A 72,089-nucleotide genomic window follows, 5' to 3' on the forward strand; every position below is an offset into this window, starting at 1 on the left:
GCAAACTAGACCAGAGCCAGGTCTGATACAGGACCAGCACCAGGACTGGTAGTAGACTAGAACCAGGTCTCTATCTCGACCAGAACCAGGTCTGATACAGGACCATAACCAGGATTCAAACTAGACCAGACCCAGGGCTGATACTAGACTAGACCCTAGGCTGATACTAGACCAGAACCAGGACTGTCACTAAACCAGTACCAATACTCAAAATAGTCCAGAACCAGGAATGATACAGCACCAGAACCAGGACTCATACTAGACAAGAACAGGGACTGATACAGGACCAGAACCAGGGCTGATACTAGACCAGAACCAGGACTGATACAGGACCAGAACCAGGGCTGATACAGGACCAGAATCAGGACTCAAACTAGACCAGAACCAGGACTGCCACTAGACCAGAACCAGGACTGATACAGTACCAGAGCGAGGACTGAGATAGGACCAGAACCATGGTTGATTCTAGATCAGAACCAGGACTGATACAGGACCAGAACCAGGACTGATACTAGACAAGAACCAGGACTCAAACTAGACCAGATCCAGGACTGATACAGGACCATAACCAGCACTTATACTAGACTAGAACCAGGGCTGATACTAGACCAGAATCGTGACTGATACTAGACTAGAACCAGGACTCAAACTAGACCAGAACCAGGACTGATACTAGACCCGAACCAGGACTGATACAGGACCAGAACCAGGACTGATACTAGACAAGAACCAGGACTCAAACTAGACCAGAACCAGGACTGATACAGGACCATAACCAGCACCGATACTAGACTAGAACCAGGGCTGATACTAGACCAGAATCAGGACTGATACAGGACCAGAACTCGGACTGACACTAGACCAGAATCATGACTGATACTAGACTAAGCAGCACTCAAACTAGACCAGAACAAGGACTGATACAGGACCAGAACCAGGACTGATACTAGACTAGAACCAGGACTCAAACTAGACCAGAACCAGTACTGATACAGGACCATAACCAGCACTGATACTAGACTAGAACCAGGGCTGATACTAGACCAGAACCAGGACTGTTACAGGACCAGAACCAGGACTGACACTAGACCAGAATCATGACTGATACTAGACTAAGCAGCACTCAAACTAGACCAGAACAAGGACTGTTACAGGACCAGAACCAGGACTGACACTAGACCAGAATCATGACTGATACTAGACTAAGCAGCACTCAAACTAGACCAGAACAAGGAGTGATACAGGACCAGAACCAGGGCTGAAACTGGACCAGAACCAGGACTGATACAGGACCAGAACCAGGGCTGATACTAGACCAGAACCAGGACTCATACTAGTCCAGAACCAGGACTGATACAGGACCAGAACCAGGGTTGATAGAGGACCAAAATCAGGACTCATACTAGACCAGAACCAGGAATGATACTAGACTAGAACCAGGACTCAAACTAGACCATAACCAGGACTGATACAGGGCCAGCACCAGGACTGATACAGGACCAGAACCAGGACTGATACTAGAGTAAGAACCAGGCCTGACACTAGACCAGAACCAGGACTCAAACTAGACCAGAACCACGACTGATACTCAACCTTAACCAGGACTGATACAGGACCAGAACCAGTACTTTACCACTTTGACCAGAGCTGTTTCAGTGCTGTAATGAGGTCGGAACCCGGACTGAAATTTATCAAGCTTTCCACTTTCATTTAAAAAGTCATTAAGCTGGTGAAATACAACTTTCTCAATAATCTTGGAAACAAAAGAGGTTAGAGACACGTCTATAGCTGTTCATTATAGAGGCGTCTAGAGGAGTGGCTTAATAGCACCTATCTTTAGTGACTTGGGAAAAATGCCTGATGCCAGTGAGCTGTTAACTATAAGTAGGAGATCACTTTCTACTGAGGTAAAAAGTGGTTTTAAAAAGTTGGATGGTATCATGTCCAGAGTGTATGTTGTTGAATCCAAATGCCAAACTGTTTCTTTTAGGATTTTTAAATCAACCATTTTAAATTGCGACATCATCTCAGAATTATTTCCAGGTTTTAGACACAGAGTAGTTTTCTTGTTTGACTGTGTGGAATTAATATTTTGCCTAATTGTTTTCATTTTTGGCTAAAAAAGTTTGCAAATTGGTTGTGTTTCTCATTGGAAAGGAGCTCAGGGCTTATCTGTATAGGAGTTTTTCAATCATAGTAAAGAGAGTGCGAGAATTGTTGACATTCCTGTTCATCATTTCAGATAAATGCAGCTCATTGTTATAGTTAAGCAGGCTTTGTTTGTACAGCTCATAGTGAATTTAGAGGTTTTTTTCCACCATTTCCGTTCAGTTTTTCTGCATTCTCTTTTTAGGCTGGTAACCACAGTGGTGTTTCTCCATGGTGTTTTCTGTTTGCTCAAGTTGCTCTTGATTCTTATCGGTGCAACAGCATCCATTACATTCAAGATTTTCAGATTGAAATGATCCAGGAGTCCATCAACTGACTCTGCACTGGTTGTTGGTAACATAGCTATGGCCTCCACAAACTTAGCACTTGTTCTTTCATTAATGTACCTCTTCCTAACCGAGCAGCAGGTTGGTTGGACATTCTGAGTGATCAGTAAATCAAACAAAATACAAAAATGGTCAGACAAGGCCAAGTCAGTGACCACAACAGAAGAAATATCAACACCCTTTGAAATAACCAGGTCCAGAATGTGACCTCGAATGTGGGTCGGTTCTTTTCCATGTTGCCACAAACCAAACATCCAATGTGGAAGAAGATTCCTTGACATTACCATCCATCATGTTATCTATGTGAATGTTAAAATCCCAAGTTAAGATGAAATGGTTAAAATCAGTAGAGATAGCCGACAGTAATTCAGAAAATTCATCAATAAAATTTACAGTGTCCTGGACGTCTGAAGATGATTAGAAATAGAATTTTAGAAACTCCCCTTAAAATAAAACTAAGATATTCAAAAGAAGTAAAATCAGCAAATGAAATCTGTTTACACTGGAATGAATCTTAAAATAAAGCAGCTTTTCCTCCCCCTTTCCTCCTGATTCCACATTTATTCATAAAACTAAAATGAGGGGGTGCTGTTTCATTAAGAACTGTAGCACTTGTGTCTTCTGTTAACCATGTTTCTGTCAGAAAAAGAAAATCTAAACTGTAAGAAATGACTTGTTGGACAGAGATCTAATATTAAGTACAGCAGCTTTATGAAGTTTACACTGGTCTCTGTTGCATTCTGAGTTATACAAGGTACAGTTAACAGATTAGATCCATTCACCCCACAAGCTGACCGTGTTCGATTCCTTATTTTACTAACTAACACAGGAATCCTACTTGGTCCAGACTTGATCTCAGAACAGCTGTCAGTAGTAGCTTAACTACAGCAAGGACCCTGAACGCATCATGGCATGTTATCTTTGTTGAGAATTCTGCTGCTGCTCTGTGAACCTCCTGCACCTCCTCCCCGTGCCCTGCTCGGTCAGGACAGATGATCTAAGAGGGCGGATGAGGGGGGGCAGGAGGAGGAGCCCTGTATTTCTTGGTAGATGGTGGTCGCTGGGGTTCAGACCAGGATAGAGACATCCTTTGAAGACCTCGGGTGATGTGGAGAAGAGGGTCTGATGAGGGGGGAGAGCTGGGAGTAGATCCCCCCAGCTGTGTCCTTCGCTCTTATCTGTACATCATGTTTGGGTTTGCCGTCCCAACAGCATGACGCAAGTGTGCACCAAGTAATCTGCATCCAGTTAGATTTGGATGCACACCATCAGGTCTGAATCGCTCCTTACAGTTCCAAAAGATTGGAGTTAACAAACTCCATCCCATGGGTGTTACATGCGTTTGATAACCATGTGTTCAGACCAAGAAGTCTACTGAAAAGTTCAATTCCTTTACCCGCTGTAGGAATGGGTCCTGAAATGTAAACATTGTGCTCCAAACTGACACAGTCTCTCCAACAGCAGAGAAAAGTCTTTCTTCAGGATCTCAGAGCCAGTTTTCCTCCTCAGAATATCAAAGGACCCTGTGTGGACAATAATCCTCATACCATCTGGATGTGAAGACAGAACGGTCTAAAGATCTCTGTCAGTTCCCTGACTGATGGATCAGAAAATGTTAGATTTTTCGTCTCTTCCATCCTCACATGCTGTTATAGTCTCCAATCAGAACAGTCTGTTTCTTTTAATGTGGAGGCGTCGATAGCTTCTCTAGTGTGCCTGGTTGTGGAATTCTGGCCTCTCCTCCTGGTCTGAGTTTTAGGCTATTTCTTGAGTTTTTATATATCCTTGCATTACATTCATCATCATTCATTTTAATGAGTCAACACATCATATTTATTATGCAGTGAGACTTCAGGTGGTGGAGTGAGTGCTGGAGCTTTAAATTTCCTGCTGGATTTACCTCTGCGACGAACAACATCAGACCAGGTTCTGGCCGGGGTTGATGACTTTGGTCTGGCACCAACACTGTTCCAGTAGGAAAGATCAGTCTGATGGTCCGTTTTGGGATTTTCCCCAGCTATTCCTGGGTCATTTGAACACATACAAAGGAAGTGTATCAGCCAGGTCTGTAGTGGGAGGCTCCACATTCGACATGCCTTCACGTATGAAGATTTGACTCAATCCATTTGACAACTCAGTAGCTTGTACAGAAGCTGCAAGAGTCAATAAATTCTTCATTCACACGAATGTCTTGCAGTGTTTCAATCCTCTTCTCCAGCTGTGTTATCCTCAAAGAAAGTTGCTCACACTCAGTTCACTGATAGTGCAGGGTAAGGAGACATAATTCCACTAGTTCTCTTGTTACAGTGATTTATAAGTGACCAGGAGTCCTTGTTCTTACGTTTCTTGCTGGTGAAGATAAAAAAGAAGGAAAATGCAGCAGAAGGAAGAAAAAAGTAGGAAGTAGTTTTTAGGTTTAGTTTTGAGGACTCAAAACATGGTTCTGGTTTGTGACTGGGATCTACACTGCAGGTAAAACCAGTCTAGACCTCACCTGTGACTCACCTGTGTTTAAGTCTCTCAAAGCTGAAGGAGAATAAGTGTAAACACTAAACAGAACTTTGTTGTTTCAGTTGTTTATTGTTTACAACAAAGCTACATCACCAGTGATGTCATGGTGAGAGTCTCCGCCTCCTTACCCAGAGTTCACTCTGTCTCATTTTATGCAAAAACAACTAAAATTAAACCAAAGTTAAAAAAGTCAAAGGTGACGCAAAATCCTCCAGCATTACGCCTCCTCACACAGCGGCTCCGCCAAGAGCATCATGGGAAATTTTTTGGCTCTTTTTATTGGCACGGACAAAAAAACATCACGACCAAAGTCCCAAAAATAAATCTCTTAAAAACTGTTGACCAGGCACGTCCTCGGACTGATCCGCATCATCATCATCATCATCAGGTGGACTGCTCCCAGTCCTGACCCCGCCCACCCACCACCACCACCTGCTGCAGGTGAAATCAGGTCAGGTGGGGGTGGACTCAGTCTGTCTAATCAGTCATTCAGAGCAATTTGTCCTCATCCTCTTCTTCATCCCTTTGGATCCTCGCCTGCAGTTGCAGCTTTTTGCCGTCACCTCTGAACATTGGTCAACGAAAGATTTTACCTGAAGGAGAAAAATAAAATACACATTTACTTGTCTCAGGTGTTACCCGTGTTGAGTGTAACCCATGTCAGCAGGTACCCGTGTCAGGTCTTACCTGGTGCTGTGTGAAGGTCACAGCTACCGGAACAGTCTGGTGAACTCTCTGATGGCCCAGCACACCTGTTTACACTCCTCAGCACTGAAACAAACAAACAAAAAAAAGAACAAACACTGGTTCAGGTTTTTGTATGGGGATGAATGTTGTTGCCATGGTAACACATGTAAACTGGTCAACAGGTAAACTGGTTATGACTAATGGAACTGTCAAAGCCAGATGGGTAGAAGGAAACAGAACCTCTAATTATGTAAATCTGAGCATGAGTCGTTGCTGAGCAACGCGGGCGTTTGGACGGATTGGATGGCTGTATCTGTGCTGCTGTCCATCTCACCTGGTCACCTGTTTGTGGAAGTCGGTCAGCTGTTTGTGGGTGACGGTCACGGCTCCTCCTGACGTCTCCTTCGGTAAAGCCTTCAGAGCGTTTTCCAACCAGCGACAAAACATCTGAAACGAACAGTCATCATCATCACCTGAACAGATGACCCACCTGAACACCGGGTACACACCTTAACAGATGACCCACCTGAACACCGGGTACACACCTTAACAGATGACCCACCTGAACACAGGGTACACACTGGAACACAGGTGACTAGAGCTGGGTTTAAAAAAATGATTTATTGATTTGAATTGCTTAAAATGAAATAAATCCAATATCACTTCAAAAAACTTGGAGGCAGATTTTTTTTTAAGTGTCTTTTCCGGTAACGTGACCCTACTCTCGTGTGACTTACCGAGGCTCTGCAAGATCTTAGCATCTATACACACAACTGATTTCCTGTCGCCTCCGTCCAAGCAGCTTCTCTTACCAAAATGATGTCACATTCACCAGTGTGGATTACATTCACCTGTAAACTATTTAGCAGGATTTTGTTGCTAACATTAGCAGCTAACGCTAAGACCACAGGCTCTCACATTAGCAACTAACGCTAACGGGCGCTGCCACGTTTCACAACAGGAAGTGATGTCACCACACATGTACATACTTAAATCCGAGATGGTCATTTAAAGTCACATTTTCTCTACAACAGGTTTACACTTTGTCCTTTTATCTAACAGTAAACAGCCTGATGCTGTTTATCTGGTTTAAATGACGGCAGGTCATAGGTGAGCACACACGCAGACACGTGCGCGCACACACAGTTTTCTGTCAGAGGACAACTAAAATCAGACAAAAATATTTATTTTTTTCTGGATTCTCATGCAGGTGGAGATGGAAACATCTCGCTCCAGGGAGGAGCAGATTGAGTATTTCTCCTTCTCCAGTGTTAGCCGATAGCCACAGTCGTCACGGCAACGCGCACAGCTGAACAAGCTGAATCTACGTCTTTCTAGGAATTTCTGAGTTGTATTACGGCTTTAAATTGATCCAATATTCTTTGTAGGTTTTATTAACATTTCCGATTTTAATAGATTTTTTTTTTCTTTTACAAAACAAACTTATTAAAAACATTTGTTTATATAGATGAATGCTAGCAAAAATAAAGCATATAATGTCATAACTTTTCCACCATATAACGACTTCATATCTTACATAGAAATATGCGACACAATGCATCCGTGATCTCTTTCCATCTGGATCCTTATACAGGATCCACTGCAGAAATAATTCCCCTGATGAAGGTTGTCTCTTAACTAGGGTTTGTGGGTTAAGTTGATTTCTGCATCTCATAGAAAGCATCATTTCTCACTGCAGTTATACACACAGCTAAATCCCAGGCGTGAGTGAAGGGTCACTTCACTGAAAATATGTCAGACAAACACAGTTTTGGTGTGGAGGGAGGGCTAAGTCTGATGCTAACTATGGAAAAAAATCCCGATTTTCATAAAAAAAAACCCCAGAAATGCAAAATTTGATTTATCGATTTAATCGATTAATTGTCCAGCCCTAGGACCAGTGTTGGGGTAGTTACTCTAAGTAATTAGTTACTAGTTACTCATTACTTCTGTAAATTGTAATGAAATTACTAGTTACTGCATTTAAAAATTAACATCACTACTTATTACTTTACCATTTCTTAATTCACCGTGTCGACATGGACAAACATCATAGCCGATCATCATTGCCTGTCTGCAGAATGTGACAGGGAGAGTGTCTCCTACAATGAACCTGCAACTAGCTTGTTCATTTCTGTCTTACCAGCTGCTGCGCTCCAGGAAATGTTCAAAAAAGCTTAGCTTGTTTAGGCAGGTTGGCTGCTTGTTTAGGCGGGTCGGCTGCTTGTTCTGGCGGGTCGGCTGCTGAAGGACTCCTTCCACTGACCGGCAAGCAGGATCTTTCACCACAAATTTGGACTGAAACTGGACTGAACTGAAAATAATGCGAATATCACCACTGACCAAAAGCCTGTATCTCCGACTCTCCAGCTCCATTTTTCTTTCTCTTTAGTTGGCGCACAATCAGCTACGTCACGCAAATCGATCTCTATGGCAATGTGCTCAGGCAAGCACACACACAGGCAGCATCATGCGCGTACCACTTAAAACAGATCAGAACTTTACAAATAGACAAACACGACTCGAGTAACGCAAAAAAACATGTTGCTGTAGTCCAGTAAAGTCATTTCCTTATCGATATTTTAAGTGTTACGCAGTACTTTACTTCTTTACCCAAAAAAGTAACATCGTTACTGTAACGCGTTACTTTATAATGCGTTACTCTCAACACTGATCAAGACATTTAAGAAGTTTAACTTTTTTCTGTCCTGAGTGTTTCCATCACAGCAATTCTGGCTGAATCTGGGGAAACACTATATTGTTCTGGTATTTCAGAAATGCATGTAAATGTGTCAGATCAGATTATTACAGTAATCTGATTACTCCCAGATAAGCATGATTGTCAAGATAGCATGATTGTCAAGTAAACATTCAGTACTTTACACAAAGTTACCTAAGATTGTCTTTAATATTCAAGAAAAATAGGTGGTGTTACACGATTAGCTGTAAATGAATCAATACTGAATTGGATTTAATCGAAATCAAATCGAAATAGGCTGCTCTGAATTGAATCGATTCAAGAAATTAGCGACAATAGCCAGCCCTACAGGTGACGTACCTAAACAGCTGTTTACTTACAGGCCTGTTGAACACCATGACCTCCCACAGCACCTCGGCCACGTCGGGCAGTGTGTACGGCGGCAGGCAGAAACAACACGAGTGCATCAGCTGACTGACCAGTTGCTGACCGTGTTGCTCCATGGCCTGACCAATCAGACGCTTCCTCACCTCGAAGTCCTCCTCGTGCTGCAGAGGGACATATTTACACAGACTCAGAGTTTACATAGAACTTTCTCATCAATGTCTCATTTAATTTGGTTCTGGTGACTCACATCGTTGGACACTCCAGTGTGGATGAGGTCTCGCACAAACTTCATGACGCTGCAATTGGCATCCCGGTGGTCCAATGAAGTGGCAGCGATGGCGCACTGGATGATGTGGATGATGATGCTGCTACTGAGTAAAGTGATAGGACTCCTCTGGACAAACCTGGACACCAAAAGACAGAAGACATCACGGAGAGACTGAGGACATCACAAAATGAAAAAAGACATCAGAGACACCTTGTAAATTGGACTCAGAGACTCACAGACAGACCTGCAGACTATAACTACTGTAGACCTGCTGACCTTATGCTCTTCCATGGGCCCTTCTTTGGCTCCCTGTTAAATCCAGGACAGAATTTAAGATTCTTCTCCTCACATATGAAGCTCTCCATGACCAGGCTCCATTGCATATCAGAGATCTCATAGTTTCATATATTCCCAACCAAGCACTTGGCTGTCAGACTGCAGGTCTACTTGAGGTTCCAGAGTCTCTAAGAGTACAATGGGAGGCGGAGCCATCGGCTATCAGGACCCTCTCTTATAGAACCAGCTCCCAGTTTGGGTTCGGGAGGCAGACACCTTCTCTACCTTTAGGATCAGGCTTAAAACCTTCCTTTCTGATAGATCTTATATTTAGGGGTGGTTAGCCATCCCTTAGTTAAGCTGCTATAGGCTTAGACTGCTGAGGGACATCCCATGATGTACTGGGCTCTTCCTCTTCATGTCTCTGCTCTGCACCTTCCATGTAGAAACATAAGACAGTATTGGCATGATTAATGTATTTCTCCTCCCAGCAGGTCTTTCTGGATAAAAGTTGAAGTTTCTGTTGCTCTCTCTTTCCTGTCCTTAGATCAAAGTGAAGATTTGATGCAATCTGCTGGTTTCCTTGTCTAGGCTCTTACTGATTGTGAACTGGGGCTGTATGAACACTGATTGGATGACTATAAATTAGCTGATTAACTGATTGTAAAGTCCTGAGGTTGTCTACATAAAATAAACTGGACTGAATTTAACTGATGCAGGCCGTCAGGTAAAGATGGAGGCCACCATCTGGTCTGCTGCTGAAGCTACACATATTCTCCAGAACCAGACGTCCCGTTCAGTCTGCTGTTGACCAGGTGCTCCGCCCAGTAGGATGACGACTACGTCACTAACTGGAATCGTGCACACAACATTTTATAAATACTCTGGAGGGGTCCACATAGTAACGCTGATATATATTTATATATGTACGTATATAAATATTAGGGCTGGGCACATTAACAAGTTAATCGCGCGTTAACGCAACAATTAATTAACGCCATTGTTTTAATTGCGCAAGTTTTTTTTTTTTATTATTTTTATTTTGCTGGCTTTGATGAAAATGAAGAAACGTTTTCTGTCTGAAACTTAAGAAAGAAGAAGAAGAACCAACATCTATCTTTGTGTGTCTAAGCCCATGCAGATGGCAGAACATCGTGATTTTTGGATGGAAAACTGCTCCCAAAAGACAATAAGAAACTTTTTATTTATTATTATTTTTTTAATAAATGCAGTTTTAATTTAGGGAAGACAGCAAAGGTAAGACATACTTTCTGACTTTTACAAACGTGAAGCATAAATCGGGCCTTCTTCTACCTCTGGTTTGGTGAATCTTGGTCATATTAAGATGAAACTTCCAGCTGTGGAATCTGTGAGATGTGAGCTTTCAGTAGAGGAGTCATTTGTTCATGTTCATGGGGAGACATCATCTGTGTTTACATGTTTTTCGGACTTTGTGTACCAGGTCTTTGAATTATTTGTTGTTTTTAACTGTGTTCGGTGGTGTCAGAAAAGGTTTTGCTAAGCTGATAGCTGAGATTCTGGACTTTCTGGACTATCTTGCAGATACCACACGTTTATAGTTACATCTAGAGACCTGACGCTACACCCGGAAACGAGATGTTAACCCCTTGACTCCCGGTAGTGGAGGCTGCAGGTGAAGCTCAACAGTCAAGCTAAGAATGAAAGGTTAGAGAATTTATATCCAGAAATCTGGATAATGAAGCAGTGAAGGTGCATGGATGGAAGTTATTGTGCATATTGTGAATATTTCTCTCTCCTCACCATCTAGAAGCTGTGAGATTCTCATCCTGCTTTCTGTCTGTTCACCTGATGCTGATATTCATCACATATTGTTCCTTCTGTGTTTAGAAGGAAGCAGCTTCACAGCTTTAAATTCATCCTGCTGACTTTTTACCTTTTTAGTTAGTAAATCCTGAACATTTCATCCTTTTTTATCATAAATATTTGATTTTATAAATATATATGAAGAAATATGTTAACTGTTGCTGTTTAAAGAGAAAACTGCTGCTAAACCTGTTTATGTGTTTAGTGCAGGGGTCTGCGGCCTTTCCAATCCAAAGAGCCATTTTTCCCTCAGCCAGCTAAATAAAACTCCTGTAGAGCTGCAAAAAGGCAAGTTAATATATATTTTAATGAAGAGCCACCATAGGATGTTTGTTATTTTTGACTATGTCTCTGATGTGTGTGTGTGTGTGTGTGTGTGTGTATATATATATATATATATATATATATATATATATATATATATATATATGTATGTATGTACATATATATATATATATATATATATGTATGTATATGTATGTATGTACGTATATAAACACAGTAAAACCATTAACAGCTTAAACTTTGAAACTTTAATTAAAATCATATCAAAAGGACATGGGGTATTACCATGTGGTGATATGACAATGAAATGGTTATCGCCGGTTCAGACGGCCACGGTAACCAAGGAAATGGCTGTTGACACTACTGTACTAAAACATGGACTGTAGTGTTCGCGTTTCTTGTTCCACATCCAGGGGTTATTGCTTTATTGTGGACAACTGGGAGAGAATCAGAAGGCTTCACAACAGAAGCAGGACAAGCCCAAGTAAGAAACGACACTCAGGAAAACAAGTCTGAAAGCCCAAGACTGACGAAATTTGCAAGCGACTAAACAAAAACAAGCCCAAAGTAGCACTTGGTAACGCTGCTCCTTTTCTCTGGCACAGTCTTCTATATTTCTCAGTTTATTCTAGCTGCCTTTTTTTCTCCTTCCACCGTCTTGTTACCTGGTTCTTAAATCTCATCCGCCTGTGCTGTAGTGCTCCAAAGTTTACCACCAGAACTACGGTGGAGACTGCAAACGTTGCGTCAGTTAAAATTAAAGCAGCCCGTCAGGTTTTAGATTCTAGGTCCGGGTCCCTGTGGGACTGGTTCTGGGTCCGGATCCAGACCACTTGTTAGTGACCTCTGCTGTAGATCAATGAATCCTGAATGTGGTAAAACTCTGCCCCCTGGTGGTGAAATTCTCTGATCACTAATGACAAACCCCACCTTTAAATAAGACTAGTTCCTGTACACAGAACTTCAGAGGAAGAACACATCTAGAGAACCGAGGTGGTGACAGAGGCTGACCCTACAGATGCATGATGGGGATTTCTGAAGCAGCCATGATGAGGAACTACAAACTCACCTGGTGGCCAGTCTGAACAGGTCATCCACAGTGTCAGGGTGATTCCTCAGACCGTTGGGCTGCTCCAGCAGCTGGAAGGTTGGCATGCACAGAGCCTGGAGGAGGAAGAGAATGACTTCATTATTATCATTACCACCATCATCATCATCACCATCACCACCATCATTATCATCGAGTGAAAGACAATGTTTTTAAACTTATGACATCACTGCAGGTCAGAAAAAAAAGGAAGAAACTCTGTAGAAGTCCCAAGTCCTCCTCCAGAACCTCAGATTGTCCACAGCTCTGATCCACCAGATTCTATTGAAGTTGTTACCCTACCCACCAGGTCAGTGCTTACCTGCAGCATGTCCAACAGCCCCTGTCTGCAGCCCTCCTCCATGCCGTACTCATCCACCAGGATGCTACCCAGATACAGGAAGCAGGAGTGCGGATACACCTGGTACACATTCACCATCTGAAGACAGCAAACAAGTGGTCAGTATTTCCATGGTAACGGATGGAAGAGCGATGTCAGACAACCTCTGATGAACTGACGATCAGTGCTAGATCATCGGACAGCTCAGGTAGAACTCACTTGAGTGACAAGCGGCTGCAGCAAAGAGGCGGAGCCTTTTCCAACACATCGAACAGCAAACCTAAGGCAGCGACAGCATCGCTCCACAATCCGGTTGTCAGCCTGGTGAGTGTTCAGAGTCTCCGACAAAACCGGCCAGATCTACAGGTGAGTCAGGTGAATCAGGTTTAAGGCCCATTTATACTCGACGCAAAAGACGGATACACAGACAGACGGACAGTCTCGTCCATCTTCTGCGTCAGTTACATGCATAATTTGGTCCGTTTTCAGGGAGCTTAGCTAGCCGTCACTTGACGTAGAAGATGAAGCAATACTGCCGGAAACCACGGGGCAGTGCTGAGAAGAATAGCTGAAATGCGACCAGGAAAAGAAAAACACCAGAGAAGAAGAAGAGGATCAGGAAGGAAACAAAAAAGCAGAAGAAGAATGATAAAGAGGACAACAAATGTAGAAACTGAGTGAGCTTTTGAATAAAGACTATATGTGAATATTTAGGGTGTGTGGGGCGGTTCAAAACAACTTGATGAATTATTGCCACCATCAGTGTCTCAAACTGATGTCGGCTCGGCGAAGTGAACTCTGAACTCAGCACTGCCCGCTAGGTGCAAAACACACATGGAAGTACGAGGACGGCGACGTATGACAACATTTGAAATGGACGTCGCTATTTACGAACGTAAGGGAGCATAAATGGGCCTTTATTCATACTCTGATTTGCAAATGTTCAAATGACACTTCCAGGTGAGGTCAGGTGTTTTACCTCCTGGATGACTTTCTGACAGGGATGAGTCTGTCCGTTCTCCACGATGGGATTTGTATGCCTGAAGAACAACCAGAACACTGAAGCAACCAGCAGCTTCACTTACATACAGAGGTAAACAAACAGATAAACGTACAGGCAAACTCACCTGAAGATGACAGCCAATCTGTCGAGCCATACAGTCGGATCAGCTGATTTACCATTTGTGGATTCTTCGGTCAGAAGCTGAAAACAACAGTCGACCCGATCAGCGTGCACGTTCAGAACCGAGACACACCAGGACGCACACCAACACACACACCCACCTTCCTCAGAGCCAGGACCTGGACAGCACACAGGTCACTTAGACACTCGGCAATCTTCTCCAAAGGAAGTCGGGCCAGAACCAGGGCTGTACCTGCACAGGTAAGCACAGCTTAGACCCCCATCACTTCAGAAAGACAATCTAAATCAGAGGGACAGACAATCAGGATCAGAAGGACAGACGATCTGGATCAGAGGGATAAAAACAACGCGGGGGACAGACGATCTGGATCAGAGGAATAAAAATGATCCAAAGCAGAGGGACAGACAATCTGGATCAGAGGGATAAAAACAGTCCTGATCAGAAAGACAGATAATACGGATAAGAGGGACAGATGGACTATATCAGAGGGACATTGAACCGATCAGGTACCTTTGAGCAGACCCACAGCAGCCTCGGTAGACAGAGCAAAAGAGTCCAGAGAACGTGCAATGTCCAGCAGACCCTGGAAGTGCTGGGCCATGTGGTCCCGGCACACGGAGCAGATGTTGTGGATCGCTTTGGCAGCTGCGGATGCCAGCGGTTTCTCTCTGAGACCTTTCATCAGGTAGTTTAGAACCGGATCTGGAACACAAGTTTAGAAATTCCATTTGGACATAGGGCAGCAGCAGGGCCGTCACCATGGCAACATTTCTCAGACATCATACCTAGGAATCTGGGGTTTCTGTCCACGACTTCGCTCATCTCTCCCACCAGCTCGATGCTGGTGTACCGGACCGCCATGTGGACGGATTCTGGAAGAAGCACCACCTGCTGCAGAACCTCCGACAGCGTGGGGTTGTTTTCACTAGAAATAACAGCGGATGATGATGTCAGAAACATGGAGGATGATGATGTTGTCATCACAGAACACTGGATCAGAAACTCACGGGTCAACGCTTTTTGCGATGGAAGCCATGATGAAGAGGACAGCCTCCGTCACCTCCCACGGAGGGTTCCCATCTTTTAACGTAGAATACAGCTGAGAACAGAACAAACAGAACCTGATTTAAAACGGGTCCAGTTTCATGATGGTGGGAAGAACTGCAGAACTGGTACCTGAGAGAAGCACTCCATGGATCCAACTAGAAAAATTACGTCTTTCACCAGGTCTGAAACTCTCATCCGAAACTCCCCAAAGTCATCAGTGTCCTCTGGAATTCCCTCCTGTCGGGTCAGAACCGGATCAATAACTAAACCACACTGACTCAGCAGGCCTCCGACAACATGACCATCAAAATCCTGACTTCAGTCAGAACTGGTTCTGTGTCTTACGTGGTCCGGATCAAGCTGGCAGTGTCGGGCCAAACAGTGAAGGAGTCTCTGGATGTATGGCCTAAAGATGGTGTGAAGACCCACGTCATTGATCTTATACAGATGTTCTCCAAGACGGTACCAGAAGTTAAAGGAGATCTCCACAACCTGAACCACAGAAACCACAATCATCAGGTACACAAACTGGATATGGATCAGAACTAGAACCCTAAACAGGAAGACTTTAGTGGTGTCACAACTTTATCAGTTATAAATGAGAACCGAACCACTAGAGTCCAGAGATTACAGATCCGACAGCCAGAACCTCTGAAGTCTAAATGTTGCCAACAGTCAAATGTTGAAGGTTACAGATACTGATTCTGAGCTGACACCAAAGAAAGAGAAACCAAAACTTTTGTCAGGTGTACTATTGGTGGGGTTCTGGTACCTCGTACTGTGGGTGTCCTGCACAGATCAGCAGCAGCTCCAGTGTCCTCAGGTCCCCCATCCCTTGACCCGGACTCCTGACTGTAGTCTCTAAAAAGGTCTCGCAGAGTTCGGTGAAGATCCGGCAGTAGTTTAGAACTCTGAGAACCAACATCAGACATCAGCATCACTCATTACACACCTACACCACATTCAAAACCAGAACCCTCACTTGTCCAGGTCTTCTCGGGCCACAGCCATGTGGTAGGCAGTCTCCAGAGTCAGGACGCCTTGGAAGAGCTGCAGTGCCAGTGCCATATTGGTGTCCACATTCTCGATGGCGTAGAGAGCCGAACAGACACAATCTGATGCCGCCTCGTGGAGGTTGGTGGACGTTTCATCCCTCTGCTGTAAAGAACAATAAACATCAGATGAAAATGCCTCCGCCGGGGAACTGAAGATGGCGGCGAAGTAGTAGGACGTGTTTGGTGGGGGCTCCTGGCTTGTTTACCTAATTTAGTGTTTTTTCTCAAAGTATTCCTTCAAACTCGATGCTAGAAGTTTTATTATTGGACCCTCTTTCTGGATTGACTCCAAAAAGTACGACAATGGCCACAAATCTCTGAAAATACAAATACACCGGACCTGCAAGCACTAAGCCTAGTGCCTCCTCGGACCAGAGTGCTTCCAAGCCCACGAGCGACTCGGCTCCACCCTCACCGAATCCCAGCGAAACAGACACGTCTGGCATGAAGTCTGAAATACTTCATGCACGAAAGTCTGATATTTCAGTGGTGATTAAGTCAGAGCTGAAGGATGCCCTTGCGGAAGACTTTGATTTTCTTAAGAGTGAATTACAAGCAGTGAAATCTGAAATAATAAACAGCACCACCGCGCTTCGCTCCGAGTTAGACCAATTCAAAGTGAGTGTCAACGATATCAAGGGCGGTTTATCTACTTGGTCAGATGAGATTGTCGCCCTACAGAGTACAGTGAACGAGTTAAAAACGGAGCTAAAGGAGCTAAAAGGGAAATGTGAGGACATGGAGGGTCGGATGAGGAGGTGCAACGTGAGAATTCTCGGTGTTCCAGAGACACCGGAGTCCAGCTCAACCATAGCAGTGGCTAAGATGCTAACAGAGGTGCTACAGCTCAGGAAAGAGCCAATGATTGATCGCTCACATCGCACACCAGGGCAAAAGAAACCAGGCGGTAAACCACGAGTAATTGTCGCTAAATTACATTATTATCTAGACTGTGTGGAGATTTTGAGCAACGCACGCACCCGTGGCCAGCTTCGCTTCAATGATACACCTATCTCAATCCTCCCTGACTACACTGCAAGCGTGGCCAAGGCCTGGGCAGCGTTCACAGACGTCAGGAGGCTACTTCGAAACCTGCAGGATGTTCGCTATGGATTACTTTTTCCGGCACGACTTCGTATCTCCCACGGAGAGGAAGATAAAGAATTTGCGGATCCCAACAAGGCCATGGCTTATGTGAGGGAAAATATTATCGTGGTGACAGATGACGGAGAATGACTGTGGAACTGGTTTCCCTTGGTCCGCATACTCTTCAGGTTGTATTGACACGTTTTATATCCACTCAGTATGAAACTGTATATTCCGGATTCACAATCAGTATACTGCCTTTGGCGATTTAACGCTTTTCTTCTTTCAGACGAGAATTTTGTTAGCTTTATATCAGCAGAAATTAAATTATTCCTCGATGTTAATCAAACCCCAGGGATGCCATTTGCTACTGTCTGGGAGTCCTTAAAGGCCCACCTAAAGGGTCAGATAATCGCATATTGTGCTAATAAGAAAAGGAGAAGTACTGAACGGCTAAGATTGTTGACAGAAGAGATACTGCTTGTGGACAGGGAATATAGTCATTCTCCTTCAAAAGATTTAGTGAAGAAACGTATGTCACTTCAAACTGAATTTAATACTCTGTCTACCCATCAAGCCGAATACCTGATCTCTAAGTCAAGGCATGGGTGCTATGAACATGGTGAGAGGGTGGGGCGTCTTCTCGCACATCAGCTACGCCAAAGATCAACTACTCACACTATTCCAGCAACAAACAATGATCATAGTATTAAATGTTCAGACAACGAAAAAATTAACTTATGTTTTAGCCAGTTCTACCAATCACTGTACTCTCCAGACTCATCCTCTAACCTACCTGATTTGGAGACCTTCTTTGAAGGTATAAATGTTCCCTTTGTAAGCTCAGCTCTGGCCGATGAATTGGAAAAAGACATTTCAGTAACTGAGATACCTTTGGCAATTAGAGACATGCAAAGTGGCAAGTCCCCAGGGTCAGATGGCTTTTCAGCTGAATTTTTTAAAGAAATTTTCAGAACTGCTCTCCCCCTTATTATTGTCAGTTTTCAATGAGTCTTCTGTTACCTTGTCACTTCCATTATCTATGCGTCAAGCTATTATCTCTTTATTACTTAAAAAGGATAAAAACCCACTAAATTGTAGCTCATACCGGCCTGTGTCGCTTCTTAACACGGATGCAAAGATTTTCGCAAAGGTCTTGGCAAGGCGCCTTGAGGGTGGTCCCCACTATTGTTTCACCTGACCAGAAGGGGTTTGTGAAAAATCGACAGTCTTTTTTTAATATTAGATGACTGTTTAGTGTTGTATGCTCCCACTCCGCCCGGCCACAAAGACGATGAAGTGATACTCTCCCTTGATGCTGAAAAAGCATTTGACTGGGTGGAGTGGGATTATCTTTTCAAGACTTACGATTGCGGTTGAACCTTTGGCTGTTGCTGTAAGACAGAGCTTAGTCATTAAAGGTATAAATCGTATGGGCTCTGTGCATAAGGTTTCTCTTTATGCTGACGATACACTTTTGTATATTTCGGACCCCTGGTCCGGTATCCCAGAGTTATTGATCTTACTTGGTAGATTTGGGAAGATTTCTGGCTATAAGGTTAATGTTCAGAAAAGCGAGATGATGCCCATGACCTCTCTGGAAGGGAAAACTGCTGGCACAGTCCCATTTAAGGTTAGTGAAGAAAAAATTTAATATCTGGGTATTTGGGTACCACGCAATTTTAAGGACCTCTATAGGGCTAACTACTATCCTTTGTTGGCAAATCTTAAACAAGACATTGCTCGTTGGGAATCCTTGCTTCTCTCCCTGGGGGGAAGGATCAATTCAATCAAAATTACTGTATTACCTAGATTTCTTTATTTGTTCCAAAGCTTGCTGATTTTTCTCTCTAAATCATTCTTTTCCCACCTGGATAGCCAGCTATCATCCTTTATTTGGAATAAAAAGCATCCTAGGATCAGCAAAAAGATATTACAGCTGCCCCCTAATATTAGGGGCATGGCACTTCTTAATTTTATGTACTATTATTGGGCAGCTAATATTAGAGTGTGGTTATATTGGTTGAGAACTTCTGTGCCAAGCTGGGTGACTTTGGAGAGGGCCTCAATTACATCCAGCTTTTCTGTGGCATTACTCTCTTCTCAGTTACCATTCCAGCAACCAATTTCAACATACTCTAATCCAGTTGTTGTCCACACAGTTAAGATTTGGAATCAATGTAGACGGTCTTTTGGTTTCACCAGGTTATTGTTTAATGGCCCTGTGACAAAGAACCACATGTTTATCCCTTCTGTAACCGATGAGGCTTTTAATATATGGGCTTTGAACGGATTACATTCACTTTATAACCTGTATATTGATAATAAGTTTGCTTCATTTGAACAACTGGTAGAGAAATTTAACATCCAAAAATCACCAAACAGGTCTTGAGCAGGATTTACACGGAGCTCAGTTCATACCATGAGAACAATCTGGACGTTCTGAAACACAAATGGGAATTGGACTTGGATGAAAACATCTCAGACGAGGTCTGGCAAAAGGTCATACAGAACATTCACATGTCCTCAGTGTGTTTGAGACATGCTGTTATTCAGTTTAAAGTGGTGCACCGGCTGCATTGGTCCAAAGACAAACCGTCCAAGATTAAGTTGGACCTGGATCCTGCATGTGATCGTTGCAAACAAACCCCTGCTACACTTTTACACATGTTTTGGACTTGTCCGAAGCTTCATGGATATTGGCTATCTATTTTTGATGCATTTTCCAAAATATGTGGGAAAACTGTGCACCCGTGCCCTTTGACTGTATTATTTGGGGTGATCAAAGTGGATGCTTCTTTTAGCAGGTACCAGATGAACATAATTGTTTTTTGCTCTTTGCTAGCTAGAAGACTGTGTAAATGGAAGGATTCACACCCTCCAACATATGGACACTGGATTAGAGAGGTCATGTGTCATATACATTTGGAAAAGGTTAGATATAGTATGAAAGGGCCAGTTGAGAAGTTTTATGACATGTGGCTGCCATTAATGTGTTATTTTGAAAGTGTGTCTGCTGATAACTTTGTATAACTGTTTATGTTGTGCATGCACAAACCTGTGTTAAGAATTGTATGATGTCATTCTAGATGCCTGACTACTGTTTACATCTCTAATTGATCCGGTATAGTGGGGGTGGGGGGTTGTTCTGTGTTGTTGTGTTTAATCTAAATATGAAATTGCAAAATAACAATAAAGACTTTGTTCAAAAAAAAAAAAAAAGAAGAAAATGCCTCCACCGACCCCATCCTCCACCACCTATTGCCCCCCATTACCACCTACCCATCTTTTACCTTACAAATCCCCCCCATCCTTCACCATCAACCACCACACCATCCTTCATCACCCGCTTGCCCCCCATCCTCCTCCGCCCGCTGGCCCTCCATCCTCCACCATCCCTCATCCTCCAACACTCGCCGCCCTGTCCTCTGCACACTAACATGAAGATGTGGATCTCACCAGAACTTGGAACAGAACCATCAGCAGCTGGTTGCTGGCCATGAAGTTGCTGTCCAGAACTCCCAAGTTGAACCAGCTTCCCAGACAGCGGAACACCTTCATCAGCATCTTTTCATTGCTCCCGGTCTTCTCCACGCACGACGTCTGCAGAACCAGAACCAGAACCAGGGTGAGGTTATCTGTTTATGTTATGGTTCAGGAGCTCCATCAAGCTGACATGGACCAGGACCTAGACAGAATCTGGACCAGAATCCAGAGAGAACCCTAACAGAATGCGAACAGAACCCTGACAGAATCTGGACCAGAACCTAGCTATAGTCTGGACCAGAATCTGGACAGGACCCAGACAGAGACAGGTTGGTCTTACCAGCAGCGTGACCACGGTACTAGAGTAAAATGCCAGGTCCTCAATGATCTCCGTCCTCCGATTGGCTCCGATCCGTAAAGATCGGCTGTGGACTTCCTCAGGTAGAACCGTCAGGATCTCGATAAGGAATGGCATGGAGCTGATGTCGTTGTTGTACCTGAGGGGGAGGAGACAAAGACAACAGATGAGTAGGGGTTTGATCTCTCAGGAGTAGTAGGTGATGGTGGGAATTCTTACTTTTCTATGAGCGTGTGAACACATCCTTTCCAGGAAGCCATCTGAAGAGCGAGGTCAGCAATCGCCAACGCCAGCTGAGACACAAGCACAGACATTCAGTCAGGTGGACACAACTTCCTGTTTCCTGTGATGTAACACTACCTTTCTGTTTTAACTTGAGCTGGATTATTGATCGGCAAACAGGAAGTTCAGGGGAGACCTGATCAACAGTTCTGAGTTTGGGACCATTGTGAGTCTCATCAGCCGCTTGGCCTTGTGGTGCTGACTCAACAATCTCTCTCTGAATGTTGAGAAGACAAAAGAGATTGTTGTGGACTTCAGGAGAATCCACTCCCAACATGCTCCTCTGACCATCAACGGTGCTGCTGTGGAGAGGGTGAGCAGCACTAAATTCTTGGGTGTACACATCTCAGAGGACCTCTCCTGGACCAACAACACAACAGCACTGACCAAGAAAGCCCATCAACGCCTCTACTTCCTCCCCAAGCTGAGAAGAGCTACAGCCCCGGCCCCCATCATGCAGACTTTCTACAGAGGTACTGTGGAGAGCATCCTGTCCAGCTCCATCACAGTGTAGTACGGCTTCTGCACCGCATCCTGCCGCAAGACCCTCCAGCGCATTGTGAGAACATCCGAGAAGATCATCGGTGCCCCTCTCCCCTCCCTCTACGACATCTACTGCACCCGCCTCACCCGCAAAGCTCTCGGCATCGCTGGTGACCCCACCCACCCGTCACACAGCCTCTTCAGTCTGCTGCCTTCAGGGAGGAGAATGCGGAGTCTCAGCGCCAGGACCAGCAGACTGAAGGACAGCTTCTTCCACCTGGCTGTCAGGATGCTAAACTCTCTCCCTGCCCTGCCCCCCCTCCCCTCGCTGCCCCCTGCCCACAAAACCTCCAGACTCTGAAACCCCCTCCCACCAACTCTGAACTGTTTATGGTCACTTAAATTACCAGTATATAAGCTAAACCTGCACAACTGCCATGCCATTTGCACTACTGTATTCATTTTGCACAATCTGGTTTTTCTTTACCCAATGTTGCTACTTGTGCCTTTTTCATTATTTATATTTCTTGTTTTTATTTCTTTTATATAGCATAGTATAGTCTTTTATATATAGTATAGCATAGCAGAGACTTTTTTTTTTTAACTTAAAGATGTATGTTAAATGTTTATTGTCTGCACCTTGGGTCTGAGTGAAACGCAATTTCGATTCTCTGTTTGTCTTGTACATATTGCAGAATTGACAAATAAAGTGACTTTGACTTGAAGTTGCTGAGGTCCAAAAGATGAACCAACTCAGAACCGGTCACATGGATGCATAAGAACTCAGGAAAATTCAGCCGTGTTCCACAGACGGAATCTGTGAAAACCTGGACTGCCCAGGAACGTAGACTCCATGAAAAACTGCCTCCAAGACACTCTGAAGCTCCGAACATCCAGGAAATATGTCCATGTCCATCACGACAAAAAACTGATCCCAATTTGAAGTCCAGAACCCAGATCCAACAGAAAACTGATAGGAAATCAATAACCAACATGGGTACTGTCTGGACCAAGTGAATTTCACAAAGGTCCAGTTCGCCTGAGACCAGAACACAGACTACAGATCAGCTCCACCAACATGCAGGACAACCGGAGTCAACCATTGATTGATTGATTATAGAAATCTGCCCTCTGAGAAGAACATCAACGTGTTTGATAGTCGATCAGCTGCTGTTACCTGTGTGACGATGATGGGCGACAGGTCTTTGAGGTTCTGGATGTGGGTCAGCAGGGAGTCTCGCAGTGCATTGTGGGTCTCAGGAGGAAGTTCGTAGAAGGACGTCTGGATCTTCATCTTCATCGTCTGAGCTGCGAAGTAACACGACTCCACGTCCTGTTTGAGCTGTAGCAGCTGGTCCGAGATCTCCCACGCATACATCTGGACATGGGACAGGAAGTGATGTCATTACAGCTGGACAAGGGACAGGAAGTCACGTCTCTACAGCTGGACACGGGACAGAAGGTCACGTCATTACAGCTGGACACGGGACAGAAAGTCACGTCATTACAGCTGGACACGGGACAGGAAGTCACGTCAATACAGCTGGACACGGGACGGGACGCATGTCATTACAGCTGGACACGGGACAGGAAGTCACATCTCTACAGCTGGACACGGGACAGGAAGTGATGTCATTACAGCTGGAAAAGGGACAGGAAGTCACGTCATTACAGCTGGACACGGGACAGGAAGTCACATCTCTACAGCTGGACACGGGACAGGAAGTGATGTCATTACAGCTGGACAAGGGACAGGAAGTCACGTCTCTACAGCTGGACATGGGACAGAAAGTGATGTCATTACAGCTGGACAAGGGACAGGAAGTCACATCATTACAGCTGGACACGGGACAGGAAGTCACGTCATTACAGGAAGTTATGTCACCACAATGTAAGACCACAATGTCTTACTATTGGACAGGTTGAAAATCAACACAGCAGGACGGAAAGAGGACAAGGTTAAAAATCAGTAACATGATCAATATTACTGCCATGCCATTAAAAATTATTTCTGGTTTAATTTTTTTCTATCTAGTTTGTATTCTGATCTCATTTTAAATTGTGTTTTGTTGTTGGATGTCTTTTAATGCTTTATTCTTAGCATGTTGGTCAAAGTCTGCAGTTTGTTAAAGTGTTTTTATGAATAAAGCTGGTCTGACTGTGTTTTCTGAAGGTGTTCAGGTGGGTTGCTGATTGGCTGTCTGAATTTTGTCTCTGTGGCTGATAAAGGACAAAATCAATCAAAGCACTCATTGACTGATAGGGTGGTTTGTCTCATGGTGGTCTAGGTAAGATTCTGACGGGCTTCTGGGTCATACAGCTTTTGGTCCTTCTGGACCACGTGTTCCTTTCAGGAACTTTCTATGGTTTTGTCAGGCTCAGTCCAGACTGTTTTCACCTGTAGGTCTTCAATGGTGGATCACAACTGGGTCTGACGACCCATCTATTGAGGATTCACCTCCTCTCTAACACATTGAGCTCACACAGACTCAGAATTTCTGTACTGGTTCTTCCTGATATGGGGTCTTGATGCTAGTACCGGGATTCCTGACACTGGTGGTTCTTTCAGCTGTCACAACAGGGCCAACAGATGTGTGACGTGTCTCTGAATGTTCACTGGTACATCCAGACGTCATCTCACTGAAGTGTGCTCTTTCTGGTCATCTATGAGTGACGTCAGAGCCGGCACCGGTAAAAACAAGTTTTTGGTGAAAAGACTTACACAGTTTTAAACAGGCAGACGACTACATTAGCCAAGCTAACAGCTCGTAACCTGTTGACATAAACATGAATGTTTTAACATGTGAAACTGAGACAAACTTCACTTGCAGGTATTTTAGATTCGTTTCTTTTTTTTCTTTTCTTTCTTTTTTTTTTAATCAACAGGCGGATCACTTTCTGTTTTCATCCATTCATTTTGTTAGCTTAGCTCTCATGCTAACAGGAACCTGCGGCTCCTCTGAGACTGCGCACTTTGCTCCACCTGTCTCTTTACATTCCGGTAAAACATCAAAATCCGGTCCACACAGACCACATTCAACCACATTAAACCCTCGGTCCGGTCCACCGGCGTTTCCCATATTCTCACCGATCTCTGGAGCTCTCCGAGCCACAGCGAGGCTCGTTCCTTCCCGGCCGGGTCCGGGTCGTGGTACAGGGCCTGAACCGCCTGGTAGACCAGAGCCAGGCTCGGTTTACCCCCTTCCATGACGGAACAGAAGCAGGATCCGGTAAGGCAGATAGTTCACTGCGTAGCGGAACTAAAAGAGTCCTAAACGATCGGAGTGTCGGCCGCCATCTCGCACAGAGTTCCCGCGTGCAACCTCGATAATACCCCGACGAGAAAAGCGGGGAGGAAAATGTGTTCCGCTCTGACTATTAGGAAGTTCCCACTGAATATTATTATTTTTCCCCCACATGAATTTAATAGGACTTTGAGGAAACATGGAACTTCAGAGTCTGTTACCATGGTAACTGACTCAGCTAAGTAAACATCTTTGCTGACAGATTTCCTATCAGAAACTGTCAGACATGAGTTGTCATAGCAACTTGATTTCATATATTCAGAACCTGAGTAGTACACAGTAACCTACGTAGGGAAGAATTTCAGAATTTGAATTAATGAGCTCTCATTTCCTGATTAATATCTAATCAAATGGTACCATTTCGCCAGAGCTGGTACTTGATTTATGTGGATGCATGGGGCCCCACAAGCCACTAGGGGCCACTGAAGCTGAATGTCCAGCAGCCTCATCTGAGGAGAATTACAATAATTTGTCCCTCATGCTCTTGAAAATAAAGTAGGATATCAGAATAAAATAAGATAAAATTATCAGTGGTGGCTGGTGTTTTTCTGGCATTAGTAGGTCAAAATCAGTGGACTCCACTGTTGAGCAGAGAGTGATGTCCGCTGATCAGAATGATTGACAGGTCCCCATCATTGCCATTAGTGATAAAGTCATTGTCATGACACAAACAGGTGATGTATGTGCTTTCACTGAGATGGGGGTCAGGGTCTGCAGTATTTCAGCTTAGTTGCATGGATTTGTTTATGCCTGCTGTGAAAGTTTTTTTTTTTCTCTCTCTCTCTCTCTAGCAGCAGCCCTGAGCAGTGTCAGCATATCATCATCATCATTATCTGTTCTTGGTCCTGTTTTGTTTTTATTGTACCTGATGCCTCATGGTCAGCTGATTTGTAGTTTTAACTGTGTCATCACTTTTACTTTTACACTGATATTCAGTTGTGTTGTTCTTTTAATGACTCCGAATTTCACTTTTTATCTATGCTCATGGAATATCTTGAATCAAAAACTTTCTCTCTTCAAATTACCTTCAGATAAATTCATGCAAAACATAAACTCTGATTATTGCTCCGTATAAAAAAGATCCCCCTGATCATAAACCATGTTGGTGGGCTCGTCTGTTAAAACCAGCCTCAGAAAGCTCGGGGTTGTGTTTGATCATTCCTGACATTCCTTCCTTTGAGATTTTTATCTAAAGTTACGAGAATGTTATCAAAATCAGATCTTGAAATGATAATTCATGCTTTTATCTCATCTTGTATTGATTATAATATTTCTGTCATCACTTGTCTCAATAAGGCGACTCTCAGCAGACTGTCGGCAGAACTCTGTCGCCAGTACAGCTTCTAACTCATCATATAATGTTCGGAATATTTGGAAAATAAATAAATTAGTAAATAAATAAATAAATAAATTTCCAATGGCTTGGCTGAGGTCTGGAATGTCAGTGCTTTTAGTTATTATTATTATCACCATAATCATCACCATTATTATGGTTTAACTTCCTCTATTGATTTTTTTTAAATACAGCATTATTTGAATAGCGACGCTTAACAACAATGGCATCACAGGACTTTATAGACAAATCAGTTCGAGACCCCCTAACCCCTAACCCTAATCAGTAACAGTCTGGTTAAGGAAAACCCTCACTGCAGCATTCTAGATCAGATCTAATCTGAATCTAATCAGGAAGTAATGAAAGCATGGACTAGTTTTTCCTCATCATTCTGAGACAGGATGTCCCTAATTCTAGTAATACTACGTAGTTGGAAGAAGGTAAAACCTGTTTTAAGTGTGAGCCAAAGGACAAATCCTGGTCCAGAATAACTCCACGGTTCCTCACTGTAGTCTAGAAGCCAAATTAATGCCATCCTGAGTTTTTCTGATACAATGACAACAACCTCATTCTTGTCTGAATTTAGAAGGAGAAAATTCAGAACCATCCATGTTTTTACCTCTTTAAGACATCTTTGTAATCTAGCGAGCTGATTGGTTTCATCAAGCTTCACGGAGTAAATCTGAGTATCACCAACAAAGCAATCAAAGTTTATTCCATGTTTGTATCAAAGGGAAGCATTTACAAAGTATTGGTCCACTTACAGAACCCTGAGGAACCCCATGACTTAATCTGGTGTGAGCGGAAGACTCATCTTTTACATTAACAAAATGAAATCTATAAGATAATTATGACTTAAACCAGCGTGCAGTTCCTTTAATTCTGATAACATGTTCAAGACTCTGTAGCAGAATGTTGTGATCAGTGGTGTTGAATGCAGCACTGAGATCTAACAGGACTAGTCCAGACCAGAGTCCTTTATCTGAGACCACGAGGAGATCTTTTGGTAACCTCCATCAGGTCTGTCTCTGGTCTATGATGAGATCTAACAGGACTAGTCCAGACCAAAGTCCTTCATCTGAGACCATGAGAAGATCTTTTGGTAACCTCCATCAGGTCTGTCTCTGGTCTATGATGAGATCTAACAGGACTAGTCCAGACCGGAGTCCTTCATCTGAGACCATGAGAAGATCTTTTGGTAACCTCCATCAGGTCTGTCTCTGGTCTATGATGAGATCTAACAGGACTAGTCCAGACCGGAGTCCTTTATCTGAGACCATGAGGAGATCTTTGGTAATCTCCACCAGGTCTGTCTCTGGAGGAGAATTTCCTATATTTAATTAATTCCATTTTTTTGTCTCTTTTTAATATACTCTATTTTAAATTAACTTTATAAATATATTTTTCTACATCATCTAAATTTAATTTCACCTTTAATTCGCCTTTTTACCTATCTTCTTTTTAATTGTCTCTATTAAATTGCCCCCAATTTAATTTACTACATTTAAATGTCAAAATTGAATTCCCTTTATTAAATTTCAATTATTTTCTTTTTAAATAATTTTTTGTACTTTTGTAATTTTTTGTGTTTTCACTTTCTAAATTTATTTTCTCTGTTCATTTTCCTCTATAATTTTTTTCTCTTTAAATCTCTAAATTTTATTTCTTCTATTCATTTTAAGTTTATTTAACTTTATGTATTTAATTTGCTTCATTTAATTTTCTTTATGTAAATTTAATCTCAGTTAACTTAACTGTCCAAAGATGGTCCTGCAGTCTAGTGGTCCTACCGTCTCTAAGCTCTGGACCGTCGGACTTTAAAAGGTTTACTAAAGACAAACCAGGACTGTACTCATTTTAAGTGTCATTTTCAGTGTGGGGGTTAAATAGGTGGGGTTGTTGTGTAGAGAGGTGAGACGTGAACAGGTTGTTGTGTATAGTCACTGTTGTGTGTGTTTTGTGTAAAAGCCTAACCAGGGACGAGCATTGGGAGTTGGATTTGAATTTCCTATATTTACCTTATTCAAAATTCTAAAACTGAATTCCTTCATTTAATTTCCTTTGTTTACATTTTTCTGTTTAATCTTCTAATTCTATTATTTCTATTTATTTTAGTCTATTCATGTTTAATTTTATTTAACTTTCTAAATTTAATTTGTCTGCCTGGTAAATAGAGGTTAAATAAAAAAAAAAAAAACAATGATAAAGTAAATTTCTTATTTCTAATTCGTTCAATTTAACTTACAATATTTAATTTCTTTTATTTTAATTTCTAAATTGAATTTTCTCATTTTAATTTTGTTTATTTACTTTTTCTCTTTAATTTTCTAAATTCAGTCTCATCTCTTTAACTTTCTATTTTCATTTTCCTTCATTTAATATTCTTTAGTTTTTATAATTAATTTATTCTATTTAACTTTCAATGTTTTTTTCTACTTTATGTACTTGCCAGCATTAGTCTTGTGAGCATTTGGAGGAACATCAGAGATTATGGGGATCCGATCCCTCTCCAGGCTTGAATTTCATACAGGTTTGAATTTGGTACAAAAGATATATTTTTTTTCTAACATAATTTAGTGACACTGAAGTGACAGAACAAATGAAGTATATTTATTAATATTTACAGGGTTGGAATTAAAGGGGAGCTAAGAGGAGCTCGGCTCCCCCAAAGACATCAGCTACTTTAAAGTGAGGCCTAAAAATTGTCCACATTAAGGTTACATTTAATTTTTCAACAAGGTTCTTGATGTTTCTTGAAAAGAGTTGCATTATGTTGCCAACATAGTGTGTGAATTCATCATTTAATGAGTTAAATCTTCCAACGATCCGGTGTGTTTCCAGCAGCATTGGTCGTGTGCTGTGAGCTTCCGAACAACGACCGCCGGTGTACTTCCTAAAGTAGCTGTTAAAGAACTTTATGATTAAACCAGCTGCATACAGTAGCAGAAGGCTTTCTTCTTTGGGTAGTAGCCATTTTTTTGACCACGCTACATGTCATATATGTGTGTGCACATGACTTGTGAAGTAGTGGTGCACGCACAAAAATAAGCCCCGGTCCAACTGAAGCCCTGAATATATTTATATATGCATTGTTTAGAATCTCCAGTTGGTTTGATCCCTGTGTGAATCTGAAAATCCAGATTTAATCCCAGAGGCTGATAAAAACACATGCTATCTAAAACTACTAAACATAAGATGAGGGAACATACTCTGAAGAAAAAAGGAAAATGTAACGCTGCCAATAAAAAGAAATTAATAGACTAAAAATAGACATAAAAAATAGGAAGGGTGGAAACCCTTTTTTTTACTGTTCCACATCAGAGTTTTTTTTACTAACACGTTTTAAATTTAGCTAAAGTGATGTAAACAAAAGATTTGCCTTTTAATGTCACACTGAGTCTTGTAGTAAATGGATTTTTGACTCGCATGTATAAATAAAAAAAGTCTCATGAAGTCAACGTCTACAAATTAATTAGAAAAAAGTTTGGTTCCAAACAACGCAGAACGTTTGTCAGTGCACAGTTTCTGGTACACCAATTAAATTGAGACACACGTCAGAGCTCGGCTAAATCAGTGTTGCTAATTTAGCTATTTTTGTGCTATATTTAACGAGTTTTCAGACCCATCTATTGACTCTATTTCAAGAAGAGACGCGTGACAAATCTAGAGTCTTTTCTGGTGTTATTCGAGACTTTTGGAGACTGACGTGAAGCGTTTCTTCATGAGCTGCTTCTGCACCCTCCCCTTTCACAAGCCCCCCCCCCCCCCCTTCCCAGGCTCCAGGACGGACTGGAAGCTGCTGCTGGCTGATCCCATCCTGGTTTACCTCACTTCTAATGCCTGTTGATGAAGAATGTGGAAGAATTTACAAAGTTAAAAATTCTGCAACATCTTGTAGACTCTGCTGCTGGTTAAAGTTTTTAAAATGACGCTTTAACTTTAGGTCTGTTCAATTTGGGCCTCAGGGATATTTTCTACTTCTTTTTCTACTGTTTTTTTTTTTCCGGACATAGAGCTTGAGTTTACAATAGTAATATCTGTATCTATTATTTGATTCAATCGTCCACTAAAATCCATGTAAATTAAAAAATTTAGCTTTATGGTGCAAATATTGTTTTAAAATTAAAATTTGATTCCTCAATCTTGTAATCAATTACAAAGCCTGTAATTAATTAGACAAAGTTTTGATCAAGTCCCTCCCCTAATCTAAACATCTGAAAAAGATGCTAAAATTGTCCAGAATTTTATTTCCTTTCTGCTTATCCTGTCCTGTCCCCCCAGTTCCAGCCGGTCCAGACCCGGTTCTGGTCCTGTTAAAAGGGAGGTTTTCCTCCTCACCGTGGCCTGCTGCAGCTCAGGATGAAGGACTGAATCACAGAGAAGATTAAATATCCCTGAAGCAGAATCATTTCTGGGTTTACGTAACAGAAATAAAACTTTATTGATTAACAGAATTATTTCAGCTCTTCACATCATGATCGTTGTTTCTAAACTTTATTACAATCAGTTCCAGTCATTTCTCTGAACAACTAATACACTTATTTATTGACCAGTGACATCTAATAATGTTTATTTTATGTGACAAATGAAACATGAACAATCCCATTAATAATGAAAAATCCTGAAAAAGAGACACAACCTGTCAGAGAACAATAAGTGATCAATAAAATAAAAATCAATGAAAAATGATGAAAGAGAAGAGAAGAGAAGCTCCTCCAAACTGAGGTCGTATCATACCCATGCTCATGCTGCTCACAGCCTGGTTATGATACAGCCCCCGCTCTGAAGGGCAGCCATCAATCAACCTGATCCGTTTCCATGGAGATAAACATCCAGAGAAGATTTTCATCATATTAAAATGTTGTTTCGTCAGACGCAAACAAACAAAAATAAAACGAACTTTTACCTCCGAAGCAGCTTTCACTTTTCGTCTGTGAAGATGGAGGGAAGAAGAGACGGAGGGATGAAGACAAAGAGGGATGTGGACAAAGAGGGATGAAGAGATGGAGGGACGAAGAGACAGCAGGATGAAAAGTTGGAGGGATGAAGAGACGGAGGGATGAAGAGATGGAAGAGCAGGTCAGTTTTCCGTCCTCTCAGCCCTCTGACAGTCGGGACCACTGTGGAGCTGAACAGAGCTGCTTCAGTCCTCTATAATCTGATTCTGTTTTGGGGATTTGGAGGATTGAGGAGGATGAGGAGGATGAGGAGGAGGAGGATGACCTGCTCAGGTAAATCTGAAACATCCGGATTAAGGCTCCACTCACGGAAAAGTAAAGGTTCTTATTGGACTTTTATCTGTCCGCCATCTGCTCTTCATCTCTGAGCCTCTTCATCACTTTACCTAAGACCTCATGTCACGGATCAGCGCTGCGGTCCTGGCCGAGTTCTACTGACTAGTACTGCATCATCATCATCTGTTAACAGCATGTCTGATGAAGGTGCTGTCAGTTTCTTTCTTTGTTTATAAATCAGGAAGTTTGTTTGGAAAAAGTTCAACTGCAATCAAACTGATTTGATTCAGACTTTTAAGAAAAATCCTGTAGAAATTAATTGATAAATGAGAGAAAATGATCAACCTGAATCTTCAGTTAAACGGTGAAGGATTTCATGTTAATAGAGGATCTGTAACTGAAACCTCATGTGTGATGGAGCTAATCTGGTAAACTGTTTACTCAACATTAAAATGAAAAACAGAACTAACGCTCACGTACAGAACATCCTGTTCTAGACAGGGCAACTCAACCCAGGGCCTGTGGAGGGGCCCCAGATAATATCTAGAACATGCAGGGGCCTCCATCCTGCAGATTCTGGATGTTTCCCCCAATCGTCAGATTTAATGAATCCAACAGCTGGGTGTGTCAGGTGTTGGAGATCTACATCCTGTAGGACACTATTACACAGCAAGAGGCACATCAACATCATTCAAGGTCTTACTCAGCAGTCCGGGGAAGCCGGGATCAAACCACCTACCTAGGATCAAACCACCTACCTACTGATAGATGACTGCTCCTCTGTTATGAGGTAGAGGGCCCTAAATCAATTTGTCTTTGTGTCCCAAGACACCCTGCTTGCCTCCAGTTATGGTGTATGAAGGTGGTGGTGGGAGAGGCAGTTGGTGCTGATTGACTGCCATGTTTCCGTCAGTCTGTCGCAGATCAGTTGAAGCTAAACCTGCAGCAGCCATGTCTACACCCGCAGCAGCCATGCCTACACCTGTAGCAGCCACTTCTCCACCACAGCAGCCATGCCTACACCTGTAGCAGCCACGTCTACACCTTTAGTAGCCATGCCTACACCTGTTGCAGCCATGTCTCCACCACAGTAGCCATGCCTACATCTGTAGCAGCCACGTCTACACCTGAAGCAGCAATGCCTACACCTGTAGCAGCCATGCCTACACCTGCAGCAGCCATGCCTACACCTGCAGCAGCTATGCCGACACCTGTAGTTAAAAAACCTTTAGAAGGTATGAATGAGGAGCGGATGAGTAATGGAGACAATATGAAGAACTCAGAGCACCTTCAAAAACTCAACATGGACCAACCTGAACCAATCTGAACCAAACTTAACCAGTCTACACCAACCTGAAGCAGTTTAGACCAACATGGACCAACATAAACCAATCTGAACCAAAATGAACAAGTCTGAACCAATCTGAACCAACGTGAACGAGTCTGCCCCAACATGGACCAACCTGAAACCTATGTGAACCAACTGGAACCAGTCTGAACCAGTCTGAACAAACATAAACCAGTCTCGACAGCTATGGATCATCTTGAACTAACTTAAACCAGTCTGGACTGATATGGACTGATTTGCACCAACCTAAACCAGTCTGTACCAACCTGAACCAGTCTGGATCAACATCGACCAACATGAACCAATATGAACAAATATGAACCTACCTAAACCAACATGAACCAGTCTGGACCAACATGGACCTACCTGAACTAGTCTGAAACAATATGAACCAGTCTAGACAAAAAAAGAAACAGTCTGAAACAATACAAAACAATCTGAAACAACCTGAATCAGTCTGGCTGATATGGAACAATCTGGACAGACGTGAGTCTGCAGATTGAACATACATCTGCTGTCAGCCCACGAGGATGATGAAGAAACTTGAGATCAAATTTGAAAATTAGAAGTTATGCTTCACATGATGCGATTCAGGTTCCCCTCACCCAAACGCAGCAGGAATGTGTGGACGTGTGATGAACTGAAGTCCCTGAAAGATATGGAAGTTGGTGAGAATGTGGGGTAAGCCGACGTCCCTGAATGCAATGGGAAGTTGGTGTGGATGTAGTATGAACTGATGTCCCTGAACGCAGTGGGAAGGTGTGTTTATGGGATGAAGTGACATCCCTGAATGCACAGGAAGGTGTGGACATGAGATGATGTGATGTCCTTGAACGCAGCAGGATGGTGTGGACATGAGATGAACTGATGTTCCTGAATGCAGCTAAAAGTTGTGTGGACGTGGGATGAAATGACGTTCCTTAACACAGCGGGAAGGTGTGTACGTGGGATGAGCCAACATCCATGAACACAACAGGAAGTTAGTGTGGATGTGGGACGAACTGATGTCCCTGAATGCAGTGAAAAGTTGGTGTAGATGTGGGATGAATTGATGTCTCTGAAGTCATCAGGAAATTGGTGTGCATGTGGGATGAGCCGACATCTCTGAACGCAAGGGGAAGTTGGTGTGGACATAGGATGAATTGATGTCCCTGAATGCAGTGGGAAGGTGTGGATGTGGGATGAACTGAAGTAAAATAATGTCAGACCACCGACGTCTCTGTGACGCTGCAGCAGCTGCCTGAATATTTGTCTTTAAACACAGAGATGAGCAGGAGCTGGAGAACAGTCACATGACACGACGAACATTAACTATATACACTTCAGATTCATCATCATCATCATCATCAATCTAACTGCCAAACTGGACTTTATCTATAGAGTATGTCGTCTACACACTGAAACTGTAGTGGAAGGTGGATTATTGCTGACATGATGTCAATATGGAGACCAGGACATGTCTTCCTATGAACTGGTTTCTTCCCAGAAAACCATCAAAGAGACACGAGATGATGTTTTTATTTATTATTTTTACTCAGTTTGATTTAATAAAATAATGTCCAGAATTTTATTTTGGATGATGGAAAATGGACAGTAGAATTTTTGTCTATACAGGAATTATTGATCTGTTATTGATCTAATGAACTCAAAGTTTCATTCAATGAATTTCCTCTAATGTGCTGTCATTACTATTTTTCCATCCTGATATTCCACCTTTAGTTCTCCAGAGAACTTGTGACTGATAAAGTGAAAGAACATTTGCTGTTGGAGGTGATGTCACAGTTTACAGGGCTGAGTTTGTTCCGTAAGCAGATTAAAGACAAATGTTCTTAATCCGTAAAGTTTGAAGAAAGCCGTGCGGATTATCTCTCTTTAAGTGGTTTATAAGCATATATAAAGACGCTGAAGACGTTTGTGGATCAAAGCTCAGCTCCACCATGGGGAAATATTTCCACCTGTATGAGAATGTCTCCAAAGTCAGCCCCTTCGAGGGCCCCCAGTATTATCTGGGCCCAATGTGGGCTTTTCACCTGCAGACCCTGTTCATGGGCTTCGTTTTCTTCGCTGGGACCCCTTTAAACTTTGTTGTTCTAGTGGCAGCGGCCAAATACAAGAAGCTCAGAACCCCGCTGAACTACATCCTCATCAACATCTCCTTCGCTGGCTTCATCTTCGTCACCTTCTCCGTCAGCCAGGTGTTCGTCGCCTCTGCCCGGGGTTGGTACTTCCTGGGTTATACCCTGTGTGCCATGGAGGCCGCCATGGGTTCCGTTGCAGGTAAACACACCTGAGTTTGAGTTCAACACAGGAAGAGAAAGGAGGAGGGGGGAGAAAAAGGAGGAGAGGGGGAAGAGAGGAAGAGGAGGAGAGCGGAGGAAGGGAAGAGGAAAGAGGAGGAGAGGAGGGGAGAGGGAGAGGGGGAGGGAGAGGAGGAGGAGGAAGAGAGAGGAGGAAGAGAGGATGAAGAGAGGAGGAGGAGGAGGAGAGAAGGAGGAGAGAAGAGGTGATGGTGATGAAGGCTGTGCTCTCTACAGGTCTGGTGACAGCCTGGTCTTTGGCCGTCCTTTCCTTCGAGCGCTACCTGGTCATCTGTAAACCCTTCGGAGCCTTTAAGTTCGGAAACAACCACGCTCTGGCTGCTGTCATCTTCACCTGGATCATAGGGAGCTTCTGCGCCTTCCCACCTTTCTTTGGCTGGAGCCGGTAGGTCACACACCTGACTGTCCACACGTTTGCAGCTCAGGAGATGTTTCACGGCTGTCTTTGCCTTCAGGTACATCCCAGAAGGTCTGGGCTGCTCCTGTGGACCCGACTGGTACACGAAGAATGAGGAGTTAAAGACTGAAAGCTACATGTACTTCTTGTTGATAACCTGCTTCTGCTGCCCTATGACCATCATCGTCTTCTCCTACTCCCAGTTACTGGGAGCTCTCAGAGCTGTGAGTATCAAACATCTTTGTGTGTTAGTTTGTTTGTTCCACCACCAAAATGACCAAAAAAACAACAAAGGAAAAATGCTACAAATGGAAATTGGAAATGTTTCTTAAGTTAAACGCAGCTGAATGGTCACATGACCGAGATGATGATTTTAAAAGTGAGGTTGAAAGTTTGCTGTGAACTATAAGATCAATCAGCAGCTCCTCCACAGTTGTTGATACTAGCTTTAACTAGTACGGAGCACAAATCAGTTCCTCATTAGCTGGTTATGTTGGATGAAGTTAAATCGTTCTGACTAGCCGGAAGAAGGACTGTGGAGGATCAGCAGGTCTTAGTGGGGTAAACGTCTACCACAGCTGATGTGGTCTGAATGTGTTTCATGTTCTTTTCTCTGCAGGTTGCAGCTCAGCAGGCAGAGTCGGAGTCCACCCAAAAGGCAGAGAAGGAAGTATCGAGGATGATCATCGTGATGGTGGGCTCCTTCATCACATGCTATGCTCCGTACGCCCTGACAGGTCTGTACTTTTCCTTTAACCAGGATGAAAACAAAGACTTCAGACTGGTCACCATCCCAGCTTACTTCTCCAAAAGCTCCTGTGTTTACAACCCGCTCATCTACGTCTTCATGAACAAACAGGTGAGTTTACCTGAAGATTTCCTCAGATCTGAACATCACCATCATCAACGTCATCATCATCATCATCATCATCATCATCATATGAAGATGAACAGAGGACAATTAAAACTGTTTATAAAATATTTTAATAGAAAAATTATGTTTGTGTGAATTCTTCTGTTTGCTCACTAACATTATTATAACTGGTAGTAGAGTTAGTAGTAGTGCTACTGCTACTGCTACCAGTACTACTAATAGTACTACTACTACTACTACTACTACTATTAGTTGTACTACTACTAGTACTACTTATAATAATAAAAACTGTATTATTTCCTTCCCCATCTCCAGTTTAATGGCTGCATCATGGAAATGGTGTTTGGGAAGAAAATGGAAGAAGCATCTGAAGTGTCTTCAAAGACTGAGGTGTCCACAGCTTCCTAACGTTTGGACCAAAGACATCAGGAAGGACATTTGACTTTCCAAAAGGACTTGTAAAGATCTGATTTGGGATGATCTGCTGTAAACAAACATATTTCTGAACGTGTAAATACAGTTTATGAGATTTCAGCTTTAACTGCTGATGTTTATTTTATTGTAGAAGGAATTTGTTTAGATAAAAAGCAACAAAAATCAATAAAACATGTTGAATATTTTCTGTTTTCTGTTTTCTTCATAGAACAACAAACTGCTCAAAAGCCATGTTTATCCCAAACAGGGATAACCAGTTTAAGCTGGTTTTAAACCATCAGTAATTCTTAAATGACTTCAGAAATTAGTCAAATTAAAGCAGCAGTGAAACCCTCTCACCTCTGATGAATGGTTGATCTGTAACAGGAAATGATGCCATTAAGTGATCAGAGACAACATGGTAACCACAGTCGTACCAAGGCTGACTGTTAATAAGGGGTGTGCAGTAAATAACAAAACTTTATTGTCATTGCAGCTGCCCACAACAAAATTATTTCCAGCTTTCTCACAAGAAGCCGCATAAAAGGACATCACAGAAAACAAACAGCAGCATGCCATTATCACAATTACCCAGGTTGCATCTTTTATCATGATACCAGTAGATATTGTGTAGAAAATCTATAACCGCTGGGCTAGTATGTAGTTCCCAAAATACCCAGTTGTCTCATCAAACCATTTAATCCACCTGTGATGCTCTTCCACCTTTCTCTAATCCACCCATCATCATCACCTTCATCTGGACCTCTGCTGCTCCCACAGATGTTTCTGAGCTATGTTTTTCACCCCTGCTGCCTCTCTGGCTTCCCCTTGGCTTCCTGGTGTTGCTCGGTTTCTCCTCCCTCTACACCTGCAGCTGTGCTCAAGGGGATTGTTGCACACCTGTTCCTCATCAACCCATCAAACTCTGCAGCACAAAACCCAGTTTGTCCAGTCACTCTTCACCAGAGGGGTATTGCACGAAACCAGGATAAAGAAATCCAGGATGATTAAGCAAGCCCAGCTTGACCTAGCTTGCGCGGCCTATCCTGGCTTAATTGATTGCACGTTTGCTGAGCCAGGATGAGAAGGTGCGGCTAGGTTAAGCCAGGTGAAGATAGTTGGGATAAGTGTGTGTGCACGGCATACTGAAGCAGACCTTGCGATCGCTCACAGAATCACCGATGGGGAAATGGATAAAAGTCGCGCGTCCTACGTCACGGCCGCTGAACAACAGCTCCTGACGGAGTTCTCTGACGAAGTTAAGGATATTATAAGTAGGGATGGTGAAACCGAGGCCTCATGAATCATCGAGCCAACTTTGAACCAAATGCTTGAAAATGGCTTAGTGTTCTGAATCATTTGACCAAACCAAAGAGCTCCATCTGCTGGCTGTGGGAGTCTGATGTATCAGAAGGACAACGTTGACACCTCACATCTGTCATTCCTATCCCAACTTTGAATACGTGTTCAATAAACGATACGTAATCTACCATCCGAGTGAATATTTATTTTCTGTTGTTCATATAAATAACAAGGAGGGGTATTAGGTAACATTTGTTTAGGTAACAGAATTGTGGTGTAACTTAAGTAAACCAATCTGTGGGAAGGCATGAGGGAAGGAGTGTTTGTGCAGCGGGTATAGTGACTGTGTTAGTTATTTTATACAGTTGTAATAATAAAATTGTTTACTGTTTTATGTGTCTTATTACTTATAATAGATATTGCAAATGCTTGTTATCGTCTACCTCATGAGTTGTTTTCTTTTGCATAGCTGATCGTTGTTAAATGTGGAACAACAGTTTATAGCACACTGCACATTTATGTACATAGATTATTTACTCAGTTTTTTTTGTTTATCTTCTATCTAGTTTTTTTTTTTTTTCAAATTGTTTTTTTTTATTTCATAATGTTTTATGGACGGCAAAGTAAGATTTACATTGTTCAGGGAAACGTGTTTCCTTACTGTGCAAATGACAAAGACACTCTGAATCTTGAAATGTGTTATGAGAAAAAAAACTTTGGTAACTTTGTGATGTGTCATAGATTTTTATTTAAAAACGTATTTTCTGTCAGACTTCAGTCTGCTCCTCTTCTGGCACACAACCTCTCCAGCTTTGGAGAGGTTACACCTGAAAGAAACACAAGAACAAAATTGTAATTAACCAAGTTTAAAATCATTAAATTCTCTGCGTATGGTGATCAGAAACCAGCTTGGTGTCTAAGGTCCTGCAGGTGGTGGTTTTTCCTCTGCAGCTGTAGACTGAGACGTTTCCTCTGATGCTTCTGGTTGAAGTTTATGATTAACTTTAAAGTCTGGTCTTTGCAAGGCTATTTAAAAAACATCTATATAAAGAAAGGGGAATTAAGCTTACCTGTGATGTTAAAGGCACCGCCTGCTCCGTCCTTCTCTCATACTCCGAGCTCCTTCAGCAGTTACTCTGGCAACGGCGTCTCGCGCAGACGTTTGTTTCCCCAAATCTCTAAAAGCTAAATGTGATTCAATATAAGCTCATGCTGATGTGATGCTTTTCCTAAATTTGTTTTCAAAATGTAATGTCGCAAAATCGCTACAGAATCTCCTCTCAAAAACCTGCGATCTCCTCAGTGTTTGGAATCTGAGAGATTGACAAGCCCGGTCCCTTCAAAGATCCCGCTTGCTGCTCGATACGCGCTGATGACGTAACGAGGCCTCGTTTGGTCTATCACGTGACTTTTGGCATGGTGAATCAATGCTCAGAGACAATCCCCCAATCCCAAACCGAAAACTTGAGCACTCGCCCTGAGCCCCTGATGACTAAATGACATCACCTGCGTGAGGAGTCGAGGGTGACAGGCCACAAGGGCTCGAAATGCTTTAAATAGGATTGGGACAGCACTTTGAGACCTGCACTGCAAGGAGAGAGACGCCAAAACGAGAGGATTACAATTCTTTAAAAAAAAAAAAAAAAAAAAAAAAAGACAGAAGAGAAGTTGCTGCAGCGACGATTTGTCTGTAAGTATAAAACACTGCAGCCATGATTTATTGTCATGAATGTCTGAAAGAATGTGGCTAATATCAACGTAATATCTCCATCAACAGGGTCTGAAGACCAAACCAAAAAATTAATTTGTCTCAGGATAAAACATGAAGCGCTATTTACGGGCTTCCGCAACGCGTCCTTACAAGGATTTGAGTAAGTGTTGAGTTCTTGTAATCCATATAAAAGTAAATGGGCTGAAAACAAAAGAAAACCAGTGTTGATGAGCAGCATTTGTGTCTGTGTGCGTATGTGTATAGTGTTATCATTGCAGAAATGGGTCTGCAGAAGGTTGTGACCCCCAGCCAGGCTGCAAAGAAATGGGAAAACTTAAAGAAGAAATATAGGGTTAACCTGTTTAATGTTTATGCACATGGGTTGCTGGGTGACATGTTGGATGTTGTTCTGTGGGTTCAATTGACACCAATGGTGACTCTTCCTGAGCTTTCTCCAGTCTTATTAGATATCAGCAATTATGTATCACTACATTGAATGTGTGAATCTGATGTCATGTGCTCTTCTTGTAGGATCTCATCTTGCCACGAACTGGTGCAGGCACAGAGGGTGGGCAGGTCACTGCTGCAACATGGCCCTTTTTTGAGGCCATGCATGATGCCATGGGGGCGAGGGACTCCATCAGGCCCCTCAGCCTCATAGCCACTGCAGTGGATACAGAGGCTGAGGAGGATACTGATGAGAGTCCCAGACACCCCAACAATGGCGCGTCCACCAGCGCAATGCCGTCCACCAGCACTGCCTGGGGGTCCAGTGGAGAGCCACCAGAACCCTCTACCCACTCTCCACTCTCCAACAATCCAGAGGGTGGAGGGAAAGGGAGGAAGAGCAGCAGCAGCGACATCCTGGAGTTCCTCAAAGAAGATGCTGCCAAACGAGAGGCCAGGAACCTCCAAATGGATGCCCGGGAGGAGGCCAGGGAGGCCAGAAACCAGGCCCAAATGGACCGGCTCTTGGGAGTATTTGAGAAACTTGTCGACAGTCAGACGGCCAAAAAATAGACCGCCTATTTGTTTTTTCTGAGGTCTTTATTTTATACACTTTTTTTTAACTTTATTTTATTTTTATTCAGTCATTACAGTGCAGGTTTAAGCACTACCCCCTGGGTCTCTGATATTAAAACATTTTGAATTTCAACTTATGCATTGCCATATTAATTAAGGTAAACAGTCCACTTACTAGCAAGTTGGTGTTTGTGCTGCACATATGCATGTTGACAAATTGCACTCTATTGTCTTACACAAGTTACTGGCAGTGTTTTCATTTAATCAGCAGACCAATGTGTGGTAACACAAATGCATGCAAACAGGTCACAGGCAGTACATGTAGTATTTTTATTACCACAGAATGAATTGTCAACCAGCTGAGAAAATCTTCCAAGGATGATTGTGATGGGATCACTCTTCGTCTGGTCTCTACCCTTCAACCAATACGGCATGGGTGTCCCTACCAGGAGTATAAACTCCAGCCGACATGGCTCTCAAGGTCATGGAGACACACAAACTGCCCCACCACGATGAGGTGGTGATCCATTAGGGGCAGAGAAAGTAGTATGCCTGTAAAAACAAAAAGAATGTAAACTGAAATGAGCCATCCTGGCAACCATCAATGTGTCAGTCAAAACTAAAAAGGCACTCATGCATTCTTTAAAAACTACAAAATAGGATGCAAAAATGAAACATTCTTGTGCCTTCCTCAGGCATTGATGCAAATGAACAGGCCCAAAAAACATATAAAGATGAATAATTATGGTCCTGTAATGGTGCCTCAAGATGTGAGGGTGCTGAGAGACAGGCGGAGATCCTATCCCTGATGTGGGACCCACTGCTCCCCTGGAGGTCTTCGGGAGGGGGTGGTGGGGGTGGGAGGTCAGGGCCATGTGGCTGCTGCTCTGGCTCTTCGACAACATCACCTTGGGCCAGACACAAATTGTGCAGGACTGCACATGCCAGGGCAACTTCAGAGCAGAAGCGGGGCCTCACCTCCAGGGCCTTGAAGAGGGTGGCCCGCCACCGTGCCTTCATCATGCCAAAGGCCCGCTCAATAATGGAGCGGGCCCGGCTGTGCGCCTGGTTGAAGCGCTCCTGCATCCTTCCATGCAAGGGGTGTCGGTAGGGGGTAATAATAGCAATGGGCCCCTCAAGGCAGGGGTAACCTCCGTCTCCCAAAAGAAAATAACCAGGTGGGGGGTACAAGGCCTGAACATAAATGGGGCTGTTTCTGAGAATGCGGGTGTCGTGCACAGAGCCGCCGTAGCCAACAAAAATGTCCAGAAATCGTCCGGCTGAATCACAGACAGCTTGGAGTTGAATGGAATAAAACTGCTTGTAATTAAAGTAATCCGGTTTATTGTGTTTGGGTGGTTTGATCCTGATGTGGCAGCCATCTATGGCCCCCACTGCTTTATTGAAAGCACAATGCTGAGCCAGCACACCAAACCCACGGCCAACCTCATCCAAGGTGTCATGGCTGGGAAAGAAAATGACCTTGGATCTGGCCTTCCTGATCTCCCTTCCAATGCGGTGAACAACCCTGTGGATGGTGGATTTTGGGATGTCAAATGCCTCAGCTGTCACCCGATAAGAGGTACCATGGGCCAGCCAGTAGATAAAAATGAGGACCTCCAGCCTATGGCCCCAACCATGGTCCCTCTCCTGATTAAGGATGGCCAGCAGGGCATTAAACGACCGCCTGGTCAGCCTGAAGCTTGGCCTCATGTCCTGCTCCGGATCCATGTAGACCCGGAGGACAGGCACCCTGACATTAAGCTGAGCGTAGCGGATGACCTGGAACAAAAAAGCAACAAAGTAATTGCAATGGACAAAGGAGGATTTTACAGGATATTTATTGTACCAATTCTAACAAACACTCAACCTGAAAATGTAAATGTGCCGAATAATTCTCATAACATCATAATAATGATAAAGGTTGAGATGGACACATTTGCAGTGTATAGGTGGCAGAAACCGGTTGTCTGGTGTGGGGAAGCTGTGCTCCAAGATCATTGGCCTTCCTCTGACATCCCTCTCCACCATCTCTGACTAATTTGAGGCTTGAGAAAGGCCACCAGGATTCTCCTCATTTGAGCAGCTTCCCCCAGGGGGTTGGTTGTTGTATATATATAAATATTTACACACATATATATATATATATATACACACACATATATATACACACACACATATATATATATATATATATATATATATATATATATATATATATATATATATATATATATATATATATATATATATATTGTTTGTGTGTGCCTGTGAACAACTTAGTTCGCCTTTCTGTTGTGTCTTTGAGGATAAATGACGTTCTTCTGAATTATATTAAATTTGTGTGTATGACCATTGCATCTCTTCCCTCCACCTAAATGTCTGTGCACATGACTGTTTAGATGGGCCTGAGCATTATTTAAGCACCTTTCATGAACAGCACACATGGTAATCATGAGGGCAATATTATCTTAAATGTTGGATCTTGATAAATATCTTTGTGTAGCAGCTTTATTCACCTCAAGTCACATTTCTGAAATTTCAAGGTGATATGACCAATGAGTTAATCAGCAGCACATAAACAGGATAAAAGAAATACACAATCTGACAGTAATTACCTGTCGTCCACCCCATTCCGCTAGGATGTTGAGGTCAGGAAGCTCCTGTAAACGCCGCCGTGGGGAAATTATCCGGCGAAAAATATAACGACCCAGCGCCACAATACTGAAGAACATGTTTCACACGTCGGCTTCTCTCGGTAAACTCCGTGTTTCACGTGACATCGCAGTGATTTATGGGTAATTCCTTAGCGAAAGTTGGCATCGATGCTGACTTATGGAAAGGGGGCAGAAAGGGCTCAAAAATGTCCGCCATCATCCCTTGATCACTCACACAATTCCAATTGGAATACCACTGAACCCTCGAGCCCCTCGCGGGAGCGCGCCCGTGAGTGCAGGAGTGCTCAAGTGTTCCATTTGGGATTCGACCAATGCTCACAACACTTCCGTGTCACATGCTCGACACGTGCTCGAGCAGACGGCTCGAGCATAACATCCCTAATTATAAGGAAAAAAGGCAATACCAATGCCATAAGTAAAGAACGCGAGAGAGCCTGGCAGACAATAGCCGACCGGCTCAATGCGTAAGTAGTCGAAAACTGTACAATTAATAAACAGTGCTCCACTGGAACTGTCATAATTAGGCTACAATTAAAGGAGTTACTTTTCAAATCCACTAACTGTTGTATACTTTAAGAGTGACAAGCAGGTGCATGTTACTCAGGAAATGTAGAGTATGATTAGGTGCAAACAATTATCCACAATGTGTCATTTAATCTATTTTCCTCATGTAACGTTTTTATCTATTTTATTTTTCTGTCCTTCATAAAGGACAAACCTGTCTGGTCATAAAAGGACCTGGCAGCAAGAAAAAATTAAATATAAGAACATTTTGCAGGCTGGTAAGTGACTCCAAAGTAGATAACAGTGAACAAATGAGGTGAATAGATGAGGAGTCTGCTGACATGTTCAATGTCTGTATGATTGTAGCAGTTAAGAAAAAGGCCTATAGAACTGGCACAGGGGGCGGCCCACCAAGCCAGGATGTGACTCCAGCAGAGGAACTGGCCTCCATTTAAATAAAGGGAGGCCAGTGATGGAGGGGATCCAGGGAGGGACAATAACTGACTCTGTCCCAGCCACAGAAACTGTCCGCTTCATACAAGGTACACAAAGTACTGCAATTCTACTGCACATGGAACACAATCAAATATAATATAGTGTCTGACTTTGGATAACCTTGCAGTGTCTGGGAACATAATTACACTTTTGGAGCCACCAGAAGATGATCCTGTTAGTACAGTGTCTCGAAATCACAGGCTTGGTATGTTCTGTGAAATCTTAATCCGAGTCCTCTCGCTGCATGTATATGGCAGGGGGAAGGCACATCTGCAGCTGCAGAATGCACGTCTGCAGATGAGGAGACTGTCAGTGGAGTCCAGAAGGCTTGCGGCATGTCAATTTTATGGGATTGGCCTGCTTATTTATTCCATGAAGGATATGAAGTCAGTGATGTGGTGCTAATAGAAAATGTGTAGCAGGACCCGGATGCTGCACAGTCTCCTAAGCGGCCTGGTAACATTGTGAGTATTGGCTAAAGTACATCTACGTTATGCACAAATCCTGCTGTGCTAATTGACATTTCCTTTACAGACCTCACAAACTGTCAGAACGCTTTATTCAGGGCACCTGGAGAGAGAGATAGAGCTGGCAGATGTTAAAAGCTGACTCAAAAAGAGCAAGCTCCAAGGAACGGAGCTGGATCTTGAGATTAAACGCCGGACACTCAGAAAACTGGACCTGGAAATCCAGTAACCGAAAATCTGTATCTCTCAATGACATAGTCATCTCCAAAGGCCAGGGGATGTGAGCTGTCCCTGAAGACTCGTTCACGTCTGAATGCTCTTCTGAGGATGCGGGCTTCCTTGTCCAGCACATCCTCCGAAAAAGGGCAAGCCATTATGAAGAGGGAACAGGTGAAGGGGAGTTGGACCTATATATTCTACATGGCCCTCATCACGGATTTCTTTGAATACACCTTTGTATCCTCATCCGCTGTGTTTTGTAATCTCAATTAATGCAATAAAACACATATTTATAAAACCTCTAACAGCAATTTGACGAGCAGTCTTCATTCGCATAGCAATATAATACTTGGCCTGAGTAGTAATACTGCAACTCGAATCCATATAAAAAGGCTGTTGCGATTACGAACAGATTTCGATTAAATGTACAGTGACTGTATATGTAATATTTTAATACTGGATGATTAAAATGACGCGCCATACTTAGGAAGACAATGGACATGCTGTAAAACACATTAATTCCTCACAGAATTGACGTTGGACATGCAGGTGACTCGCTAGGATTAATCTTCCGGCAGTTAGCCTGGTCTGGAGCAGGCTAGCTGCAGCGGATAAATCACCACAGTAACTTGGCCGGGTTTAGTTTGAGCTGCTTTCATGCAACCGACTTAGGGCTAAATTCAGCCAGGATAACCAACATATCCCGGCTTAATCGCTTATCTTGGTTTCGTGCAATACCCCTCAGGTCAGCTGTTCAAACAAGCGGGAGATCTATTGTTGTTGTTGTTATTGTCTGTGTAACAAGATGTGGGTTGATGGATGTCTACTGAAAGAATGGAAGCCTGCCACTGTTATCCTAATTGTTAAATTGGGCAGAAGGCTAGCAATCTGAGCTCCCATAGGTCCCTAGCCCTGACCTCAGTTGTATGTAAGATAATGGAGCGAATGGTCACACATAGATTAGTACAGAAATTGGAGAAGAGTGACCTGGGTTTAAACAAAGTCGGTCAACTATAGATGCTGTCTTAAGGCTGGATCCTGATCTCAAAAAAGCTATGGCCAACAGGCGGTTGTTGTAGTGTTCTTGGACATTGAGAAGGCCTATGACATGCTGTGGAGCATGGTTTTACTATTTGATGCTAGGATTCAAGGGAGAATATTTAATTAGATCAAAAATTTTCTAAGTAATAGGACAATACAAGTGACAGTGGGAAGTTTACTCTCTGAGGAGGTAGAGGCTGAAAATGGTACCCCCCAAGGATGTGTTATTAGCCCCATTTCATTTAATGTGTTGGTAAATGGTATATTTAATGGTGTGGGGAAAGAGTTTGGGTTATCTTTATTTGCAGAGGATGGTGCCATCTGGAAAAGGGTAGGAATTTGACATACGTTTTAAAAGAAGGCCGAAAAACTTTGGGAAAAATAAATGCATGGGCAGATGATTGGGCTTTCAAAATCTCTACTGACAAATCTAAATGTATGGTATTTGGGCATAAGAAAGTTCAAGATAAGGGTATGCAGATTTTTGGAAAGGACTTTGAGAAAGTTAAGCTGATCAAAATTTTAGGCATGTGGGGTGATGAGAGATTAACTTAGAAAACTCATGTCAGAAAATTTCTGTTATGTTCTTCAATTCTGCCTAGCAGAATCTGAATGGGGTTCTAATACTGAGGTACTGTTAATGATATACCGAGCCAGTGTAAGGTCCATCATTGATTATGACTGTGCAGCATATGGATCAGCTGCCCCATCAGTGTTAAAGAAGCTGGATGTAATTCAAGCAAAGGCTTTAAGAGTGTGCAGCAGAGCTTTTATTGCAACTCCAGTATCTGGCCAGCACTGGGAATTCCTGCGACCTGCTAAGAAAGTCAATACTAACTTTGGAGAGCAGCTGAAGGGTGTTGCAGAGGAAACAGGTCTTGGTGATCTTGATGTGTGTCCTCTGGTTTGCTGGCCAGCTGTTCCAACATGGCTGGGGCCAGATCCTATATGCATCTACTCTGCAATGACAGGAGAACTAACTCAGGAGATGTGGAAGAATTAACTTACTCACCACTGGAACGGTACTGGAATGGATACGTACAGATTTTTACAGATGGATCAAAGGAACTGGAGAGTAACAGAGTAGCTTTTAGATTTTGTTATACCTGGAAAAGGAGTTGGAAAGGGAGTTAGACTCCAACATTACATGTCTGTGTTTACAGCAGAGTTGATAGCAATTTTTTTATGGGCAGTCTGATGGATGGAGGAAAATCAGCAATATCAATGGTCGTCTGTAGCGACTCAGCGGCACCGTTAATTGTAATTCAGGACTGAAAACTTACGTCCGTACCAGACATACTTTTGGAAATTTATCAAACACTGTACAGAGTAAATTGAGCCGAATGTGAGGTGGGGTTACTGTGGGTATCTGTGGGTGATGGCACACCACTAATTGTCATGGGAGACATGAACATTCACATTGGCAAACCACAGCAACTGACTTTCTGGCTCTCATCTACTCTTTCAATCTCAAACTGGTTCAGACTCCTCCAACACACAAAGATGGTAATACTCTTGACTTGACGCTGACCAGAAACTTCTCCACAGCCGACCTCTCCGTCACCCCACTGCACCTTTCAGACCACTTCCTGGTTAAATTCTCTGTCTTCCTTCCTCATGTCACTCAAGTGGCTCCAAAAATGGTGTCCTACCACAGAAACTTGAGATCCCTCAGACCTACACAGCTGTCTGATGAGGTTTACTCTACCCTCCCTTCCCACTCAGACTTCTCCTTACTGTCTGTTAATGAGGCTACAGAAACACTCTGCTCCTCTCTCGCCTCCTCTCTGGACAAACTGTGTCCTCTGGTGTCAAAACCAGCTAGACAAAATTCTCCCTGTCCATGGCTCACAGAGGTTCTAAGGGAGCACAGAGCGGGACTCGGGGTTACAGAATGAAAGTGGAGCAACTCAAAAGAGCACACTGACTTGTCTGAACACCAGCAAAAACATGAAATATTCACATCCAGCCTAAAGGCTGCCAAGATAGCCTTTTATCAGAACAAGATCCACAATGCTCCCCAACACACGACAACTGTTCATGGCGTTTAACTCTCTTCTATCTCCACCACCTGCTCAGCCTCCCACTGTGCTGACTGCAGAAATGTTTGCTTCCTACTTCACTGAAAAGGTCGCTACCATCAGTAACCAATTCACTGAGCCTGACCAACTCAGCCTTACCAAACCAGCTACTGGTGCCTCACTCTGCTCTTTCCGCTCTCTAAATGAGGGCGAAGTCTCTAAACTTTTAGTCAACTCAAAACCCACGACCTGTCCCTTTTGATCCTGTTCCTTCTGACATCCTGCAGAGCATTTTACCTACAGTCAAATCTGCAGTAACTCATATTATCAACTCCTCTCTTAAATCCAGTGTCTTTCCCTCTGCCTTCAAGCAAGCTTGGGTTACCTCGCTGCTGAAGAAACCCACATTCAGCCCAGCCCAGGCTGGAAATTACCAGTCTCACTGCTTCCATTCATGTCTAAATTACTAGAGCGTGCCGTCTTCGGTCAGGTCTCACAGTTCCTCCAAGATAACAACCTGTTAGATCCATTTCAGTCTGGCTATAGGCAAGGCCGCTCTACTGAAACTGCTCTCCTGTCAGTTACTGATTCCCTACTGCTTGCCAGATCCGCTGGTCAATCCTCAGTCCTTATACTGCTGGACCTGTCCGATGCCTTTGACACGGTCAACCATCATATACAGTTCTCCACACTCTCAGAGCTTGGCATCTCAGGATCTGTCCTCTCTGGGTTTATATCCTACCTCACAGGAAGATCCTTCAAAGTATCTTGGCGTGAAGAAATGTCCAGACCACATGGGCTGACAACAGGGGTGCCTCAGGGCTCGGTGCTTGGCCCTCTTTTCACTATACACCTCCTCACTTGGTGCAGTCATTAGCTCTCATGACTTCTCCTACCACTGCTATGCAGAATGCACTCAGCTTTTCCTTTCTTTCCCACCTGACGACACAACTGTCTCAATGTTAATATCAGCATGCCTTGCTGATATCTCCGCATAGATGAAGGATCGCCACCTTCAGCTAAATCTGTTCAAGACTGAGCTTATTGTCTTTCCAGCCAATCCTTTTTTACCGCCACAGATAAGTGTGCAGCTTGACTCTATCACGCTTGTGCCTACGTCTTCTACCAGGAATCTTGGTGTCATGGTAGACAACCAGCTGACCTTTAAGGACCATGTTGCCTCGGTTGCTCGATCTTGCCTGTTTGCTCTCTACAACATCAGGAGGATCAGACCCTACTTGACTGAACACACGACACAGCTCCTGGTCAAGGCTCTGGTCATTTCGCGCATTGACTACTGCAACTCCTTACTTGCTGGCCTGCCTGCATGCTCAGTTAAACCTCTGCAGATGATCCAGAACGCAGCAGCACGTCTGGTCTTCAACCAGCCCAAAATAGCTCATGTCGCTCCGCTGCTAATTGCTCTTCACTGGCTTCCAGTTGCAGCGCATCAAATTCAAAGCTCTGCTTCTGGCTTAGAAAACAATAACCCAAACGGCTCCTGTCTACCTCCACTCCTTAATCCAGAGCTACACTCCCTCTCCACAGTTACGCTCTGCCAGTGAAAGACGCCTAGTGCTCCCACCACAAGGTGGCGCCACATCAGTAGTTAGACTCTTCTCCTCTATTGTCCCCCGGTGGTGGAACGATCTACCAAACTCCATCCGATCTGCAGAGTCCTTATCCACTTTTAAAAGCAAGCTAAAGACTCAGTTGTTTAAGGAGCATTTCCACACATAGTTTAACTCTTCTATGCAGAATGAGTTAAAAAGACTTGTCCAGCTCTTTGGCTCAGCCAAGTACTGAATAAGTTGTGTGCACGTATGCCCAAGTTGATGTTGTATGATGAATTTGTGATCTTGTATTTAAACAAAATGACTTACAAAAAAAACTAAAAAAAAAAAAAATTGCACTGCCTCTAGCACTACATGACAGCACCGTGGTCCAACTATACTTACAGCAGTCTGACTACTACTTAATTATGACGTTCCAATTCTTGCTTGTGTTGTTCTTACTCTCAAATGTAAGTCGCTTTTGACAAAACGTTTGCTAAATGACTGTAGAATAGAACAGAATAGAATAGAATAGAATAGAATAGAATAGAATAGAATAGAATAGAATAGAATAGAATACCGGCGCATGTGAGAATAATAGGGAATGAAAAAGCTGATCTCTTGGCAAAAGAAGCACTAGGAGATTAAAGTATAGGATTTTTTTTACAATGTGGGTCGTCAGCGGCTCAAAAGCACCCGTATGATGACGACAAATCATGGACCCAGATTTCCCTTGCACGGCCGTGGGTCACCGGGGCCCCCCTCTGAAGCCAGGCCTGGAGGTGGGGCACGGAGGCGAGTGCTTGGTGGCTGGGCCTTTGCTCAGCCCGAAAGACCACACTTATGGATGGAGAATTGTGTTACAAAAGATCTGTGATTCTTTTGGTAGTATATATAAATTTATTTGGATACTTATCAAGGAATTACTTAAGTGAGCTACTTATTTTCATTTATATTCTTACTCTATTAATCACATTAAATATCTCTTATTTTTAAGCTCATATACTTACTAACAGTGTGCTAGTGTGCTTAAGCAACAGTGGGACTCTACATATGGGGTGAGTGAGAAGAACATGTGAGGGGCTGACTAATTGTGCCTGCTGGTAAAACAACATGTCAAATGTTACACTTAAAGGAAATGTCTAAGCTAACCGGAGTCCAGAGGAAATCTCCTGCTTGTCTGTGTATTGTCTTCTTGTTCCTGTTTTTTAGGACACAAGCGGATGGGGGTCACAGGACCTGTGACTGCATCTGACCCGATTCCTTCAACTGCACCATTGGTCAGCAAAATTGTGTATAGAAAGGAGGAGGAGCTATAATATATAAGGGTCCAGAGATAGAGAGTCAATGTTTTGTCTGTAGTGGCAAGCAGGACATTTCTTATGTCTGTTTGCAGGGACAGATATGGACACGGGGCTCTGTAATTGCATATTCTCATACTATGTAAATTAATTAGTGCTGGGCACGTTAACGCGTTAATCGCGCGTTAATTTTTTTTTTTTTTTTTTTTTTTTTTTGCTGGCCGCTGGCTTTGATGACAAAAACATGGCGTCCATGTTTCCCTTCCCTGCTGCAGCGGTCCGTCTGACGTTATCGGGAGAGAGCGGGTTTATTAAAATAAAGAGATGTTTTCTGTCTGGAACAGGAAGAAGAAAAAAAGAACCAACGTTTCTGTTTGTCAAAATACATGCAGATGGACAGAACATCGTAATGTTTGGATGGGAAACTTTTTTATTATTATTTTTTTTAATAAATGCGGTTTTAATTATTGCAAGACAGCAAAGGTAAGACATGCTTTCTGACTTTTACATACGTGAAGCATAAATCGGGTCTTCTTCTGCCTCTGGTTCGGTGAATCTTGGTCATAGCGAGATGAAACTTCCAGCTGTGGAATCTGTAAGATGTGAGCTTTCAGTAGAGGAGTCGTTTGTTCATGTTCATGCCATGGGGTGGACACAGGGAGACATAATTTGTGTTTACATATTTTTCGGACTTTTAAAGTTTAGAGAATTTATAGGCTAGAAATCTGGATAATGAAACACTGAAGGTGCATGGATGGAAGTTATTGTGCATATTGTGAATATTTCTCTCTCCTCACCATCTAGAAGCTGTGAGATTCTCATCCTGCTTTCTGTCTGTTCACCTGATGCTGATATTCATCACATATTGTTCCTTCTGTGTTTAGAAGGAAGCAGCTTCACAGCTTTAAATTCATCCTGCTGACTTTTTACCTTAGTAAATCCTGAACATTTCATCCTTCTTTCTCTCAAATATTTGATTTTATAAATATATATATGAAGAAATATTTTATCTGAAAATTGCTGCTAAACCTGTTTATGTGTTTAGTGCAGGGGTCTGCGGCCTTTCCAATCCAAAGAGCCATTTTTCCCTCAGCCAGCAAAATGATAATCTAGTTGCTGTATCGTGCTGAACAAATTTGCTCTGCCAAGGGGAGGCCTATGGGTAAGGCTCCTCTTGATAATCTGATTCATTTATTTATTTATTTACTTTGAATCACGGAATCTATGTAATCTTGCTGGACCTGACCGGAGGGGACAGAAAAAAGATGGAAAATAGCAAAAAGATGCAAAAGGGAAAGAAGAAAGGAGACAAAAAGATCACAGACAGAAGGAAACGACCCTTCAATCCACACCATCACCAGACAATAAACTGTTACACCTGTACATGAACACACCAGAAAATTTCCTACAAATATTACAAAAAACAAAAACAGAAACACACACAAAAAAAACAAAACAAAAAAAAAAAAACAGCTGCTAGTCATTAAGAGTTGTTAAATAATAACCAAATCAAAAAGACATATCATGAAAGTAGCATAACAGCGACCAGATACTAACTCACAGGGAAAATAAAAAGAAGAATTATCTCTTAGTTTAAAAACCCACTGGACAACTCAGTGACTGTGTCAGCATGCAGAGCATGAGGACTAAAGAGTGATCAGTGATGAAGAGTGATAGGTGAGATCGTGCACATGCCTCTGACCTCTACCCAGGCCCTCAGCAGCAGCAGCCCCGGAGCACCAACCCAAGCTACCCCACCACGAAGACGACTCCAGCCCCACCCGAAGGGCAGCAGAGGAGTGCCCCAGCAAGAGCCCCCCACAGTCTTGGGGCACAGGTCCCAGTGGGCCAAGATCGGCAGCAGCCAGCCCCGCCAGGGACAGGCCACCCAGGGCAGCCCAAGCAAAGGGACCAGGGCCCCAGGAGCCCAGAGGCGGCCGCCCCACCTCCCAATACCCTCTCCCTCCCCGCTCCTGACTGTTTATGTAGTGTGTGTTGTTTGCAATTAAAATTGAGGAGCAGTGACCGCAATGAGTTGGGAGCCATGTCAGGCGGGGCCACCACATGACATGCCCCCCAGGTGTTGTTTGTGTGTTGTGTTGCTTGTGTTTTGGTGTCTAGGTGCAATTAAAACTGACAGGCGAGTCGCCACGGGGTGCATCCAAGGAGACCACTGAATGGCCCCCTCCGCTCCGCCCCGCATGACGTGCACGCCTCCCAACTCCCTACGTGAGTGTGTGTGTGTGTGCGACAGAGAGAGCGGGAAATAAGAGGGGTCTGGTGGAAGATTGGATGTTACTAAGAAATTTATCAATATTGTCATCCGTTGTAGTTAGTTGTGATTATATAATGTTTTATAGAATTCTTTGAAAGTGTTATTTATCTTGTCAGGGTCGTGGCTGATGTTTCCTTCTGGATCTCTGACAGAGGAGATGGTTGTTTTCTCCTTCTTTGTTTTTAACTGATTAGCCAGGAAACTTCCAGATTTGTTGCCATGTTCAAAGTTCTCCAAGTGAAGTCTTTGCACCAAGAATTGCGTCTTTTTATCTATTATTTCATTAAGTTCAAGTTTAGCTTTCCTTATATCATTTAGTATGTGTTCTTCTGGGGAGACATGGTAAGCGTCCTCTAGGATTTAATTCTGAGTTCTAACTCTGAGATTCTAAAGGTTTCCTTCTTTTTCTTATGAGAAGAAAAGGAAATAATTTTCCCTCTCATTACTGCTTTTCCTGCTTCCCAAAGAACACACGCTGAAGTTTCTGACAAGTCGTTATTTTCTAGATATAAGGACCATTCTCTTTTAAAGTAGCTGATAAACTCAGGATCTTTAAGTAATGACATATTAAATTTCCAGTTTCTAGTTGCTGGTTTACTGCTCTTCTTTCTCAGAGTGAATGATACTGGTGCGTGATCATTAATGCTAATAGGATGGATTCTGATTTCTGACATGTCATTCATCAGCGAGCTGCTAGTTAAGAAATAATCTAATCTAGAATAGGAATGGTGAACTGAAGAGAAGAAGGTGTATTCTCTTAGTATGGGATGGTGAGAGCGCCAAGCATCACAGAGACCAAAATCCTTCATGTTTAACAGTTTCTGAGGATTTCCAGACTCAATGAGCTCCTGTGGTACTTTTTTTCTCCAGTATAATGTTAAAATCACCTCCTATAATTAATGTGTTATCTGAGTGACCATAGAGTGAGGCGAAGAGGGAGTGAAAGAAGGAGGGATCATCTACATTTGGACCATATATATTTGCAATATATAACTTAACATTTTTAATAGATAATGTAACTATTATAAATCTGCCTTCTGGATCTATGATTGTATATCTATGTCAAAATTTAACCTTCTATTAATAAGAGTTGCTACTCCTCTCTGCCTAGAATTATAACAAGCTGAATACAAGTGTGGAAACTGGGTTGTTGAGAGAAGATCTATTGTTGAGTTTGATAAATGAGTCTCTTGGAGTAATATTATATCTGCTTTCATTTCTTGCAAACGATTAAAAATTTTTAACCTCTTTTCCCTTGTGCCAGCTCCACGCACATTCCAAGTGACAAATGTGAGTTCATTCATGAACGAACCACAGAAATGAGGGCTATATGCGTATTACTGAAGCGTGTGTGTGTGCATCCCACTGCTTCTCCGCGTGCATGTGTATGTGCCAGCTGGTTCTGACAGAGATGTATGTGCACTTGTGCTGTTCTGTGTGTGTTCCTGTGAATCATGAAAAGTGCTGATGTGTATATAATATAATGACAAGTGTTACCGTTAACCGTTGAAGGGTCGGAGAGAAGAAGTGTAAAGAGTGAAAAGAGCGACAGTGCCAAAGGAAAAAAGTAATTTAAAAACGCATCTTTGCTGAGAACAGTGTAGTGGAGACAGGCAGTGCATTTACGGTTAACTAAATGGTCTTTTATGGCGGTTTTATGGATATAACACGATCCAGTGAGAAAACAGAAAAATTAAAGCACATACCAAGTCAGTAGAGCCACTGAGTGATGTCTGGGTCGCGGTACAGCTGTCCATTAATAAATCATTTATCCACCGCGATGACAGTGCGAGCGCCTTCAGCAATGGATTTCTCCTGATGGGAAACAGGACTCTCCGTCGGTCCAGAATCTCTCTCGGATATTGGTCATTTACATTGAAATTCGTCCCCTTCAGTTTGCGGCCCTGGTTCTTCACCTGCTCCTTCTGTTTGAAGCTGACGAACTTTGCTACAATGGGTCTTGGTCTGCTGGACCCTGGTTTCCTCCCGCCGAGCCGATGGACTCTGTGAAAGGAGATGTTTTTAACCTTTTCCTCTGGGAGCTTCAGGTGAGTTTTGATGAAGTTTTTCACCGTGGTCTCGGGGTCCTCCTCCGTCTGCTCTGGAATCCCTGCAAATATTTTCTTCCGAGAGACGGGTCAAGCCCTCGGTGAGGGATTTTACCGAGACCAGCATTTTCTACAGCCAGTGAGATGTCTTGCATAGGGATGCAGCACTCTTAAAATTGCCAAGCTTTTGAGGCGTGATCATTGAACAATCAAGCGTTTCATTCAGAATAGTCAACAGGGTCGCAAGAAGAGTGTTGAAAAAACAAGGCGCAAAATAACTGCCCATGAACTGAGGAAAATCAAGCGTGAAGCCGCCAAGATGCCATTGGCCACCAGTGTTGCCATATTTCAGAGCTGCAACATCACTGGAGTGCCAAGAAGCACAAGGTGTGCAATACTCAGGGACATGGCCAAGGTAAGGAAGGCTGAAAAACGACCACCACTGAACAAGACACACAAGATAAAACGTCAAGACTGGGCCAAGAAATATCATAAGACTGATTTTTCTAAGGTTTTATGGACTGATGAAATGAGAGTGAGTCTTGATGGGCCAGATGGATGGGCCCGTGGCTGGATCAGTACAGGGCAGAGAGCTCCACTCCGACTCAGACGCCAGCAAGGTGGAGGTGGGGTACTGGTATGGGCTGGTATCATCAAAGATGAGCTTGTGGGACCTTTTCGGGTTGAGGATGGAGTCAAGCTCAACTCCCAGTCCTACTGCCAGTTTCTGGAAGACACCTTCTTCAAGCAGTGGTACAGGAAGAAGTCAGCATCGTTCAAGAAAAACATGATTTTCATGCAGGACAATGCTCCATCACACACATCCAAGTACTCCACTGCGTGGCTGGCCAGAAAAGGTCTAAAAGAAGAAAAAATAATGACATGGTCTCCTTGTTCACCTGATCTTAACCCCATAGAGAACCTGTGGTCCCTCATCAAATGTGAGATCTACAGGGAGGGAAAACAGTACACCTCTCTGAACAGTGTCTGGGAGGCTGTGGTTGCTGCTGCACGCAATGTTGATCGTGAACAGATCAAGACACTGACAGAATCTATGGATGGCAGGCTTTTGAGTGTCCTCGCAAAGAAAGGTGGTTATATTGGTCACTGATTTGTTTTTGTTTTGTTTTTGAATGCCAGAAATGTATATTTGTAAATTTTGAGTTGTTATATTAGTTTCCCTGGTGAAAATAAATAAGTGAAATGGGTATATATTTGGTTTTTGTTAAGTTGCCTAATAATTATGCACAGTAATAGTCACCTGCACACACAGAAATATCCTCCTAAGATACTAAAACTAAAAAGAGCCCCACTCCAACTTCCAAAAATATTCAGCTTTGATATTTATGAGTCTTTTGTGTTCATTGCGAACATAGTAGTTGTTCAAAAATAAAATTAATCCTCAAAAATACAACTTGCCTAATAATTCTGCACACCCTGTACAGCCTCTTCTATCCATCTCTCCGAGCACTGATTCATGTAAGATCGGTGCAGGCATCGGTGTTAAGTCTGCCTGGCTTGTACCGTATTTCAAAGTGGAAATCTGCAAGCTGCCCTACCCAGCGATGACCCACTGCATTAAGCTTAGCCATACTCAACACATTAGTCAGGAAAACAATAATTAAAACACCATTCTAGCTCAAAATGGCTAAAAGCTAAGTAGCTTAACAATAAGACTAGCTGGGGCCACAAGTGGAGGGCAGCCTACAGGGGGTAGAGCCCAGGTGTGCCTCAACTCAACTAGTGAACACAACAAACCTCACTGCCTCACTGCAAACTTAAAACATGGAGGTAACCTCCAAATAAAAAGCAACAAATTAGTGCAAATCCCAAAAGGTTGCTTTTATAAATATTGCCTGCTACCCTACTCACCACCCTCACCACCCAGGCAAAAGCAGACAACAAGCTAGGGGTTCAAAAGACAGCCACCACCAACTACAGATATTACAGGAAGCAGAGGGAGAAAAGAGGTCAACAGGTGCCGTATATGTTGCTGCTCTAATTAAGGGGAGGAACCAGTTCTTAAGCAACCAGGAAGTCATGTGCTCACCACTACTTAGGGTAAAATGGGGAAAAACAGACCGCGAGGTGGGTAGACGATGACTCAAATAAATCTGAAGTAACTCTGCGGTGCAGTAAAGTCTCGGGTGATGAGGATGGGGGTGCCCGAGTGGATAAGGGTAACTGAAATGTACATAGGAGTAAAGCGATGTCACATCCACAATCGCACTGTCTCATAGGGAGCAGCTGTGAACCGCAGCCTCATCAAGCAGGTTCTCCCACTAAATAACGCCTGCCTGTGGGAGAGCGGTTCAGGGGGGTTAAACTCTCTAATGAATGCTCTCACCTCGAGGTCTTCCCTCTTCATCCTCATCCATTCATGCTCCCACAATGACCACAACGCGTGCGACATAAAGTGACTCAAGATTGCGGCATCTCTGCTCAGTTTGTACACACCAGAAATTGAACATGTACATCCTGATTGCTGGGAGAAGTTTCAAAATCATAAAAAATCAGTTTTGTGCTGTGTTGCATGACGACTGGCAGAGGCTGTATATAGCACTGGTGTTGTTCACCATCCGTTGCGTCAGATTTAGCTAGCAATTTCTCCCAGCAGATGTTATATGTCCTGCAGCAACACTGTACAGCTTCTGTCATTTTAGACACCGCTTATCGCCGAGCAAATACTGGTCTAAAGGAGTTTGAGCTGAGCAGGTCCCTCTACACTCTTTATGCCCAATAAAACAGGAAGGCATACAACATGTTCTGTTATAGTCACTGCACAGTACAGGTGCAAGCTTCTCCTGAGTACAGGAGGGCGCATTGCAAAGTGAGCAATATCTACTACAGGTGTTAGTGCGCGTTTTTTTTAGAGCATCTGTAGCAGAAATGGCAGATGTATTTACCACCGACAAATGATGTAACTTCTGCTGTCAAACCACCAATCAAATTAGTTTGACGAAAAACCCTTTGGTTTATGTTTTTGCTGATTTTATGCCTGGGCTCCCAACTTTCGGAAATTGTGCTGATGTATAATCATCAGTTTCTTCTAGAATTTCAGTACAATGCTGGAGTTCCATCAACTTTCTGCTAAAGCCATTGTACAACTCTCCTCCCGTTGCTATCAGGCATTCTACTTACATGTTAAGGATGTCGGCCCTCGTCCCACGGCAGAAACGCCCCCTCAAATACGACAAACGCTGTGGTCATTTGGTGAGTCTGCCTCACTTCTCGTCACATCCTACGCGGGGCCCTGCCGTTCCCTGGATCCTCCTGATGTCTGCCATGTACCTGTCTCTGGCTTTGTGGGCTAACCCTGCTGCTCCTGTTCTCTCGACTCCGTCGGCGCAGGGTGAATCTCGAGAATCTGAGGATTTACTGTGCCGCTGATCATGCTGTGTTAGCCCGCCTGGCTAGGTCGGCTAACCCCGTCACTGTAATGGTTTTAGCAAACTGGACCACAATAAGTGTCAGGACAGAGGATTGGATAGGAAACAGATTTATTGTAGAGTTGTGAATTGCTTCCAGGAAAAACCAGGTCTGGTCTCGCTGCTCACTAGCCGGCGGGAGAAGTTGGAGCGAGCCGGTAGAATTCCTGTATTGCATAACAGAGAGGAGATCCGCTGCGTCTGTCGGGGCTGCTGAAACAGGATGGGTTAGCAAGGGAAGATGATGGTTATACTGAGACTTTGAGTTGGGTATGTGTTCAAAGAAGGGGAGGGGGTCCGGATGGTTCCTCCAGCGGAAGAGAGAGAGAGAACAGGTTGCGAATCCAAGATCCAAATCCACATCCAAATCCAATTCCAAATCCACATCCAAATCCAAATCCAAATCCACATCCAAATCCAAATCCAAATCCACATCCAAATCCAAATCCAAATCCAAATAGACAGTCCAGGGGTCAGATTATCAGCTGGGTCAAATAACAGAAGATCAGAGTTACCAGACAGGGGACAGGCAAAAATCCAATATCCAGGTCAGAAACGGGTCAGAGATCAAAAACAGGCAGGCAGGCAGAATTCAGGGCTGGAAACGTGCAGGGAGTTAACCAAGACGATCTGGCAAAGGAGTGGTGTTGTGCACTGGTATATAAAGCACGCAGCGCAGGTGGAGCGCATCAATAATCAGGAGCGCACTGGAGGAAGGATGCCTTCAGGGACAGCTGGGAGATTCCGACTATAGGCAACCACCGTGACAGCACCCCCCCCTCAAGGGGCGGCACACGACGCCCCACCAGGCTGATCGGGGTGACCCCGATGGAAACGGGACAGAAGGGTCCGATCCACCACAAAGCGGGCCGGAACCCAGGAGCGCTCCTCAGGACCGTAGCCCTCCCAATCCACCAGGTACTGAAGGGAGCGACCAGAACGACGAGAGCGCAGGATGCGGCGCACAGTGTAGACAGGCCCCCCACCCACGACCCGGGCGGGCGGAGGGGGCCCGGAGGCGGGCACCAACGGACAGGAGAGAGCAGGCTTAACTCTGGACACGTGAAAAGTGGGATGAATGCGGAGAGTCCCGGGAAGGCGCAGGCGAACAGCCACCGGATTAATCACTTTGGCAATGGGGAAGGGCCCCACGAAACGAGGAGCCAACTTCCGATTCTCCAGATGTAGAGGGAGATCCTTGGCAGCCAGCCACACGCGCTGTCCCACACGGTAGGACGGGGCCGCAGAGCGGTGACGATTAGCAGCCGCCTGATACCGCAGGGAAGAGCGCAGCAACGCAGCTCGAGCCCGGCGCCAAACGCGATGGCACCGACGCACAGCTGCATGGGCGGACGGAACCCGTACTTCCCCCTCCTGGGGCTCGAACAATGGAGGCTGAAACCCCTGGACGATCTGGAAAGGAGTGAGGCCAGTTGCAGAAGAAGGAAGCGAATTATGGGCGTACTCCACCCAGGTCAGGTTCCTGGCCCAACTGGAAGGGGTCTCGGAACAGAGACAGCGCAGACAGGTCTCCAGATGTTGGTTCACCCGCTCTGATTGCCCATCCGACTGGGGATGAAACCCTGACGAGAGACTGATCTTAATTCCCATCTGGCGACAGAACTCGGCCCAGAACCGAGAAGTGAACTGGGGACCGCGGTCCGAAACCACGTCCTGCGGAAGCCCGTGCAGCCGAAACACGTGATCCGATAAAAGAGCCGCCATCTCCTTCGCCGTGGGCAGTTTAGGGAGCGCCACAAAGTGGGCCATTTTAGAGAAGCGATCCACAACCGTCATGATAACCGTCTTGCCATCCGAAGGGGGAAGACCAGTGACAAAGTCCATGGAGACGTGAGACCAGGGTCGGCGAGGGATGGATAAAGGATGAAGGAGCCCAGCTGGGCGTTGACGGGAAGTTTTGGATCGAGCACAAACTGGACAGGCCGCCACAAAACTCCGAACGTCTCGGCGGCAGGCAGGCCACCAAAACCTCTGAGAAAGCAGGTGGAAAGTCCTCGCCGCACCAGGATGACAGGCCAACCGAGAGGAGTGACACAAGACGAGGACCTTGGACCGGAGACGAGGTGGTACGTATAGGCGTCCATCCGGGCATCCCGCGGGCACCACAGCGGACTGGAGTGCTCGTCTGACCTCAGATTCCAGATGGATGCGGCTGACTCCCAACCGGACATGAGAGGGAAGGATGTAGTTGTCAGAGCCATCAGTATCGGCCTCCTGGGGAGCTGCCTGTCGGGACAGAGCATCAGGTTTAATGTTCTTATTCCCGGGTCGGTAGGCCAGGGAAAAGTTAAATCTGTGAAAAAATAGAGCCCAACGGGCTTGGCGCGGGTTTAGCCTTTTGGCTGACTTCAGGTACTCAAGGTTTTTGTGATCCGTCCAGACGATGAATGGATGAGACGCCCCCTCCAGCCAGTGACGCCACTCTTCCAACGCCAGTTTAACTGCCAGGAGTTCACGATCCCCAACATCGTAGTTACGTTCTGCAGGAGACAGACCTCTGGAAAAAAAAGCACAAGGGTGAATCCGCGAGTCATCTGAACACCGTTGAGACAACACAGCGCCCACTCCATAATCAGATGCATCGACCTCCACAATAAACTGCCTGGTGGGGTCGGGCATGCGAAGAATAGGAGCCGACGTGAACTGTTGTTTCAATGAAGTGAAGGCAACTTCAGCCTCGCTAGTCCAGGAGAATGGTACCTTAGAAGAGGTTAACCGATGCAGAGGAGCAGAAATAGAGCTATACCCCTTGATGAACCTCCTGTAAAAGTTAGCGAATCCCAGGAATTGTTGGAGTCGCTTGCGATTAGTGGGTGTAGACCAGTCTCGGACAGCAGAAACCTTGGAGGGGTCCATCTGGACTCCTCCGGCAGAAATAATATGGCCCAGGAATGAGACGGTGGAGCTGTGAAATTCGCATTTTTCTGCCTTCACATATAACTGGTTCTGGAGAAGACGCTGTAGAACTGTACGGACATGAAAAATGTGTTCATCAGGGTTCTGAGAAAAAATGAGAATATCATCAAGGTAGACGAAAACAAATTTATTGAGCATGTCTCTCAGTACATCGTTTACTAATGCCTGAAATACTGCTGGTGCATTTGTCAACCCAAATGGCATAACCAGATACTCGTAGTGCCCTGATGGTGTGTTGAAGGCTGTCTTCCACTCGTCGCCGTCCCTGATGCGCACCAGATGATAAGCATTCCGTAAGTCCAGTTTGGTGAAGATGGTGGATTTTTGCAATAGATCCAAGGCTGAGGACATGAGAGGTAGGGGATAACGATTCTTGATAGTAATGTCATTCAAACCCCGGTAGTCGATACAGGGGCGGAGCGTGCCGTCTTTCTTTTCAACAAAAAAAAATCCTGCTCCGGCTGGCGAAGAGGAAGCACGAACGAGACCCGACGAGAGGGAGTCAGAAATGTATTTATCCATGGCCTCCTTTTCTGGGGCGGACAAGGAGTATATTCTGCCACGGGGTGGCATGGCGCCAGGGAGGAGTTCGATTGCGCAATCGTATGAACGGTGCGGGGGCAGAGAGGTGGCACGAATCTTGTTAAAAACTTCTTTCAGATCGTGGTAATGAAGGGGGACTTGTGAGAGACTGGGGTAGTCGGATTCTGTACAGTCTGATCTCTGAGTTTCTGTTGCGGGAAGTGAGCGCAGGCAGGTGGTTAAGCAGTTTACCCCCCAATTAATTATCTTTCCCTCCCGCCAGTCAATGTGCGGATTGTGTGATTGGAGCCAGGTAATGCCAAGAATGAGGGGGATCTGTGGAGAGTCAATGACGTAGAAACTGATTGTTTCGACATGACTGGGAGAAAAGGTGACAGGAACGGGTTGGGTCTTCACAGTGACTCTGTGTAGCTGGTGATTATCCAGGGCTCGGACAGAGACGGGTTTAGGGAGAGGGGAGAAGCCGATTCCCAGCTGTTCGGCCACCTGTCGATCAATGAATTCAGCGTCAGATCCAGAATCAATAAACACGGCCACGGTGTGTACGTCATCAGCGGCTGTCAGTTGAACCCGGAAAACGGGACGGGAGATGGAAGAATCCAACAAAGTCCGGCTCAGCAGGGTCCTCCCGTCCCCTGCTGAGCCCTGCCTTTTGCTGGGCAATTACGTATGATATGTCCTGCTTGACCACAATATAAACAGAGTCCGTTTGTAATTCTCCGAGCTCTTTCGACCGACGACAGCTTAAAGCGGCCAAGTTGCATGGGTTCTGGGGTGATGGTAACTGGAGGGGATTCCTCCACGACTGTCTGCATCGGGAACTTGTCGGGAACTTTGAATCTGCTCCCTCCGACGGTTCTGCCTCTCTCTCTCCGTCTCTCTCGAAGACGCTGGTCGATTCGGGACGACACATCCATCAGAGCATTGAGATCCTTAGGGGGGTCCCTGGCGGCTAGTTCGTCCTTTACCTGCTCAGACAATCCTTGATAAAAAGCGTCAAAGAGAGCGGCCTCGTTCCATGTGCTGTCAGCAGCTAAGGTTCGAAAATCAATAATGTAATCCGTCACTGACCTTCCAGCCTGAGAGAGGGAGAACAGCCCCCTCGAAGCTTCTCGTTCGGGTCTCAAGGGATCGAACACCCGACGAAGCTCCTTGGAGAAACTCTGGAATGTAGACAGTGCTGAAGATCCTCTCTCCCATTCTGCAGTGCCCCAAAGTCTGGCCTTTCCGGAGAGCAACGAGAGCACGTAGGCCACCTTAGCCCTCTCTGAGGGAAACGAAGAAGGCTGTAGTTCGAACTGCAGGGCACACTGAGTCAGAAAGGCCCGACACTGACCTGGTTCTCCGGCATACCGCTCTGGAGGCGTCATCCGGGGTTCATGCCCTGGGAGTACAGAGGGAGGAGAAAAAAGAGGAGCCCGGCTCGTTCCTGCGCTAGCTGAGTCGGTTACAGCAGCCACATGTTTGGAAAGTTCCTTTACGTTCGAGATAAGATCACCTAGATTAGTTTCCTGTTGAGCAATGGCAGCTTCGACTCGGGTACGCCAATCCTCTGTTCCTGATGGGTCCATTATGCTGGCCAGATCGTACTGTAATGGTTTTAGCAAACTGGACCACAATAAGTGTCAGGACAGAGGATTGGATAGGAAACAGATTTATTGTAGAGTTGTGAATTGCTTCCAGGAAAAACCAGGTCTGGTCTCGCTGCTCACTAGCCGGCGGGAGAAGTTGGAGCGAGCCGGTAGAATTCCTGTATTGCATAACAGAGAGGAGATCCGCTGCGTCTGTCGGGGCTGCTGAAACAGGATGGGTTAGCAAGGGAAGATGATGGTTATACTGAGACTTTGAGTTGGGTATGTGTTCAAAGAAGGGGAGGGGGTCCGGATGGTTCCTCCAGCGGAAGAGAGAGAGAGAACAGGTTGCGAATCCAAGATCCAAATCCACATCCAAATCCAATTCCAAATCCACATCCAAATCCAAATCCAAATCCACATCCAAATCCAAATCCAAATCCACATCCAAATCCAAATCCAAATCCAAATAGACAGTCCAGGGGTCAGATTATCAGCTGGGTCAAATAACAGAAGATCAGAGTTACCAGACAGGGGACAGGCAAAAATCCAATATCCAGGTCAGAAACGGGTCAGAGATCAAAAACAGGCAGGCAGGCAGAATTCAGGGCTGGAAACGTGCAGGGAGTTAACCAAGACGATCTGGCAAAGGAGTGGTGTTGTGCACTGGTATATAAAGCACGCAGCGCAGGTGGAGCGCATCAATAATCAGGAGCGCACTGGAGGAAGGATGCCTTCAGGGACAGCTGGGAGATTCCGACTATAGGCAACCACCGTGACACGTCACTATACTCTGTTCTCTCACAAACAAGGGCAATCTCATCCAGGATGTCATATGGGACCCTAAGTTGGATTTTCTCTGTTTGACTGAAACGTGGCAACAGCCCAATGACTATTCATCTCAACACATCCGCTCCACCTGAGTTTGTTTACATGTCTAAACCTTGTGGCTCCGGCGGGGGGGGGGGGGGTTGGTCTCGCAATGATTTACCGCCAGCAGTGGAAAGTAAAGCCGCTTGAGGCTCTGACGCTTAATTAATTTGAATATATGGCCTCACAACTCTCTGGTTCGACTCTCATTATTCTATGTAATGTGTACCGACCACCTAAACCAGGGGTGTCAAACTCCAGTCCTCGAGGGCCGGTGTCCTGAAGATTTTCATTGTTTCCCTCATCTAACACACTTGACTCAAATTAATGGGTTATTGGGAAGAAGTTTACAAGAAGCGGTTGGATCCATTTGATTTTATTCAAGTGTGTTGGATCAGGGAAACAATGAAAATCTGCAGGATACTGGCTCTTGAGGACCGGAGTTCAACACCCCCGACCTAAACCTAATAAGAACTTTTTAAATGACTTTGCAGCTCTTCTGGCTCATCTATCCTCACTATCTCCTAATCTGATAATACTTGGTGAATTCAACATTCATATGGACAAGGACAACAGTCCTCTTTCCAGAGACATTGGATCCTGTCTGAACAGTTTTGGACTACAACAATATATAAATTTCTCTACTCACTCTAAAGATCATATTCTGGACTTGGTTTGCTGCTCTGGTGTAATTCCTACTGATTCTATAGCCCATCACATTCCCTACTCTAATCATAAATGAATCTCCTTCAAATTAAGTGTGTCTCTTTATAAAACCCACCCTCTCCGTTTCATTTCCTTCGGGAAAATCAAGGATATCAATCTCGACACATTGTCTTCTGCCATAAATAATCTCCCCACTCCTTGCAATTTTTCCACTCCTGATAATTTAGTTCCTCACTACAATGATAACCTCAACAACCTTCTTAACATCTTTGCTCCACTGAAACACAGATGTGTTTCCTCCTCCATGGTTCACTCCCACCCTGCGCCAACTTACAGCTAAAGGATGCCGGCTTGAATGCCTTGCCAAGAAACCTGGACTCACCATTCATAAGGACATGTACAATCGCCACATTCTTCTATATAAGGCCTGTATTGCTTTAGCAAAATCCACATACTATTGAGGCTTAATCTGTTCTAATGAAGGAAATTCTAAATCTCTCTTTTCAATGTTCAATAATATCACAAAACCTCCGGACACGTTCCCTCCTCATCTTTACACAGCTGACTTCTACAATTCCTTTTTGTCCTTCTTGACCTCAAAAATCTCAAATATCCATCACAGCTTGCCACTGGAGGAGCTGCTGTCTCCATCACAGACCCTCTACCTCCATTTCTTTCTATCCCACACCCGTTCTCAGATTTCACTCTTCCATCCCCAACTGATATTTCTGAACTGATTCAGAAATCCAAACCTTCCACCTGCCTGCTCGACCCTCTCCCTACAGTCCTAGTCAAAGCGTGTCTCCCTTCACTGGTTCCTCACATTACTGCCATCATTCATTCCTCCCTCAACTCCGGATATGTTCCACTAGCCTTCAAGACTGCTGCTGTCACTCCAAAAATAAAAAAACCTGGTGCTGATCCGTCTGACTTCAATAACCTTCGTCTCATTTCTAATCTTCCCTTCATGTCAAAAATTTTCGAAAAAGTTGTCGCCTCTCAGCTCCACAAACACCTCACTAATAATAACCTTTACGAACAATTCCAGTCTGGCTTCCGTCTTTTCCACACTACAGAATGTGCTTTGTTAAAAATCACCAACGACCTGCTGATGGCAGCTGACTACTCACAATCCTCATCCTCCTGGATCTCAGTGCAGCTTTCGACACCATCTCACGCAGCATCCTCCTAAATAGACTGGCAACCCTTGGTGTTTCTCATATTCCTCTCACTTGGTTTTTCTCACATCTCTCCAGCCGCACACAGTTTATTCAACTCAAGGCCCACACTTCAGAGTCAATCCTCGTCACAACAGGGATCAGTCCTGGGCCCCCTTCTGTTCATCACTTATCTTCTTCCCCTTGGCTACATTTTCTGTAAATATAATATCAACTTCCATTCTTATGCAGACGACACCCAGCTCTACATCTCCTCCAAACCGTACTCATTTCTTCCACCTTCCTCTCTCTCTGACTGTGCAGGAAATCAAAGCATGGTTCTCCTCCAACTTTCTCAAACTCAACAGAGTTAAACTTAGGTTCTACTTTTCGGCCTCCACTCTAACCAAGTCTCACACTTTCTCCATCAACATTGACAGTTCTACCATTTACCCCTCCCCTCAAGTCAAGAGTCTCGGAGTCATTCTCGACAGCACCCTATCTTTTCAAGCCCACATCAATAGCATTACTCGGTCTGCTTACTTCCACCTTCTGCGCTCATCACTCACTCCGCCATCCTTATCCACAGTCTGCATCGACTACTGTAACTCACTCCTCTTCAGTCTTCCCAATAAATCACTTCAAAAACTGCAGCTTCTCCAGAACTCTGGTGCTCGTATCCTGACTTGCACCTCTTCCTTTAAACATTTTTCTCCTGTACTTCAACAACTCCACTGGCTCCCAATAAAATACTGAATCAACTTTAAGTTACTGCTCCTCACTTTCAAAGGTATTCACAATCTGGCCTTTCCTTATGTATCTGTTCTCCTCCATACCGTCACTCCCTCCCGCACTCTCAGGTCATCCTCCTCTGTTCACCTTACTGTTCCCCCAGCCTGTCTCACCACCATGGGGAGCAGAGCTTTCAGTCGCTCTGCTCCGAAACTCAGCTCTGAAACGCACTCCCATCCCAGATTCGGAAAATCAATTCTTTTCCATCATTCACATCTGCACTCATAACCCACCTGTTTGAACCGGCCTACTCCCTATAAATCATGTAACTGACTGTTTTGTGTTATTCTCATTTCAGTGTCTTTTAAACTGTTTTTAACTCTAATGTATTTTTTTCCTTTTGTGTACGTTGACCTTGGGTGTAGAAAGAAATAAAATTTATTATTATTTAACACTAGAAACCCCAGGATTTTGTTTCTCCTGCAGCCACCCCTCCCTCTACCATAGTCAATCATTCCACTTACTGACCTATTGTTTTTCAAATGAGGTAGTCTGCATGTTGCTCCCCCACCCAGATTACAAGTGCAAGATGCACCTAACTTTCCCTTCAGTTCAGATCCATAGCGATAATAGAATCTTTTTTCTGTTTACATTAGGTACATTTTTTACCGCACTACACCACGCAGGTTTGTGCCATTATGACTTGTTTTTGTGAGGTTTTTATTCTAACATGCCTTTTAGTTTTTTATGTAGCTGCTGCATACTTGCATTCCCTCTGGATGAATAAAGTATCTATCTACTATCTGTTTAGTTTTAATGCCACTGTTACAAAAACTGTCAAGATCCCGTGTAAAGAGAAGATACTGTGCCATTTGTCATTTTTTAAATAGATTTTTTATATTTTTCATCACAATGCACTGAAACATATCTGAATAAAACATTGGGTAAATGAGTTGTTAATTTTTTTATTTGACAGTGATTGTGGGTTACAATTTGAAAAAATTGTAGAGTCCGGGTGTTCGGCTGTGTGGTTCCTAGGTGAAGCGATTGAGTCAGCGGCAGGGTGGATCAGCAGGTAAGCAGGCAGACTAAAAAAGCTATTCTCCACAGCATTGCCATGTTCAAAGACTGATGGAAATTAAATTCGAGGTAAATCAGTTTTTTTGGGAGAAAAACAACAACACGTTTTAGCCATCTAACGTTAGCTAGTTGTTATTTCCAGCATTGCCTGATTGTCTCGCTAAATAAAGTTAATCGTTTAGCTTGCCAGTATTTCAGCTAGCCAGCTGGTAACCTTACAGTTATGGCAAGCAGTTTTAACATTTATTCAAAGTGCACTCCTCTCATTGTTCCCATTGGTAGATGTCTACATTACATTCTTCCTAGTCAAAATTACATTCTTACTAGTCAGAATTCTAATTAAAGATATCTTCAATCACATTTTTGCTTGCAGAAACTTAATTTTAAGATATCTACAATTACAAATGTACTGGTAAGAACTGAATTTCAGATATGCACAAATCTTTACAAATTTTAGTTAGCCATTTTTAACATATATTAGCTTGACTGGATATGTATTTCAGATATCAGTAATTCAATTATTCCTAGTCAAAATGAACATTTCAGATATCTAAAATGACATTCTTACTAGGACAAATGACGTCACATTCTCCATTCATGTGTATTGCGTTTTGTTTCTAGTTATAATTTTCATTTCAGATATTAGCAATGAAAAAACATTTCAGATAGCTACAAAATCATTTCTATTATCACAAATATATTTTGACTAGTAACAATGTCATTATAGATATCCACAATGGGATTTCTACTAGGAACAATGAATATCCAAACCTGCATTTTTTCCTATCAGTTATGACAAGCCTTTTTTAACATTTAATAGCTAGGTAGATATCTGTAATTCTATTCCTCCTAGTCAAAATGAACATTTCAGATATCTGAAATGACATTCTTACTAGGACAAATGAACATTTCAGATATAACATTCTTACTAGGACAAATGAACATTTCAGATATCTAAAATGACATTCTTACTAGGACAAATGACGTCACATTCTCCATTCATGTGTATTGCGTTTTTACTTCCAGCTATCCTAAATGACATTCCTCCTATCTAAAATAAACATTCTGGATATCTGAAACAGAATTCTTACTAGGAAAAACGTGAGTTTCTGATATCCAGAATCCAATAGTTTCTAGTCATAATTTTCATTTCAGGTATCAAAAATCATTACTAAAACAAACTAATGTAATTACCCGCGTGTGACCCATAATGCTTAGCGACTCACATTCCGTATTTAACACATTCAGCTTCGTTAACTCCGTTTTCTCCACGAGTTGTAGTGGCATTAGCGGTCATTGACAAGAACAACCTAATTTAAAATCCGCCCTGTTTTTGGATTTTGGTAATTCCTTTTTTTATTTTTCCTTCTGAATGGGCTTTAAGCACGGTGCTGTTTTTTTAACTTCCGGTTCACGACACGCCAGTAAAAACGCTTCCGGTTAAAGCTATGGATAACGTTGTGGCTGTAGATTTGAACACTGAGGGAAACAAAGGAATAACATATTGTTAATATTCGAGACAACAGGTTGTATAGTTGTTTATAGAAGAGTGTATTACTATAATGGTATAATATATAACGTGAGATGAAGCAGGAACACAAGTTTCAGCGGCGTGAAAGGTCGACAGCTGAACACTGCTGTGTTCCATTGTGTACCTCGTCAGCTAAATACAATTCAACAATCAGTTTCCACACGTTTCCCTTGGATGATCAACAACAGAAGAGATGGATCGTGAACATCAGAAGGGATAATCTCATCATCACTCCACACACTCGTGTATGCAGTCGACACTTTACAGCACAAGATGTCAAAGAGCCGAGTAAGGAAGGCAAGAGGAGGGGGCTGAGACCCGGCGCCGTTCCAGTTTTATTTCCGTGGAACAACTTTTCTCTTGGTGAGAGAAGACTTTCTGTGTGGGAACGCACAGCTAGAGAACCAGAGAATGTGGAAACTGGGGAACCAGATTGTGCACACGATCACGACTACTGCGTGGGTCCGGATCCTGCCGTTGTGGACAGTGTGCTGGAGGAAAACCAGAGGCTACGAGAGGAAGTCGCTCCACTAAGGCAGCAGCTGGAGCAGATGTCCCTGTCACGTTTCGGGATACAGCGATTTGTTGGGTCCGATGTGGACATTCGTTTTTTCACCCGGTAAGTACATTTGTTAGTTATCTTATACTTTTAGACCAGTTATATGGAGCCCCTCTTTAGAAATAAAGTGATAATAATAACGATAACAGCAATGACAATAATAATTAAAGCCGCAAGCGGCATCCATCGGGTCCGAGCTGCCTGGACGCCGCCACCCGATGACAACAGGTGCTGTAATGTTTTTTTGTATTAGAAAGATTTGAGGAGCGTTTGGTCCCCAACTTGCCAGGAAGCTTCACACCAAGTTTGGAGTCAGTCGCACGAATCCCCTCAGACTAGTTTGTTCAAATGGCAGTGAAATCCAAGATGGCGGGCACCCTGTTGCTATGGCAACAGGTGTTCGATTGACATCAATGCTGGACTTGGGTTGTCAGAAGTATGAATCCTGTCAAGTTTGGTGCAGATCCCACGTATTCCTATGGAGATATAAGCAAACCGTGTTTCATGGCGAGGGCATTTTTCGTCAGTTGCCACGGTTACACGCTTTTTCCTATTAGAAAGATTTGAGGAGCGTTTGGTCCCCAACTTGTCAGGAAGGTTCCCACCAAGTTTGGACTCAGTCGCACGAATCCCCTCACACTAGTTCGTTCAAATGGGAGGGAAATCCAAGATGGCGGGCAGTGCGTTGCCATGGCAACAGGTGTTCTATTGACATCAATGCCGGAGTTGGGGTGTCACAAGTATGAATCCTGTCAAGTTTGGTGCAGATCCCACGTATTCCTATGGAGATATAAGCAAACCGTGTTTCATGGCGAGGGCATTTTTCCGTCGGTTGCCACGGTTACACGCTTTTTGCTATTAGAAAGCTTTGAGGAGCGTTTGGTCCCCAACTTGTCAGGAAGCTTCCCACCAAGTTTGAAGTCAGTCGCACGAATCCCCTCAGACTAGTTCGTTAAAATGGCAGTTAAATCCAAGATGGCGGGCACCCCGTTGCCATGGCAACAGGTGTTCTATTGACTTCTTTGCTGGACTTGGGGTGTCACACGTATGAATCCTGTCAAGTTTGGTGCAGTTCCCATCTATTTCTATGGAGATATGAGCAAACCGTGTTTCATGGCGAGAAGGCTGTTTTCCGTCGGTTGCCACGGTAACACGTTTCCTGCTATTAGAAAGATTTGAACAATTTTTGGTCCCCAACTTGTCAGGAAGCTTCCCACCAAGTTTGGAGTCCATCGCACGAATCCCCTCAGACTAGTTCGTTCAAATACGATGTGTGTAAAGTGCAAAAAATGGCAAAAAAATGGCCGAACACGCCAAGATGGCGGGCGCCCTG

The 72,089-nt window shown here is 43.8% G+C and overlaps 3 protein-coding genes across 3 annotated transcripts; 1 reads left to right on the forward strand and 2 right to left on the reverse strand.

Moving 5' to 3' along the window:
• Nucleotides 1-5,055: 5,055 nt before the first annotated feature.
• On the reverse strand, nt 5,056-25,177 carry tnpo3 (transportin 3). Its single transcript, XM_041976915.1, has 23 exons — nt 24,910-25,177; nt 22,999-23,199; nt 21,276-21,349; nt 21,039-21,195; nt 20,672-20,815; nt 16,054-16,229; nt 15,844-15,982; nt 15,417-15,563; nt 15,201-15,308; nt 15,032-15,123; nt 14,810-14,949; nt 14,535-14,726; nt 14,164-14,255; nt 14,007-14,083; nt 13,859-13,919; nt 13,099-13,239; nt 12,862-12,978; nt 12,522-12,616; nt 9,026-9,182; nt 8,772-8,939; nt 6,028-6,140; nt 5,694-5,777; nt 5,056-5,599 (listed from the first exon to the last, which is right to left on the reverse strand). Exons 1-22 carry the CDS (start codon nt 25,027-25,029, stop codon nt 5,717-5,719), a joined length of 2,772 nt encoding a protein of 923 aa, XP_041832849.1. The 5' UTR covers nt 25,030-25,177; the 3' UTR covers nt 5,056-5,599; nt 5,694-5,716.
• Nucleotides 25,178-34,518: 9,341 nt separating this feature from the next.
• opn1sw1 (opsin 1 (cone pigments), short-wave-sensitive 1) lies at nt 34,519-37,211 on the forward strand. The gene is made up of 5 exons (XM_041976916.1): nt 34,519-35,318; nt 35,576-35,744; nt 35,815-35,980; nt 36,376-36,615; nt 36,946-37,211. The coding sequence occupies exons 1-5, from the start codon at nt 34,979-34,981 to the stop codon at nt 37,036-37,038; spliced, it is 1,008 nt and encodes a 335-aa protein (XP_041832850.1). The 5' UTR covers nt 34,519-34,978; the 3' UTR covers nt 37,039-37,211.
• Nucleotides 37,212-41,522: 4,311 nt separating this feature from the next.
• LOC121635095 (putative nuclease HARBI1) lies at nt 41,523-43,111 on the reverse strand. Its single transcript, XM_041978154.1, has 3 exons — nt 43,097-43,111; nt 41,902-42,862; nt 41,523-41,632 (listed from the first exon to the last, which is right to left on the reverse strand). Exons 1-3 carry the CDS (start codon nt 43,109-43,111, stop codon nt 41,523-41,525), a joined length of 1,086 nt encoding a protein of 361 aa, XP_041834088.1.
• Nucleotides 43,112-72,089: the final 28,978 nt, after the last annotated feature.

The sequence above is a fragment of the Melanotaenia boesemani genome, chromosome 23, assembly GCF_017639745.1.
Source record: "Melanotaenia boesemani isolate fMelBoe1 chromosome 23, fMelBoe1.pri, whole genome shotgun sequence".
NCBI classification, from domain to species: Eukaryota; Metazoa; Chordata; class Actinopteri; order Atheriniformes; family Melanotaeniidae; genus Melanotaenia; species Melanotaenia boesemani.

Excerpts from the sequence above, each read along its gene's own strand:
- tnpo3 (XM_041976915.1), bottom strand. The coding sequence starts at position 25,029 with ATGGAAGGGGGTAAACCGAGCCTGGCTCTGGTCTACCAGGCGGTTCAG. Across the intron at positions 14,950-15,031 it reads ATCGCAAAAAGCGTTGACCC|TGAAAACAACCCCACGCTGT; the intron begins GTGAGTTTCTGA and ends TGTTATTTCTAG. Across the intron at positions 14,727-14,809 it reads CAGAAACCCCAGATTCCTAG|ATCCGGTTCTAAACTACCTG; the intron begins GTATGATGTCTG and ends CTTGTGTTCCAG.
- opn1sw1 (XM_041976916.1), top strand. The coding sequence starts at position 34,979 with ATGGGGAAATATTTCCACCTGTATGAGAATGTCTCCAAAGTCAGCCCC. Across the intron at positions 35,319-35,575 it reads CGCCATGGGTTCCGTTGCAG|GTCTGGTGACAGCCTGGTCT; the intron begins GTAAACACACCT and ends TGCTCTCTACAG. Across the intron at positions 35,981-36,375 it reads TACTGGGAGCTCTCAGAGCT|GTTGCAGCTCAGCAGGCAGA; the intron begins GTGAGTATCAAA and ends TTTTCTCTGCAG.
- LOC121635095 (XM_041978154.1), bottom strand. Across the intron at positions 41,633-41,901 it reads CGAAGACCTCCAGGGGAGCA|GCATACTACTTTCTCTGCCC; the intron begins GTGGGTCCCACA and ends TTGTTTTTACAG.